The sequence below is a fragment of the Giraffa tippelskirchi genome, chromosome 6, assembly GCF_054371585.1.
Source record: "Giraffa tippelskirchi isolate mGirTip1 chromosome 6, T2T-mGirTip1v1.2.pri, whole genome shotgun sequence".
In the NCBI taxonomy this organism is placed as follows: domain Eukaryota; kingdom Metazoa; phylum Chordata; class Mammalia; order Artiodactyla; family Giraffidae; genus Giraffa; species Giraffa tippelskirchi.
Genome location: NC_137280.1, coordinates 102369502 through 102441590, shown reverse-complemented (window position 1 = coordinate 102441590; position 72089 = coordinate 102369502). Strand labels below are relative to the sequence as shown.

The following is a 72089-nucleotide window of genomic DNA, read 5'->3' as shown; positions in this document are numbered from 1 at the left end:
AAACATATCAACTCAAACTTTTAAAATATGTTAACATACAATCTGAATTTATACTTGCTAAGCAAGACTTAGCTATGCTTGTAGGATCCAGTCTCTGAAAAGAGAACTGCTGACTTTTATAGGGACCGTATTTGATCCAGTCATTGGAAATGCAATTTGACAGCTCTCTCTGCTCCACTAACCATATTCTTTAGGACCCCCAAACCTGTTAAAGCCTTCTGTTTCTTTGTAGACCACAGTAAAGCTCTGTGGAAAAGTATCGTAGAGGTTGGAGTGGAAGCAGGTGGGCCCTTAGGAAACTAGCGAAGATTTCCAAAGGAAGGGTGATGGAGTTGGCTAAGGTGACAGGGCTTCTCAGGTGGCGCTAGTGGTAAAGAACCTGCCTGCTAATGCAGGAGACATGAGAGACTGGGGTTCGATCCCTGGGTTGGAAAGATCCTCGGGAGGAAGGCATGGCAACCCACTCCAGTATTCTTTCCTGGGAAATCCTGTGGACACAGGAGTCTGACAGGCTACTGGCCATGGGGGCGCAAAGAACTGGACATGACTGGAGTGACCTAGCAAGGTGACGTCAATACAGCAGAGGGGGTGTGGTCAATACCAAGGATTTGCTAAAGGGTTGAATATGGAGGATGAGAGAAAGGAGGAGTAAAGGATATCTCTAAGGTGGTGGTGGTGTTTTTAAATTTTACTTTTCAGAACAGTTTTAGAGTCACAGAAAAATTAAGATAGTACAGAGAGTTCCCTTATACTCCACAGCCAGTTTCCTCCATCTACTAGCATCTTACATTAGCACGGTGCCTTTGTCACAGTTAAGGAACCAGTATTGTTATATTATTAACTAAGGTCCATGCTTTTATTTGGATTTCATTACTTCTAACCTAATATCCTTCTTCAGTTCCAAGATCTCATCCAGGATGCTTCTGAATATAAAAATGGACAATGGCCAGACCACATATAAAAGTAGAACTCTGACCCACAACCTGTAACAAACTGCCCAGGAAGCCAAATGGTAACCCCTGCAGCAATCAGCCCCAAATGGCCAGGACTTGATTAGTAACTGACAGCTTCCAATTTAGGACCAACCACTGGAAAGCAAATATGCACTCCTAACCAGTCACAGAGAACACTGGGCTTCCAGTTAGCTCCCCTACAGCTTCCTCATGCCACAGCCTTTAATAAGGGTGTACTGGAAGCCTGCCCTTCCTTTCACTAAAAGCTTTTTCACTGCACTGCCTGCCTTTGAGCCTCTGCTAAAATGGTGGTGGCTGAGTACCCTGCAAGATCTGAATTAAGAGTCTTTTCTTGTTCTCGTTTGGGTGGCCTTTGTTTCCACACCACATCATATTTACCTGACATTGTCTCCATAGATTCCTCTTGGCTCTAATAGTTTCTCAGACTTTCCTTACTTGTTTTTCAAGTGATGAATGGGTTTTATTTTTATTTTTTAAAATTTATTTTTAATCGGAAGATTATTGCTTCACAATATTGTTGGTTTCTGCCATACATCAACATCAATCAGCCATAAGTATATGTATGTCCCCTCCATCTTGAACATCCCTTCCATCTCCCACCCCATCACACTTCTCTAGGTTGTCACAGATCACCAGTTTTGAGCTCCCTGCATCATACAGCAAATTTCCACTGACTGTCTAAGTTTACATGTGGTAATGTGTATGTTTCAATGCTACTCTCTCAATTCATCCCACCATCTCCTTCCCTCACTGTGTCCACAAGTCCGTTCTCTATGTCTGCATCTCCATTGCTGCCCTGCAAAAAGGTTCATCAGTACCACCTTTCTAGTTTCCATACGTATGCGTTAGTATATGATATTTTCCTTTCTGACTCATTTCACTCTCTAAAATAGGCTCTAGGTTCATCCACCTTATTAGAACTGAGTCAAATGTGTTCTTTTTTATGACCTTGACAGTTTGGAGGAATACTGGTCAGATATGTTGTAATATATATTCTCAAAGTTCCTCAAGATTATGGATCTTTGGGAGGAAGACTACAGAAGAAAGTGCCATTTTCATCATATCGTACAGAGGGCAGACTCTATCAACATGGCTTACCACTGTTGATGCCGAGTTTGAGCCAAGGTGTTTTTTTTATCAGAGCAAATGGAAAAGCAGAATTGCCATTTATTGACCAGGAAGAGTATAAGTGGAGTGATTTTGGAAACATCAAGAGTTTTAATTAGCCTTCTGATTAAACACCAAAAAACTAAAGCTACTGAATAGGTTAGACTTTAGGAGAGAAGTAAATGGTTGAACATATAAATAGTGGAATCTCTGGAATATAGATATTATTTAAAGCCATGGACTAGATCACTAAGAACTTGAAAAAAGGGGTGCAGGGTTTTGTTTTTTTTTTAAGATTTCAACAGGAAGTTTTACTGCAAATGAGAACAGTTTTGGTTTATACTTTTCCTGTTAGATGAAAAAGATGAAAAGTTTTTTCTGACTTTAAGTGAAATCTTCTAATAGCTCCACATTAAGTATGATATCTTCTATGCTATTTTGCATATGCTCTTTATCAGGTGAAAGATGCCTTCTAATTCTAGTTAACCAAGAGTGATCGTGAATAAGAGTTGAATTTTCTCAAATGCTTTTTTTCTATCTGTTGGTATTATAGACTTCCCTGGAATCTGTTATACATATCTATAATACCAACACATACAGATTCTGTATCTGTTGGTATTATAGACTTCCTGGTGGCTCAGATGGTAAAGAATCCGCCTGCAATGCGGGAGACCTGGGTTTGATCCCTGGGTTGGGAAGATCTCCTAGAGGAGAGAATGGCAACCCACTCCAGTATTTTTGTCTGGAGAATCCCCATGGACAGAAGGGCTATAGTCCATGGGGTAACAAAGAGTTGGATACGACTGAGCAACTAAGCACATGGCATATTGGTATTATTAGATTCATTATTAGATTGATTTTCTCATATTTAAAATTTATTAAATCATCAGTACATTCTTCTGAAATGGAATCATTCTTGCATTCCTGGGGAGAAAACCTAGTTAATCACAATGTATAGCATCATCCTTGCCATCATCATTCTTGTATCCTCTGCAATTCAATTTTGTAACATTTTATCTAGTACTTTTCAACTATATTCATGAATACAACACCTTATTTTCTCATCTTATGTTAGGAAAGTAAAAGTGAAAGTGTTAGTCACTCAGTCATGTCTGACTCTTTGTGACTGCATAGACTGTAGCCTTCCAGGCTCCTCTGTCCATGGAATTCTCCAGGCAAGAATACTGGAGTGAGTAGCCATTTCCTTCTCCAGGTGTCTCTGATGATAATCTGCCTATGATGCAGGAGACCCAGGTTCAATACCTGGGTTCAGAAGATCCCCTAGGGAATGGAATAGCTACCCACTCCAGTATTCTTGCCTGGAGAATCCTATGGAGAGAAGAGCCTGGAGGGCTACAATCCATGGGGTTGCAAAGAGTCTGACACAACTGTGCAACTAATGTTGTTTGGAATTCAACCATAATTAACATCTGTCTCATAAATCACTTAGCAATCCTTCACTTGTCAGGGAAGGAAATTAAAGCTCAGAGAAGGTAACTCCAGAGTTGCATTGTTAATTAGTGGCAGTATTAGATTTCTAGTCTAATGTGCTTTCCACCTTACTCTGATGACCTGCTCAGCAAGAGTTCTGAAAGAATGCCAGTGGGAAGACACCAAATGGCTATGTACATGCTGTTGGGTTGGTATGTGATATGTGAACTAGGGGGCTTTCTCATTGGCTCAGCAGTAAAGAATCTGCCTGCAATGCAGGAGACGTGGGTTCAGTCCCTGGATTGGGAAGATCCCCTGGAGGAGGGCTTGGCAACCCGCTCCAATATTATTGCCTGGCAAATCCTATAGACAGAGGAGCCTGGCAGGCTATGATCCATTGGGTCGCAAAGAGTCAGACACAACTGTAACAACTAAGCATGCACACATGTGACCTAGAGTCATTTATCTCCTAGGCTGTCTTTCCAAAATTTCATTTCTAAGCCTTTTAGAAAATGTTGAATTGCCAGAAGAATGAATACAAGTTTTGAGCTGTAATTATTGCTTGAAAATGAATGTGCTTATTAAAAACAACTGTTTTGTTTTTCTTTTTTCTTTTTTCTAAACTATGATGTAAAACCTAGAGGGGAGAAGTGGAGTGTTCTTAAATTCAAAGGTTTGAGAAGCACTACTACAGGTATAAATATTTAGGAGTTATTATGCATTGGAAACAACTAGTTAAAATTATGCAAACTTAACTTTGTAAAAATACAAAAGTCTAAAAAATTTAGAATCTTTTGTAGTGTTATCACATATTATCAGTGTGGTTTTTGTATTTGTTTTACCAGAAAACTCATTTTAGTTGCTTGGTTTCTTATTTAAAGTAAAATTTAATATTTTCCAAAGGAAGCATATTTGTTCTGCCTCCTACATGATTATTTTTAGCAAAATCTCATTTAGGGGAGAAAAGGAGATGATTATAAGTGTTTCATGCAGTGTATGTTCTATGCATAGATCTTCATAGAAAATTCAAATCCATTCAAAAAAAAGTTTATAGAGTACTCACTCTGTGTAAGCATTTGAATATACTGGGATTCTAAAGACAAAGTTATTGCCATCAAGGAACTTATAAATGAACAGTGAATATAGACACAACCAACAAAAATGCAATGCACAAAGATTTATAATAGAAGAAAACTTTGAGCTGGCTCTTGAAAAATGAGGGGTGGCTCAGATAGTAAAAAGAGTCTGCCTGCAATGTGGGAGACCTAGTTTCAATCCCTGGGTCAGGAGGATCCCCTTGAGAAGGGCATGGCAACCCACTCCAGTATTCTTGCCTGCAGAATCCCACGGACAGGGGAGCCTGGCAGTCCTCTGGGGTGGCAAAGAGTTGGACACAACTGAGCGACTAAGCATATCACAACACAGAAAGGGAAAAAGCCATGTCAGGAAGAGGGAGTGAACAGAGTAAAGGCTTGTGGTTTTAAGAGGTGACAGATCCTTGAGGCTGGTCCCTGGGGATGGAGGAAGATGCAGGAAGAGAAGAGTCTAGAAAATAAAAATAAGTTTCACTGTTGATGTTTCAATGCTACTCTCTCAATTCATCCCACCATCTCCTTCCCCGACTCTGTCCACAAGTCTGTTCTCTATGTCTACCTCTCCCTTGCTGCCCTGCAAAAAGGTTCATCAGTACCATCTTTCTAGATTCCATATACACATTAATATAGGATATTTGTTTTTCTCTTTCTGACTTCACTCTGTATAATAGGTTCTAGGTTCATCCACCTCATTAGAACTGACTCAAATGTGTTACATTTTATGGCTGAGTAATATTCCATTGTATATATATGTACCACAGCTTCTTTATCCATTCGAAAGGTTGCTGCTGCGAGCCTTGTGTTACGTAGGGATTCGTGACCTCCGGAGGAGAGGATTTCGATCCAGGGTCAGAGACGAGGCTTGACTACTTGGAGCTTTTTGTGTAGCAAAGTTTTATTAAAGTGTAATAGAGGTGGGGAAAGCTTCTGACATACACATCAGAAGGGGAAAGAAAGAGTGCCCCCTTGCTAGTTTTTAGCAAGGCATTTTATGTCTGTTGGCAAGCTTCTAATCAGATAAAAGAAACACCTCAAGGTTGAGGGAGTTTCACCAGGCCCCTCTCCCACAATGTGAATTTTTGAGATAGGATGGCACAATATGTGTCATCCCCAGCCTTAAAGCAATTGACATGAATACTGGTGTGTTGAGCCATTTTCAGTTCAAGGCTTGAGAAAAGAAAAAAAGAGGTTAGTCTTAGGCAGAAACAGTTTCATCAACAGAGAAGGGAAAAAAAATATGCATGCCATTTGCAATTTATTTCCTCCTGCTGCTTTGGGACCTCTGGTCTTCTTACCTGTTAGCCTCTCACATTCATATGTTGATGGACATCTAGGTTACTTCCATGTCCTAGCGATTGTAAATAGTGCTGCAATGAACATTTGGGTACATGTGTCTCTTTCAATTTTGGTTTCCTCAGGGTATATGCCTAATAATGGGATTGCTGAGTCATATGGTAGTTTTATTCCTAGGTTTTTTTTTAAGGAATCTCCATACTGTCTTCAGTAGTGGCTGTATCAATTTACATTTCTACCAACAGTGCAAGAAGTTTCCCTTTTTTCCACACCCTCTCCAGCATGTATTGTTTGTGGATTTTTTGATGATGGCCATTCTGACTGGTGTGAGGTGCTATCTCATTGTGGTTTTGATTTCCATTTCTCTAATATTGAGTGATGTTGAGCATCTTTTCATGTGTTTATTAGCCATTGTATGTCTTCTTTGGAGAAGTGTCTGTTTAGGTCTTTTAGCAGGTGGATTCTTAACCACTGGACCATCAGGGAAGGCCTGATAAGTTGAGTTTTTAGGATTTTACCATGCAAGCAATAAGGAGATAGAGTGTTTTTATAAATGCATATTTTTTAAAAGATTCATTTATTTTCTCTTTTGGCTGTGGTAGATCTTCGTAGCCACACGCAAGCCTTCTCTAGTTGTGGTGAATAGGGATTACTTTTTGATGCAGCATGCAGGTTTATAATTGCAGTGGCTTCTCTTGTTATGGAGCACAGGCTCAGTAGTTGTGACCTGCACACTCTAGATCACTGATTCAGTAATTGTGGCTTGTGGCCTTAGTTGCTCTGCGGCATGTGGGATCTTCTCAGACCAGGGATTGAACCAGTGTCCCCTAGCGTTGCAAGGTGGATTCCTAACCGCTGGACCACCAGGGAAGTTCCTATAAATGCTTATTTTAGGAAGATAAGTTAGTTCGTTGAAGCAAACTGCAGTGGACTCTGGTGATGATTGTGTTTGTGCAGGCAAGGGGCAGTTACTGACATTTCCACACTGTAACTCACATGTACAGAGAGTAATTCTTTAATAGCTCTGTAACTAGCATAAACACAAAATTTATTGTGCAAAATGGGACACTTTTGAGAATAAAAAGTGATTGCTTTTACTAGTTAAGCTGGGAATATAGTCGTAAATTGGGAGTGTCCTTGGTAAATTGAGAGGTTGAGTTACTTTGTAACTAGATGAAGTTTTCTTTCGTTGAAAACAAACAAGCACATCAAACCTTTATTTGGAAATTACAACTCAGACTCCCCTACATAAAAATCTTTTCAGTTTAAAATAGTCATTGTCGGGTGAATATTTAGACAATTTAAAAGTAAAAGAGTAACACTTACACAGAGATTGCTGTGAGTCTGCCACTGTTCTAAGCACTTGCCACATATTTAGTTATTCAATCCACAAGTGAACGACTGAGAAAAGTATTAATATAAGTTCTCAGTTTATAGGTGAAAAAAATCCAGACACAGTGATTTTAAGTGAATATGCCCAAGGCCAGCTGTTGACCTAGCAGGTATTGGAGGCAGGATTCAAGCCCAGGGCATCTGGTACCAACATCTGCGTCCCAGTCTTCCTCACACTGCCTCTTAGACTCTTGGTCATGGCTTGTTTGCCTCCAAAATTTGAATTCCAGATAAATAAAGAATAATTTTTTGGTATAGGGTATGGCGCCCCTGGTGGCTGAGATGGTAAAGAATTCTGCCTGCAATGCAGGAGACCCAAGTTTGATCCCTGGGTTGGGAAATTCCCCTGGAGAAGGGAATGGCAACTCACTCCAGTATTCTTGACTGGAGAATTCCATGGACAGAGGACCCTGTTGGGCTACAGTCCATGGAGTTGCAAAGAGTTGGACATGACTGAGTGACTAACGCATATATTCCATGCAGGGTTTGGGACAACCCTCCTCATTCCTAGTTGCCAAAGGCACTTCATATCCTCTTTTGTAGGAGCTGGGTGTGGGCATGAGACCTTGAGCTCTATGCCTGGGCCAGTACCCATCCGCTGACATGTCCTTCATGGCTATACAACTCACAGACTGTTCTCTCAGTAGAGCCCATGGTCTCTCAAACAGATTCAACTCTGTCTCTAGTCCTGATTGTGCTGCAGATGCTCAGAAACTCAGCCTGGTCTCCTTTCCACCTGGAGAAACACACATCAATATTCACATGAACAGTACAAACTTTATGGACTGTTTTAAGATTATATATAGATCTGTTAGCTCTGAACTGGGCTAGGAAAAAGCCTCAACTCAAGTGGGAAATAGTTTGGTTTGCCTTTGTTTTTGAGCCATAAAAACAAAATTCTACTATACCACTGTATATCTCATGGTAGCTCAGAAATGAACTCTATTATGTATTAGAAACTTTCTCTAAAAAGAAATTTGATGAGTTATGCTAGTAACCCAGGTGGTGCTTTTGGTAAAGAATCCACCTGCCAGTGCAGAAGACGCAAGAGACATGGGTTGGATCCCTGGGTCAGGAAGATCCCCTGGAGGAGGAAATGGCAACCCAATCCAGTATTTTTGCCTGGAAAATTCCAGAAACAGAGGAGCCTCACAGACTACAGTCCATGGGGCTGCAATGAGTTGGACATGACTGAGCACAAGACAAGACTACTAGCTAAAGCCAAAAGACCTAAGTAGTTTGTTTGTTGTCATTACGCTATATTTTTCCCTTGACTTTCCTCACTGCCCTTTGTCTAAGAACATACCTTATAACCCATCACCTCAAAATTAGGCAAGAATTTGGGGGTAGAGATAAAGAATTCTGGATTTGAATTCCAGGTCTACACACAGTTCTCAGAGCCTTAGTTTTCTTATTTCTAATATTGGAATAATAATAATAATACCTAACATACAAGTTCTTTTGAAATTCAAGTGAAAAGTGATGAGTAAACATATTATAAATGCAATTCAAGGTTAATGTCAAAACTCATTTTGTAATCCTGTTTATTTGGTTGACTCCTATCTCTCATGACCCATATAGTGGGTAGAACAGTGCCCTTCACAGAAAAGATACATCCACTGGGAACTTGTGAATAGGTTATTTAGAAATAGAGTCTAGACCCTCAAGTGCCTTTAGATGAGATCATTGTGGATTTAGGGTGTGTGGCTCATAATAAACTGTGGAAAATTCTTCAAGAGATGGGAATACCAGACCACCTGACCTGCCTCTTGAGAAACCTGTATGCAGGTCAGGAAGCAACAGTTAGAACTGGACATGGAACAATGGACTGGTTCCAAATAGGAAAAGGAGTACATCAAGGCTGTATATTGTCATCCTATTTATTTAACTTATATGCAGAGTACATCATGAGGAATGCTGGGCTGGAGGAAGCACGAGCTGGAATCAAGATTGCCGGGAGAAATATCAATAACTTCAGATATGCAGATGACACCACCCTTATGGCAGAAAGTGAAGAAGAACTAAAGAGCCTCTTGATGAAAGTGAAAGAGGAGAGTGTAAAAGTTGGCTTAAAGCTCAACATTCATAAAACTAAGATCATGGCCTCTAGTCCCATCACTTCATGGTAAATAGATGGGGAAACAGTGGAAACAGTGGCTGACTATTTTTCTGGGCTCTAAAATCACTGCAGATGGTGATTGCAGCCATGAAATTAAAAGACGCTTACTCCTTGGAAGGAAAGTTATGTCCAACCTAAGTGTTAGTTACTCAGTCGTGCCCGAATCTTTGCGACCCCGTGGACTGCAGCCCATCAGGCTCCTCTGTCCATGAGATTTTCCAGGCAAGGATACTGGAGTGGGTTGCCATTTCCTTCTCCAGGAGATCTTACCAACCCAGGAATCGAACCTGGGTCTCTGCACTGCAGGCATATTCTTTACCAACTGAGCTACAAGGGAAGCCTAGGCAGCATATTAAAAAGCAGACATTACTTTGCCAACAAAGGTCCGTCTAGTCAAGGCTATGGTTTTTCCAGTGGTCATGTATGGATGTGAGAGTTGGACTATAAAGAAAGCTGAGTGCAGAAGAATTGATGCTTTTGAACAGTGGTGTTGGAGAAGACTCTTGAGAGTCCCTTGGACTGCAAGGAGATCCAACCAGTCCATCCTAAAAGAGATCAGTCCTAAGTGTTCATTGGAAGGACTGATGTTGAAGCTGAAACTCCAATACTTTCGCCACCTGATGCGAAGAGCTGACTCATTGGAAAAGACCCTGATGTTGGGAAAGATTGAGGGCAGGAGAAGAAGGGGATGACAGAGGATGTGATGGTTGGATGGCATCACTGACTCAATGGACATGGGTTTGGGTGGACTCTGGGAGTTGGTGATGGACAGGGAGGCCTGGCGTGCTGCGGTTCATGGGGTCGCAGAGTCAGGCATGACTGAGCAACTTAACTGAACTGAACTACATGCTCAGCTGGTAAATAATCCACCTGCAATGCAGGAGACCTGGGTTTGATCCCTGGGTTGGGAGGATCCCCTGGAGAAGGGAACTGCTACCCACTACAGTATTCTGGCCTGGAGAATTCCATGAACTGTATAGTCCATGGGGTCATAAACAACTGGACACGACTGAGCGACTTTCACTTTCACTATATGCAGTGATGAGCATGTTTACAAGAGAAAGGCATACAGACACAGGAGAGAAGGCCATGTGGACACAAAGGCAGAGACTGGAGTCAGGCCGGCATGATCCAAAGAACAGCTGGCACCCCTCAAGCTGGATGAGACAGGGAAGAGCTCTTGGAGAGGCCCTGCTGACCCTTGAGTTTGGACTTCTGGTCTCTAGAACTCTGAGAGAATAAATTTCTGTTGCTTTTAGCCAACCAGTCATAGTAATTTGTTTTGGAGGTCTTAGAAAACTAATACGGTCACATCCAATCCATCAGTAAATCATGACAGCCTAACATTCAAAAGGTGTCCACACCATGTACTCCCTCCCCCGCCTGCCCCGTTAGTTACACTAAGGCATGTGTGTGTGCTGAGTCATGTCTAACTCTTTGAGACCCCACAGACTGTAGGCTGCCAGGCTACTCTGTACCCTAAGGAAGCATCACCTCATTGTGATCATTCTGCTTTTGTCTTTGCACCACCACCCCCTTCGCAGTTCTCAAACAGCAAACAATATGACTTAAAATGGAAGTCAAATCTTATCTGTCCTCTGCTCAAAACCTTCCACCTGCTTCTCATTTCTCTCCAAATATAACCCAAAGGCCTTAAGATGGCCTACAAGGCTGGCTACCATCTGGCGTCATTTCTAACCACTGTCTCAGTCCCAATTTCCTTCTTGTTCTGCAGACATGCCAGGCACCCTCCCTCAGAGCCTTTGGGTGTTCTTCCCTCTGTTCAAAGAATCTCAGGGCTGCTTCCCTGTGATCTCGACTGAAATCCTACCTGCTCAGGATCTGCCTCTCCCTCAGTGTAAGGATCTTGTCTGTCTTGTTCATTGCTACATTTCCAGTACTAATGCACAGAACATTGCAGACACTAATATTTGTTGATTGAATGGAGAAATCAACAGTTCTTACAGTTATTAAGGGTGTTAACCAAAAAGGATGGGAGATGGTAACTCTTTTCAGCCCCACCCCAAACAACACTTTATGGAGAGTAACCTAGTCAGCCACCTACACACATTCTCAGGGGACAAGGTAAGAGTCACCACTTCAGGGACCAATCCATTGAAGCTGCAAATCATTTTGTCTGAAATTAGGGCACAGTTAAAGAGTATTAACTTTTTAGCGAGGTATTTTAAAATGCTTTTAGCTGTCAAGTCTGAGAAATATATTAATGCTAATTCTACAGATGAGTTCCAGAAAGAATTTGGAAATAAGGTAAACAACAGTTATTCGTGTATTTAACACTCAGCAGTTTAAAAAGTGCTTTTGTGTGTCTTGATTCTCTTACCGGCTTGATTAGAGATGGCAAGTATTCTTATCTTACTGATAGAAATATGGAGACTCAAGGAGAACAAGCGATCTGTATAAGGTAACATTACTGCGCAAGCAACACTAGGGCAGTCCGGACTCAAACCAGGACTTCTGATCGCAAATTCTTTCCATTCCTCCATTGTACTGTATTGATTGATAAATAAATCATTATTGAGCACTGACTTTCAGGACCTGTTTTAAGTGCAGCACATAAGGTTAAGAAAGTGGATAATTTTCGGTTTTCCATTAAAAATATGTGTAATACATGAACTTTGGGAAAATCAGTATAGTATCTGCCACCCTGCCCTCTCTCTTTCCTGATGTAACCGCTCTTATCTGGAAATCTTTGAAAATACATAGGATAAGTCTGTTTTTGGAGAGAAGTCATGCCTGGAGGCGGCATGCCCTTGGGTTGGGGGGAGGTAATCACCTTCCCTGGGGGCGGGCATGGCTCAGAGTAAGTGAGCTATACCCAATAACAAGGGTTTCATTCTCGCATGCTGAGGTTGCGTAGTGGAAAGGAGGGCAGTCGTGTTTCTGGAGTGGGCAGCGCCCGGCCTGGTGGAACGCAGATCTTTGGACCCAGGTGCTCCAGCAGGTTTAGCTTGCCGCCTCCGGGCGGGGCTCTGGGGGAGCGGGGCGGGGCTCTGGGGGAGCGGGGCGGGGCGTGGGGCGGGACTCAGCGCGGGGCGGGGCGGCGCGCCGAGGACGTGGCAGCCTCAGGGACTGGCGCCTCCGGTGGCCATCTTGGAGGCGGGCGCGCGCGCGGCAGGCTCTTACCTGCGTCTTGCTCGTCTTCTCGCAGCCGTAGTCCTACGCCCAGCCTGTCTAGCCTCCACTTTTCACTGCCACGCAGACACTATCTTGAGCCTGCAGGTAAGCGTTAGTCCGGCAGCAATGCGGGTGCATGTGGGCGGTGGGATGGGGCTCAGGCGCCCAAACCGGCACCCTGGGGCACCTTGGCTTCGAGGTGGGCGGGCCGGGAGGCGAGGGTCGCTCGAGAGCTCCTCAGAGGAACAGTCCAGGCTCCCGCTGATGGAGCGTCCGGGGTTCAGCCAGGCACCGGTAGGCTTCATGAAGCAAGCATTCCCGCTGTGGATTTTGCGGAGAGTGCGGCCCGGGGGTCTTGGCCGGTTCTAGGGTCTAGTCCCCGGACCCACACCGGCGCCCCGAGCTGTTTGGCTCCACTTTCTACCGCGCTGGCCAGAGGGGAGAGACCAGAGGCAGGCGACCTTGGCCCGGCCCAGCCCGCCTGGAGACGTGGCAGAGCCTGGGGGAGGCCACTCCCGCCTAGGAGACTCCCGGGTCAACAAATGGGGGTGGACACTAGGAATTAGCTTCTTTAACAGTGGGTTCCCCCATAGATGCCTAGCGCCGCTCTGGAGGGCTTTTGCACTCGGCTGTCTCTTTGTTCATTTCTGGGACCTGCTTCGAGCAAATTTGCGGGACAGCCTGTGTCCTAGATTGGCAGAATCTGTCCAGTTTAAGAGAGCGTCGTTGGAAGTAGCTCTTGAGAGACAGCATGTATGTTTCTGCGAACATGACACATTTTGACATTCCAGTCTTTTTCTTTTACAGCCGCTATTTGGTCAATGAACATTTATAGAAGTTATCTTGGGGATCAGAACTGGGAATGCAGAGACAAAACTGAGACCTTCCTGCAGCAGTGCTTGCTAAAGGGTAGTAGAGAGCATCTTTTGAACCGGTACTACATCAACAGTAGTAATCGCTTTTAATAAGATTTTATGTTTATAAGAGGTTCATTATTCCGTCTCTTGCATCTTTGTAAGTAGCCACCTACTTTTAAGAGAAAATCCAAGGCACAAGCAAGTTGGAAGAGCAGAGTGCATCTAGAAACTGACCCAGTTTTCCAACCCATTTGCACCACTTTTTCTTTAATGCTGATACATTAATATACTTTTTGAGACTAAGCGTTAGAACCTCTCCAACTCTGACATTTCCCTGTTACTTTTATCACAGTAACTTTTCTTTAGTAGATGGTATTATATTCCCTGGTGGCTCAGCAGTTAAGAATCCTCATACAGTGTAGAAGACTTGGGTTCGATCCCTGGGTGGGCAAGATCCCCTGGAGGAGAAAGCGGCTACCCACTCCAGTATTCTGGCCTGCAGAATTCCATGGACAGAGGAGCCTGGTAGGCTACAGTCCAAGGGTCACAAGGAGTCAGACACGATTGAGCACATTGTTTATGAATCCAGGATTTACCCAATATTGTCGTTAAGCTAGTTCTCAAACAGTCAAGCTTTTAAAGACAGAAAGAAATGAAATTGACCAATATTCCGTTTTATGGGTTGTATTCATTGTACAAGTTCTTTTGCAAGTGCATTCAGTAGTGTTTATCTTTAAATTTGACTCCCACTACCACTAATCACTTTGAGGATTGGTAGCATTTGTAGTAGGAAGATGAATAACCAGTGGAAAAATGAGAGGAAAAGAGATAGCTTTGTCAGGGAGTGATAAAGTCCCCAAAAGGTGGTTCTGTCCCATATTATCTACCTTTGGTCTGTTGTTAAGTCGCTAAGTAGTGTCTAATTCTTTTCAACCCCATGTACGGCAGCATGCCAGGCTTCCCCGTCCTTCACTGTCTCCCGGAGCTTGCTCAAACTCATGTCCACTGAATCAATAATGCCATCCAACTATCTCATTCTCTGTGCTCACCCCTTTCTCCTCCTGCCTTCAATCTTTCCAAGCCTCAGGGTCTTTTCCAATGAGGCATCTATTTGCATCAGTTGGCCAAAGTACTGGAGCTTTAGCTTCAGCGTCAGTCCTTCCAGTGGATATTCAGGGTTGACTTCCTTTAGGATTGACTGTTTGGATCTCCTTGCTGTCCAAGGGACTCTGAAGAGTCCTCTGGTACCATGATTCAAAAGCATCAATTCTTTGGCATTCAGCCTTCTTTATGGTCCGTCTCTCACATCCGTACATGACTACTGGAAAAACCGTAGCTTTGACTATCGGACTTTTGTTGGCAAAGTGATGTCTCTGCTTTTTAATACAGTGTCTGGGTTTGTTATAGCTTTTCTTCCAAGGAGCAAATGTCTTTTAATTTCATGGCTCACCATCTGCAGTGATTTTGGAGCCCAGAAAAATAAAGTCAGCCACTGTTTCCACTGTTTCCCCATCTATCTGCCATGAAGTGATGGGACTGGATGCCATGATCTTAGTTTTCTGAATGTTGAGCTTTAAGCCAACATTTTTACTTTCCTCTTTCACCCTCATCAAGAGTCTCTTTAGTTCCTTTTCACTTTTTACCTTTAGGGTCATCTCATCTATACATCTGAGGTTGTTGATATTTCTCTCAGCAATCGCAGTTCCAAATTCTGCTTCATCCAGCCTGGCCTTTCACATGATGTACTTTGCTTATAAGTTTAATAAGCAGGGTGACAATATACAGCCTTGATGTACTCCTTTCTCAATTTTGAACCAGTCCATTGTTCTATATCCTCTTCTAACTGTTACTTCTTGACCTACATACAGATTTTTAAGGAGGCAGGTAAGGTGGTCTGGTATTTCTATCTCTAAGAATTTTCCACAGTTTATTGTGATCCACACAGTCAAAGGTTTTTAACACAGTCAATGAAGCAGAAGTAGATGTTGTTGAATGAAAGGATTTTGCCTGTCTGGATATCTGCTTTCTACTTCCTGCCCGTAGATCTTTCATCTACACTCACAGCAAAACTTTTAAAAGTGTTGTACATATTTGCTTTACTTCTTACCTCAGTCCAGTTGAAACTGGCTTCTATCCTCACTCTATTTTGGAAATAGCTCTCACTAAGTTGTAACTCCAGTTTGGCAAATCTATTGACTTTATCATATATCATCCTATTTGGCTTCTCTGCAGCATTTGATACCATTGCCTTGAAACACTCTTCTCTGGTTTTTGGACACCGCCACCTTCTGGGTTTCTTCCTGTTTTTCTGGTCTCTCATTCTCTCCAGGTGTTTTTTTCCCCTCCTTGGCTATTCTTCAAGGATTCGCTGGGCCATCTTCTTTTTTCACTTAGTCTTCTCAGATTATCTCTTTTCAGCACATGACTTTAGAGACTATCAGTGAACTGACGAAGCCCACATTTACGTGGTTTCTGAGCTGCAAACCAAGTCAGCTGTACTTGGTTGTTTCAAGGAGTTTGCACTTAGCATGTCCAGTATTAAATACTGTGTAGTCCCTTCTTTCCCCAAACATCAGACACACACTTCGACCTCCTCCAGTGTTCCTTATCTTATTGAATGGCACCACCATCTGTCCAGGTGTGCAAGGCATGCCTTTCCCCTTCCTAGACCCCATATCCAGTCTATCACTGGGTCTTACCACCCAAACATCTCTTGAGTCTATCCACTCTTCTTTGTCTCCACTGTCATCACTTTAGGCTAAACCAAAGTTTTTCAGCCTTGGCATTATTGGTGTTCAGTGCCAGGTAATTTTTGTGACTGTCCTGTGCATTGTAGAATTTTTAGCTGTATCCCCAGCTTTTACCTACTGCCGATGCTGCTGCGGCTAAGTTGCTTCAATCGTGTCCAACTCTTAGCGACCCCATGGACTGCAGCCCACCAGGCTCTTCCGTCCATGGGATTTTCCAGGCAAGAGTACTGGAGTGGGTTGCCATTGCCTTCTCCGTTTTACCTACTAGATGCCCCTAATACTCTCTAGTTTTTTGGGGTTTTTTTTAATATTTATTTATTTGGCTACACTGGGTCTTAGCTGTGGCATGCGAGATCATTCTTTTCAGTGCATGAACTTCTCTAGTTGTAACGTGCAGGCTCAGCTGTTGGAGTATGCACGCTTAGTTGCCTTGCAACATGTGGGGATCTTAGTTCTCCAACCAGGGTTTGAACCCATGACCTCTGCACTGGAAGGCAAATTCTTAACCACAAAAATGTCTTCAGACACTGCCAAATGATCCCCGAGGGGCAGATCACCCTTCTCTACTCCCTGTTTGAGAATCACTAGTCTAGAATGTTATTTGAAATACTTCTGTATCCTTAAGGGTCTCCCTGCATCTATTCTAGGTAGATGCCCTATGGCATGGTCTGCATACTTTGGTCAGAGGAATGTTTTCAAAACACAAATATGAATTGCCTAAAGCAGCCTGAATGTCCTTCAGCAAATAAATGGATAATCAAACAGTGGCACATCTATAAAATGGAATAGTATTCAGCAATGGAAAAGAACCAACCACCAATACATCCAATGGCTTGGATGGATCTTGAGAGCACTCTTTTGCATGAAAAAATTCAATTTCAGAAGGCTATATGCAGTATGGTTTTATTTTTGTAACATTCATGAAATGAGAAAATAGAGAACAGTTGTTGGTCAGGGTGTATGGCAGATGAGAGGGTGTAACCAAGGAACAGCAAGTGGGAGTTTCTTTGGGGAGATGGAACAGTTCTGTGTCCTGATTGTGGTGGTGGCTCCGTGAGTCAGTGCATATGATGAAATGTCATAGAACTGTATACAGACTCACACATGTAAATAAAAACAGGTGAAATCCAAAGAAGGTATATACTTCAGTTACTCATTTTGTGCAAAAGTTAATGTCCTAGATTTTATGGTTGAACCCTAGTTATGTAGGATGCTGTCATTGAAAGGGGCTGGGTTTAGGGTACTGATGAACTCTGCTCTATATTGGCATCTTCTTTTGAATCTAAAATTCCTTCAAAGAAGTTAAAAGACAAATGCATCATCCCTAGCTTGAATGCCCCCACAATGACTTTCTGTTCTTAGAAGATTCAACTCTTTAACATGGCTTGTAAATATCAGTATAGTCTAGGCTCCCATCCATGTCTCCAGTCCTCATTACTGTTCCTTTCTGATTTTCTATATATTCACTTTTTCTGGCATGTACCCTCCTTGTCTCCTTGCCCTTTCCTGATTAAATCCTGATCATCCCTTTCTGACCCCAAGTCAAAATCATTTTGTAGAAAACAGAATTGTTCTTATCCTCAGAACACATCATTCAGACTCCAGTTCACTGTATGTTGGTGTTATTGATTGTCTCCTGGGCTGGAATGTAAGTATCCTGTTTGTTTTTGCTTACAGTCTTATTTCCAGAGGCACCAGTATAGTTCTTGGCAAGTGGTTTGACCTTCACTGAATATTTGTAAAATGAATAAAAACTTCAAAAACATGTTTGATATATTTAGAAGTTCTGATTTTATACTTGAAGTAGGCTTGAAAGTTTGTAATTTTTAAGGAAATTTTCTAACATTGTGTAATCCATATTTGTCTGTTAGGAAAAATGCTTGTGGCACTTTTGCTAAAAGCTGACTTTTCTAAAAGCTGAGACCTAATCATTTAGCCATTATGTTGTTGTTTAGTTGCTAAGTCGTATCTGACTCTTTTGCAACCCCATGGACTAGCCTGCCAAGCTCTCCTATCCATGGGATTTCCTAGGCGAGAATACTGGAGTGGGTTGCCATTTCCTTCTCCAGGAGATCTTCCTGACCCAGAAATCAAACCCGTTTCTTTTGCCTTGGCAGGTGGGTTAACCATTACGGGAGTACCTTTTAGAATGGAAACAAAGAAAAACTGGGAATAGGGAAGAATACTGGAATGGGTTGCCTTTTCCTTCTCTAGAGGATCTTCCCAACCCAGGGATCGAACCCACATCTTCTGCATTGGCATGTAGATTCTTTTCTCTGAGCCACCTGGGAAGTGGAGTAGCCTGTTAACAGGAGTAGCCCATGTACACTGCTTAGTGAGGAGGGAGGAAGTGTTTCAAAAATACTTTACATAATTTATTTTTGAAGTAATAGTGACTGGAATCTAGATATAAATCTAACATGCATTCCTGAGGCAGAAATTTAATTAGTAATTTACTATTTGAAATATATTGTGTAACTACATAGTTAACATAAAATTATTTCTTAATTATGAAGTAGGTGTATGAAAATGTCTCAGATTGTTTGCACATTAAATAGTCTCACAGATTACTTTTTTAGAAATTTTGACAAATCCTTCACCTGGAAATAAGTGGCATTTATACAGTAAAAACAGACATCTATCTGTTGGTTATTTATTTACATTTGAGCTATGTAATTTTTATTTTATTTTATTGGCGTATAGTTGCTTTACAATGTTGTGTTAGTTTCCTCTGTACAACAAAGTGGATCAGCTATTAGGAATACATATATTCTCTCCCCCTTAAACCTCCTTCCCATCCCACCACCCCCAATCCCTCCCCTGTAGATCATCACAGAGCACTGAGATGAGCTCCCTGTGGTATACTGTTACACAACAAGTTCCCACTACTTATCTTTCCTACATGTGGTAGTGTATATATGTCAATCCTACTCTCCCAGTTTATCTCACCCTTGCCTTCTCCCCACCCCACCACCATGTCCACATGTCTGTTCTCTGTGTCTGCGTCTCTGTTCCGACCCTGCAAGCAAACTCATCTGTACCATCTTTCTAGATTTCATACATATGTGTTAATACATAAAATTTATTTTTCTCTTTCTAACTTACTTCACTCTGTATGACAGATTCGGGTCTATCCCTGTTACTATAAATGACCCAGTTTTGTTCCTTTTTATGGCTGAGTAATATTCCATTGTGTATATGTACCCCTACATCATCTTTATCCATTCATTTGTTGATGGATATTTAGGTTGCTTCCATGTCCTGGCTGTTGTAAATAGGGCTGCAGCAACATTGGGGTGCATGTGTATTTTGATTTACGGTTTTCTCAGAGTATGTGCCCAAGTAGTGGGATTGCTGGATCATATGTTAGTTCTATTTTTAGTTTCCTAAGGAACCTCCATACTGTTCTCCATAGTAGCTGTATCAGTTTACAGTCTCACTAACAGTGTACTAAGGTTCCCTTTTTTCCACACCCTCTCCAGCATTTATTGTTTGTAGATTTTTTGATGATGGCCGTTCTGACTAATATGAGGTAATATCTCATTGTAGTTTTGATTTGCATTTCTCTAGTAATAAATGATGTTGGGCATTTTCTCATGTGTTTATTAGCCATTTGTATGTCTTCTTTGAAGAAGTGACTATTTAGGTCTTCCGTCCATTTTTTGATTGGGCTGTTTGTTTTTTTGATATTGATCTACATGAGTTGCTTGTATATTTTGGAGATTAATCCCTTGTCAGTTGTTTCATTTGCAAATACTCTCTCCCATTCTAAGGATTGTCTTCTCATGTAGTTTATGGTTTCCTTTGCTTTGTTAAAGCTTTTAAGTTTTCTTAGGACCCATTTGTTTATTTTTGTTACTCTAGAAGGTGGGTCAGAGAGGATCTAGCTGCATTTTATGTCAGAGTGTTTTATGTTTTCCTCTTAAGAGTTTTATAGTGTCTAGACTTGCATTTAGATTTTTAATGTGTTTTGAGTTTATTTTTGTGATGGTGTTAGGGAATATTCTAATTTCGTTTTTTTACATGTAGCTGTCAGTTTTCCCAGCACCTCTTACTGAAGAGGCTGTTTTTCTCCATTGTATAATCTTGCCTCCTTTGTCAAAGATTAGGTGCCCATTGGTGCCTCAGGTTATCTCCAGACATTGAACTGTATTTCTGTTTTTGTGCCAGTACTGTATTGTTTTGATTAGTGCAGCTTTGTAGTACAGTGAAGTCAGGGAGCCTGATTGCTCTAGCTCTTTCTTCTCAAGATTGCTTCGGCTGTTCAGGGTCTTTGTGTTTTCATACAAATTGTAAAAATTTTTTGTTCTAGTTCTCTGAAAAATGGCATTGGTAATTTAAGAGGGATTGCACTGAATCTGTAGATTGCTTTAGATAGTGTAGTCATTTTCACAATATTCATTATTCAGACGAAGAACATAGTGTAGCTCTGCGTCTGTTTGTGTTGTCTTTGATTTCTTTCATCAGTGTCTTATAGTTTTCTGCATACAGGTCTTCTGTCTCTTTGGGTAGGTTTATTCCTAGGTATTTTATTCTTTTTGTTACGATGGTAAATGGGATTGTTTTCTTAATTTCTCTTTCTGATCTTTCATTGTTACTGAATGGAAATGCAGGAGATTTCTGTGTATAGATTTTGTATCCTGCAACTTTACTAAGTTCATTGGTTAGCTCTAGTAGTTTCCTGGTGGCATCTTTAGGATTTTCTATGTATACTACCATGTCATCCACAGTGAGCTTTATTTCTTCTTTTCCAATTTGTATTCCTTTTATTTCTTTTACTTCTCTGATTTCTGTGGTTAGGACATCTAGAACTATGTTGAATAATATTGGCCAGAGTGGGCACCCTTGTCTTGTTGCTGATCCTAGAGGAAATGCTTTCAGTTTTTTCACTATTGAGAATAATGTTTGCTGTGGATTTGTCATATATGGCATTTACTGTGTTAAGGTAGGTTTGCTCTGTGCCCGTTTTCTGAAGTGTTTTTGTAATAAATGGGTATTGAAATTTGTTGGAAGCTTTTTCTGCATCTGTTGAGATGTTCCTATGATTTTCCCCTTCAATTTGTTAACATTGTGTATCACATTGATTGGTTTGTATATATTGAAGAATTCTTCCCTCTCTGGGATAAACCCTACTTGATCATGGTGTGTGATCCTTTTAATGTGTTGTTGGATTCTGTTTGCTAGCATTCTGTTGAGGATTTTTGTGTCCAGGTTCATCAGTGTTGTTGGCCCATAGTTTTCTTTTTGTGTGATGTCTTTGTTTGGTTTTGGTATCAGTGATGATGGCCTCATAGAATGAGTTTGGGAGGGTTCCTCCTTCTACAATTTTTTTTGAAGAGTTTTAGAAGGACAGGTGTTAGCTGGTCTCTAAATGCTTTATTCTCTAACTATACAAGGTTTAAAAGTATACTTTTTATTACTGTGTAATCTTTATTACATTTTAATATTTTTACAGTTGTATTGAAATTGAAAAATGATGGAAGAGAGTGGAATAGAGACAACACCACCTGGGACCCCCCCACCGAATTCTGGGGGCCTGGCTTCTGCTGCCGCACTGTCTTCCTCCCCGGCTCCTTTAGGTACGTGCAGTTGTCTAGCAGCTGTGGGTTTTGAGGAGAGTCAGGATACTGTCATCTTTTCTCCGAGTCATTTTAAAAAAGCCTAGAGGCATACTTCAGACATACTGTGAGTTCAGTTCCAGGCCATTGCAATAAAGCAAATATTGTAATAAAGCAAGTCGCATGAATTTTTTTATTTCCTAGTGCATATAGAAATTATGGTTGCACTATACTGTAGTCTATTAAGTGTGCAATGGATTATGTCTTTAAAAGAAAACAAAGTACCTACTTCAGTTAAATACTTTGCTAAAGCATTGCTTAAAAATGCTGGCTATCATCTGGGCCTTCAGCAAGTTGTAATTGTTTTGCAGTGCCAAAGATCAGTTATCATGCATCATCATAACAAATATAATAATAATGTAAAGTTTGAAATATTTTGAGAGGTACCAGAATGTCATACAGAGACATGAAAAACAAATGCTGCCAGGTAAAATGGCACTGATAGACTTGCTTGACATAAGGGTTGCCACAAACCTTCAATTTGTAAAATGAAGCAAAATAAAATGAGGTGTGCCTGTATATTAAAACTTTTGTAATCTTTGCCAGGATGAAGGTAAATAGCCTTTTTAATTTAAGCCCAAAGGCAGAAAACATCTTTGTTTTGCTTTAATTTTTATTTTTTGTTTTCATATTAACTAGCAGTCATCTTTGTGATGACAGAAATATCCTAAAAAGCATGTGTTAACTTTGTCTAATGTTCTGTGACTTCATGGAGATTAACCTTCTGACCAAAGGTTTTGAGCCTTAAATTGTGAGGTTTTATGCTCGTATTAGCAGAGATGAAAAGCAGCTCTGTTTTATTAAAAGCACAGCAGAACAAACAGAAACACAAAGATCTGCAATACCATAACTTAATTTTCTATACCTGCTGCTTTTACAGATAGGAATTGAAAGTCATTTGCACTCAGTCATACTAATGTATTTTAAATTATGTATTTAAAGATAGCTCTTGGGGATAGGGTCTGTTAAATTTAAAAATTTTCCAAGATGGTAATGAGATACTTTGAAAACTAAGTGAAAAGCATGTCACTGAAGTGTGATTTTTCCTCCCCTCTTTCCCAGCCACGGCCAGCACCTTCTCTTCTCCAAGCGGGTCCTCTGTGCAGAGCCTGCCACCACAGATGTACTCCACCCCCCAGCCGTCCATACCTCCTGTGCAGCCTGCGGCACCCTTGCCCTTTATGCCATCTTCACCAGCCCCTTCTGTTCCTCCACTCGTTACGTCTCTACCACCTCCTGCTTCTCCACCGACTGCTGCTGCCTTCAGTAATCCTCCTTTATCCCACTTCCCACCTTCCACCTCTGCCCCAAACACTCTCTTATCTGCACCCCCTTCGGGTCCTCCCACTTCGGGATTCTCTGTTGGCTCAACTTACGACATTACAAGGGGACATGCGGGAAGAGCTCCACAGACACCCCTGATGCCATCGTTTTCTGCACCTCCAGTGACAGGTATTCTCTCATTGACACTTTGAAACAGGTGGCTATAGGGAATGTTTTATCTGTTTTTTTTTTTTTTTTTAAACAGCTTTATCGAGGTGTAATTCCCATACAATTCCCTTTCACGTATACAGTTTAATAGCTGTTACTATATTTACCAAGTTTTGCAGCCATCACTCCAGTCAATTTTAGAACCTTTTAATCACCCCCAAAGAAACTGCATACCTGTTAGCAGTCACTCCATACTTCTCCCAATCCTCATGGTTCTCAGAACCACTAATCTACTTTCTGTCTCTGTAGATTTGCTTGTTTTGGACATTTCATATAAATGGACTTGGATTAATATGTAGTCTTTTGTGGCAGGCCACTTTCCCTTAGTGTAATGTTTTCAAGATTCATCCATGTTGTAACAGGTGTCAGAGCGTTCTTCCTTTTTAGGACTGAATTATATTCCATTGTATGGATATACCATGTTTTGTTTATTCATTTCATCAGTTGATAAACTGTTGTTTCCACTTTTTGGCTATGAGTACTGATTTTATGAACCTTGGTGTGTAAGTTTTATATGGAAATGTTTTCATTTCTCTTGAGTGTGTACCTAGGTTCAGAATTGCTGAGTTTTTTTTTCCTGAAGGGCTTCATTTTTTTGTTTTTTTAAATGAAGTAAAGTTGCTTTATAACACTGTGTTAGTTTCAGGTGAACAGCATAGTTACTCAGTTATACATATATCTATATCTATTCTTTTTCAGATTCTTTTCCATTATAGGTTATAACAAGATATTGAGTAGAGTTCCCTGTGCTATACAGTAGGTCCTTGTTATTTATCTGTTATATATATATAGTAATGTTTTTCTGTTAATCCCAAACTCCTAATTTATCCCCTAATTTATTTTGCCTTTGATAACCATCAATTTTTGTTTTTGGTATGTCTGTGAGTTTGTTTTGTGAATAAGTTCATTTGCATCATGTTTTAAAATTACACATATAAGTAATAACATGTGATATTTGTCTTTGTCTAATTTACTTCACTTAGTATAATTTCTAGGTCCATCCATGTTGCTGCAAATGGCATTATTTCATCTTTCTTTATGGCTGAGTAATATCCCATAGTGTATACATATACCACATTTATTGATTCATCTGTTGATGGACATTTAGGTTGCTTCCAGTCTTGGCTTTTGTAAATAGTGCTGCTGTTGGGGTGCATGTCAGAATTGCTGACTTTAGTACAACCATCAGACTATTGTCTAAAGCAGCTGCACCATTCATTTTACTTTCTTACCAGCAGTAAAGGAGGGTTCTTGTTACTCTGCATGAATGTTTTATTTCCTTTTCCTTGATTTGCAGAGCTTCCTATTTTCATTTAAAGTATTAAAATAAAACTGATGTTACTTAATATATGATTTTTATATGATATAAAACTTAGAACATGGTTAGTATGTGAAAGCAAAAGTCGCTCAGTCGTGTCTGACTCTTTGTGACCCCATGGACTGTACAGTCCATGGAATTCTCCAGGCCAGAATACTGGAGTGGGTAGCCTTTCCCTTCTCCAGGGGAATCTTCCCAACGCAGGGATCCAACCCAGGTCTCCTGCATTGCAGGCCGATTCTTTACCAGCTGAGCCACAAGGGAAGGGAAGTGTCAGACAAAATTCCAAAATTTTGTCCTAACATTTTGTGTGGTTATAGAGAAACACCAAGGTGAAGTCTGAGTTTAGCTTTACTTAAAACTTATCAGGACTGAACGATCCAGGGAGTAGTTTTATTTAGCCATGTAAAATTTCAAAATCAAATAGGTGTATGTACTGTAAGTTGGTGGTATTGGACTATTGTATTTTCTAGGTCAAGAAAACCTACTTTTTTTGGCTTCCTTGGAATGGTTGTTGGAAAGCAGTATTAAAACTTCATCCTGTTATATTCTTCCTATTGTTTCTTTAATTCTAGGAAAAGAAACAACTTAGTTGTGATTATTTTTTTAATCCAGTTTGGATTATCTACTTTAACAAAAATTTTTGCAAAGTGCAGTTATGACACCCATGTGTATGTATATGTGGATTTTCTTTTTGAGTTAAAATATTGTATATGGATATGTTTACTAATTTTTATATGCATTTTGTATGATGAGCTTGAGTGCTCATATCAGTTATTTTTATGCTTTAAGGAGAATCAGGCTATAGCTGTCGGCGTCCACATGCTACATTGGGCAAACATGAAGTACTTTTGGGTATATTTTGTTGTCCATTTTCAGGGCACTAGATAATAAGCCTAAGAAGAGGGAAAGAAATTTCTTTTTTGGAGTTTGTATAATGTATTTAGGTGATTCTTTGAATTCATATCTCAGTGTTGAAATGCCTGAGTATGTAGTAACATAATTAAAGCTGTTTTGAACTACTCATATCATATGTTGTATCATCTTTTTTATGGGAGATATTTTATATAATAAATTACATATGTTAACATTTTTGCCATTAACTAGGTATTTTGCCAGCCCCTATTACTCAGCAAGCTGGTTTGACATCTGTGGCACAGGGAACGGGAACCACATCAGCCATCACTTTCCCAGAGGAGCAGGAAGACCCTAGAATTGGCAGAGGTCAGGATGAAGCTTCAGCTGGTGGACTCTGGGGTTTTATTAAGGTAAGGGGTATTTACTTTAAAAACTGTGTGTAATTTTTTAATTATAAAACTTAAGAGAATTTTGAAAATAAAAAAGAATAGTATAAGGAAAAATCATTGTAAAATATCTTTTTATTTTTATTACACTTTTTCGGGGCTTCCCTGATAGCTCAGTTGGTAAAGAATTTGCCTGCCATGCAGGAGACCCTGGTTTGATTCCTTGGTCGTGAAGATTTGCTAGAGAAGGGATAGGCTACCCACTCCAGTATTCTTGGGCTTCCCTTGTGGCTCAGCTGGTAAAGATTCCACCTGCCATGCGGGAGACCTGGGTTGGATCCCTGGGTTGGGAAGATCCCCTGGAGAAGGGAAAGGCTACCCACTCCAGTATTCTGACCTGGAGAATTCCATGGACTGTATAGTCCATGGGGTTGCAAAGAGTTGAACCCGACTGAGCGCCTTTCACTTTCACTGTAGTTCCTCTTAGTCTTCTGGATGTGCATATTTAGGTAGATATCTCTCTTTAATTAAAAGCAAAGTGGAGTAGTGACCTTTGGACACAATTTTGTGTCTTTTTGTGTGTATTTACCTAGCCATCACGAACATCGTCCCAGCCATAAAATATTCTTCAGTCTACTTTGCCCAACATGTCATTCATTGCTTTTATTTCCCATGTTTTATTTCACTAACCTGTTATTGCTGTTTTCTGGTTATAATTCTTAATAATAAAATTATGATGAGCCTCTTGTATACAAATCTTTGTGTACTTCTGTTTTATCAGAGTTAATTCCTAATAAATGCCAGTGTGAATATTTTAAAAACTACAGATATATATTGCTCTCCAGGTAAATTATACCAGAACACCCTGTTGTAAGATCTTTCACTTGCCAGAAGTGATTATTAATTGAAATATAGTATTTTCTAATTTGATAGGCAAAGAAAATAATACCTTGTTTAAATTTATTTTGTTACTGAATTTGAGCTTTTTTTTAAACTGTGATTTTTTTGACCATTTGTATTTTTCTTTTGTGAAGTCTGTATTCATATTCTTTGCCCAGCTTTGAATTGGGATTACTTTCTTCTTTAGTTGACTTCATAAGAACTCTTAAGAATATTTTATTTTATGCTGTCATATGTTGCCATATTCTCCATTTTTATCTTACATTTCAACTTTATTATGCTTTATTGACACAAAATCTTCTAAATTTTTGGGAGTCATTTCTATGAGTTTTTTTAAATGATAAAAATGACCTTTATGTACTATATTGTGATAATTGTTTTTTTATGATTTAATTTTCTTATGGCAGTATTTTTTACCATACCATTTGATATAGCTGATACTTTATTGTGGAGGTAGAAATCAAACTTACTTTTTTCCCAACCACTTAATCGAGTATTCTGAAATCATATCCCAGTGATTTGATATGTCACCTTCATCTTAGTTACTAAATTGTGTGTGATAATGTCAGTTAGTGGGCTCTGTATTTTATTCCACTGCTCTGCCTGTCCTTCCAGCAGTACCACACTATTTTAATTATTGTAACTGTTTATTACACTAATATTTATTGAAAGCCTACCCTGTGCTGAGGTGGGGATCGGAATATCTGTTGAGTCAGATAGAAAGGTAAGTTCACAGCCTTTGCATTCTTAAAGACAGATCAGCATTTGGTTGTATAAATTTTCTGTTTTCTCTTCAAAATTTTTCTCTACTGGTCTTTTCCATTTATTTTTCTTAACCACTTTCTTCAGTGATTCCAAAGTCACTTTGTCAAGTTCCCTTCAGTATTCTGAGGGTTTGGTTGTGATTTGATTATATGTTAAACATATTTTTTAACTGTTAGGTAGTTAAACTGATTTACAGCGTTTGAGCTTTTTGTATTAGAAAGATGGCATTTTTTCTCAGCTTGCTTCTTTTGATCACTTTGTGCTTTTTAAAGGTTTTCTTTATGTAGGAACTATCACTTCTTTTCCTTGTTAAGAGCCTGTGTTAGCATGTCAATTACCAGTTGTAATAGTTCAGCTGTACAGACTTTGTAAATAACTCTTCTAATATTCAGCATAAGATGAGTTGACAGTCTTAAATATCAATGTTACAAAGTCAAGTTTTGTTTTGAATCACCTGAGTTTAATGGTAGGTTGAGACAAGTGGAATCATGGCCTGTTAGCCAGATGCCATCTCAGGAGGCATTGCTCCCTCTAAGTCTCTTCGACTGTGGGAGAAGCATAGATGGAAGGAACTCCTCAGATCTGGTTCTTTCTATCCAACAGTGTGGTTTTAAGAATTTAGAGGAATAGGTCTGATTTTTTTTAAAAGTGAGAGTTTGGGAATAAAACAAATAGGAAGTAGGAAAAAAGAAAACTTTCATAGAATATAGAGTATTATATATTAAAGTAATTAATTTTTCTGGGAAGTAAAGATAAATTGTTTTTACTATTAGGGAACAAAATATGAGTCTTTGGAGACACATTTGATTACAGTCTTTATTTGGGACCCTAATGGACAAGTTTTGCCTAGTCTTTTATATAGATAACTAAATAATAATGAAATGAAGTAAAAATATATGTATACATAGAAATTAACATATATGCATACATATATACGTATATACAATAAACATACTTTCCAGGTCAGTGCTGCTTGAAGTGGGGTCTGTAGGTTACTGTCAATCCACAATGAGATGAAGAGAAGTTGAGAGGAAGCGCTTTGAAATTTCATAGCCATTTGACGTTGCCATAGCCTTATTTTTCTTACACTTTACAGAAGTATAGGTCTGCAGTGCATTGGAAACTTAAAGTTTTTTTCACCATCCAGTAATCACAGTAATCTTTGCTTAGAATGAGTATTTACATGTGAATTTGTTCTGTGCAGGGTGTGGCTGGGAACCCTATGGTGAAATCCGTGCTCGATAAAACAAAACATTCGGTAGAAAGCATGATTACAACGCTGGACCCTGGCATGGCTCCGTATATCAGTATGTACTTAAACTAGAGCAGCATCTGCCGTGTAAAGTATGTGCTCATGTCAGCCACTGAGTGTAATCCTACAGGTCTTGTAATCAGTGGCAATCCTCCTATGTTCTTACGTTGATTGTTAGTCTTGGTGCTTTTAATTCATGTTCTCCTTAGTCATCATTAAAATTTTTGAAAACTTCACAGCATGAACTTTGCAGGAGTAAAAATTATTTGAATTATTAGTGTACTTGCTGATTTTAATTATAAATATGGTTAGTGTTGCTTTATACGAATTTTACTATCACTGTTGACATCTGAAGTGTTGCTTTGTTCATATTTGGCTTTTGACATTTCTCCAGTTATCTGTTTTAATTAAATGTGGTTATGTGTAACTCAGGAATAAAATTTTTAGAGGCTGTTAATCTGTTTACTAATAATATCTCATTACTAGGTTTGCTAGGAAAGCTATTTTAATTTTAACCAGCTTGGAACCCTCATTACCAAGAATCCTCCAGATGGTTAATGTACATATCCAATAAGTGAAATAATCTCTCAACAGGATTTATGGCCAGTTAGTAGTAAATCTATTGAAGATAGTAATTTAGTGGCCAAAGCTGTACACCAGGTACTTGAACAGAGATTTCACTAGCAATAAAAAGTTAATAACTTTTTCGAGTCTTTTGTCTCTTGATAATTGACTGTCTAGTAAATGTCAAAACACAAGACCTACTAATGGTAAGTACCATTTATTAAATATTTGATCTGCCAGATATTAATTCTCATAAGAGATCTGCAAACTAGGTGTTATTTCCCCCAAGTTTTAGATGAGCAACTTGTGTTCAGAGAAATTTATTATTATTCTCTGTCATACTGCTTGGTAGAGCTAATAGCCACTTTGCTTCCCTTTAAGTAGAAAATTGAATCAAAGAATTAATTCAGCTGAATTGGTCTCTGTGTGTGTAATTGCCACGATTTAGAATTGGACCCTACCATATATATTAATTTTATATATTCATAGTAATCAAGTTTGATATCATTTGTAGTATATTATTCTTTTACTCATTAAAAATAAGAATATATGTGAAAAGAAGAAAATATTTTTGGAGCTCTTGTTGTTTTAATGGGTATTGTGTTAGACCCATCACCTATTTGAAGTATTTACCTTATCAATCCTTAGAGCAAGCTCTGTGAGGTGGCAGGAATTTTTCTACAAGGAAACAAGCTCCATGACTTCCCCAAGGTAACAGAGCTAGTAAATGATAAAATCGGGACTCAAACCCAAGACTTTCCTCAGACTAGTACTCTGCATGACATCTAGAAAAAGGAAAAAAAAAAGAAAAATACAAAATGAAATTTCTATTATTAGCAGATAAAAAGCAGTAAGTAAGACTTGAGTGTGAAAAAGCTATTGACAGGCAGCAAAAACTAGACCATTTGGATCTAACAAAACTCTAGTGGAACTTAACCGTATTTTTATACAAATATTTTAGAAATCACTGTAACAATTTCAAATGTATCAAGAAAGCACAGGAACTATTAGAAATGGATTTTAACACAGTTTAAGTTTTTACATTGTTTTGATTAGCTGTCTTTATAATTATTAAAAGTGACATGAGTCGTCACAAACTGATCAGCTTTTTGAACTGAAGCCTAATGGAGCACTACTTTGCTTGGGTCAAGAGCTATGTCCCACATGGAGGGGGAAAAAAAGACATATTCTTTTTCTTTCCTATGTAACCCATTGCTTTTAGGTTTTGATGACTTAAATTCCAATAAAGATGGGATCTGTGGAACATTATTTCAGTCAGGAAAGAGTCCATGATAAAAAGCTCAAATATTTGGAAAATACTTTCAGCTGCTCCAAAGGACACTTACTAAGGTACAGCATAGTGTTGTTTCGAGAGCAAAATGTTTCACAGCTTTCTTGAGAAATCTCAGAACAAGATGTTGTTAGAGGACAGGGTGAAGTGTGTGTGCTTACCTCACATGGTAGAGTCAAAATATACAGGCTTAGGGTTGAGTCCTGATATCATTGCTAAGTAGCTGTGTTACCTTGGGCAAGACCTTGTCAGCCTCAGTTTCCTCAGCCAATAAAAAGGTTAATCTGTATCTTGTGTCGTTTTGCCAGGTTGGTACTAATTATGTCATAAAATGTCGGTACATGTAGTAATTATGAGAATTTCATTAATTTGAAATTTTCTTCTGGTCTCTTTAGAATCTGGAGGTGAATTGGATATTGTAGTGACCTCGAATAAAGAAGTAAAAGTTGCTGCCGTCCGAGACGCCTTCCAGGAGGTCTTCGGCCTAGCTGTGGTTATAGGGGAAGCTGGACAGTCCAACATTGCGCCACAACCAGTGGGCTATGCAGCGGGATTAAAAGTGAGTAATAGAACATCTTTTTAGGATATAGAAACTGCTGGTTTATTTTTTCATGATTCTATGGTCTCTGGAGCTGTTGGGTTTTTACATACTGAAATACTGATTTGGTTTTTAATTGGACAACTCTCTAGTGTTACGATGATACAGTGGAATTTTAAAGAAACCTAAAATATGTTTTGATTATCGGGAGCTGCTGCTGCTGCTGCTAAGTCGCTTCAGTCGTGTCTGACTGTGTGCGATCCCATAGATGGCAGCCCACCAGGCTCCCCCGTCCCTGGGATTCTCCAGGCAAGAACACTGGAGTAGGTTGCCATTTCCTTCTCCAGGGTTTTAAATTTACCTGGTGAGTCCCCCTTTTCTCTTGTACTTGGTGAGGGGACTCAGCCACTCACCGAAAAAGCTTTCTTAGCTTGCTTACTTTGAGTCTTCCCTTTCCTAACTTACCTTAGAGACCCAACTACCTGGCAAGTTATAGGCACAGTGCCTGTGTATAACCAGAGTTTGCCAGGGTCTCACCAGCATGTAGAAACCTGTTAAATCTTATAATGCACTTACCAAAAGGAAGACAACCTTGTGATTGCATCTGTAGGTGTCTATAATCCTTACATCATAGTGGCAGATGATAGAATGGCTTATTTTGAAGACAGATTTCATACACTTGCATACTCACACCTCCACTTGAATTTCATATACTTTGTCTTCCGGCCTATAGTCATTAAAAACAAACAAGAAAAACACCACTGTCAATTATCCAAACCAATCCTATTACCATATTAGACATAGTCCCCTCTAGCCTCCTAGGTGCTAAAGTTCCAAGATTTCTGCCCTCCCTCTCATACACATTTCATCATCACCATCAGTATACAGACATGCAAGAACAAATGAACAGTTCATCAGCATACAAACACTGCTCATACCTTAAAAAGAAAAACCAAAGAAAACCTTAGTTTTTTTACCCCTCTTTCCCTATCACCTCCTACCTTAGCTTTTTGCTTCATTTTGCAGCAAAACTTGCAGAGTTGCCAACAGTTTTATCTCTAGTTCTTTTCTTCATATTCTCTTAACACTCACCTCAGTCAGGGTGTCATTCCCCACCACCCCACTGAGGATGTGCTCTCAAGATCCAGTGTAGTTCCATCTTCTTTGCTCTAGCATGGGCTTTAAGACTCCTCTATGTCTTTTGTGCTCACAGATGCCACACTTGGTTTCTTCCCTGCCTCTCGAATTCCTTTCTGCTTTCTTTGTTGGCTCCTCCTTTTCTCCTCAGCCTCTTGATGATCTCTGTCTGTGTTCATTATCCTGGTGATCTCATACAGTCCAATGGCTTTGAATAGCCACTGTGAACTCTTAGAATAGTGCCTTGTTTTTTTAAAAATGAATATCTAGCAGCCTTATTGAGGTAATTTGGTATGAAACCACAAACAGTACAATTCAAAGTGCTAGGGTAAACCTTTAAAAGTAATTTTCTCAACTAAACAGTCTAATGCAAAAGACATTTTCACTCTGGGCGCTGTTCCGAAGTTTGAGTAAACAAACCTTAGCAGAACAGATATTTTCCTTAAGAGAACCCTAGCTGCCCATCTGTTGCCATCCTGTGATAGAACCTTTACCATCAGACTGTGCACTGTCCTCACACTCGTCTCTGTGCACTTCTGGTGATACACAAAGACTGCAAGGTCGAGGTAGACCCAGATAGTTTTTAGGAACTCTGCGTCTCCTTCCTCAATTTCCACATGCATTCTTTCCTAAAATGTTCTGACTGAATACATACTTGTAATGGAGTCTCCTTTCTCATCTCCTCTTTATAAGCTCTGCCCTCTCCCAGTAGAAAATAAAGACATACCTTATGTCCCCAGATTGCCTCAGAACATGAAATCCTCCTGAGTGTCATCCAAAGGGACAGCTCCAAATAACGTTTTGGATGTTACGGACGCAAATGACACAGTGACTCAGTAAAATCTTCTGGCAAGTCATGTGGTGTTTGATTGTTCTGAAAAAAATAACCAAAAACAGAAAAAGAACCAGATAAAGTTGTCAGCTGATAGGTTGTTAATACTTCCTAATGATAGATCACTACATGATTTTTGGAATAGAACTAAGAATTTCATGGTTTTTAAGGCTTGAGTCTTCAATATTTTGTTCTGCTAAATATCGTTGCATCAAAGATACTTCAGATAAGTAGGCACTGAACTTGAAAGGCTGATGGAGATTTTTTTTCTGTAAAAACCTTTTATGAACATTAATAGTTCAGTTTATTTTGTGATTTTGTTATTATTTGACAGATTTTATTTAGTATTGGTTTTTGCCCTTCAAATTTAGACACGGTTTCCTTTTCCACAGTCTTTAATACAAGCTTAAAATTCATTGAAACTGATAAAATTACGAATCAGTTTGTATTTATATCAGTTGTTTATTTTGGGTACACTAGAGGGAGCTAATGAGAAGAAAATAAAGCAGAGCATTGAAATTTCAAACCAGATTGCTTTTTTTCCATCTGCTTTTATTTGAAGTGAATGGCTTTTTTGAACTAAACCTAAGTTTCCCTTTATGCATATGAAATTGTTTCCGTTCAGTTCAGTTGCTCAGTTATGTCCAACTCTTTGCAACCCCCATGGACTGTAGCCCACCAAGCTCCTCCGTCCATGGCCATATATATAAAAGGACTCAGAAGAGAAAAAAATGTCTTTACTATTGATAAGATTGCTTACCTAGAAAAATTTGAGAGAATCAACCAAAGAACTACTAGGATTGAAACATTTAAGATGGCCTCTTGCCAGATGAACATTAAAAAGCACATAGTTTTCTTATAACCAATTAGAACATGGGATATAAAATTACTCATTTCACAATAGCAACCAAAATAATACTGTGTATAGGAATAACTTGGGCGATGTGTTTCAGACTATCAATACTAAGGGAAATGTGAGCGAGCTTCTTCGCTGTTTATTCTCTGTTGTTCTGTATGTTTTCATGTTTATAATGAGTATATATGTATTTGGGTATAAATGTATACACATATTACTTATATAATCATCAATTAGCATATTTAATACTGAATAACTTGAAATAGTTTCTAATATACACTGTTTCTATTCAGGGTGCCCAGGAACGGATAGATAGCTTGCGTCGAACTGGAGTGATTCATGAAAAACAGACTGCTGTGTCAGTAGAAAACTTCATTGCAGAATTGCTTCCTGACAAGTAAGAGGCTTAAGTTATAATTGTTTTTTTCTTATAAAGAGAATTTTTCATCTTTTCTCTTAGCAACTTTCAAATATGCAGTATTCATTATTAATCCCATGTGGTACATTACATCCTCATGACTTATTTTATAACTGGAAGTTTGTACCTTTTAATCCCCTTTATCCTTTTCACCCTGTCTCCCACTCCGGCCTCTGCATCCACCCATCTGTCCTTTGTATCTGTGAATTCACTTCTCCCCCTCCACAGGTAAGGGAGAGCATATGGTATTTATCTTTCTCTGTCTGACTTACTTTAATTACCTTAATTCCATCCATATTATTGCAAATGGCAAGATTTTCCTTCCTTTTTAATGGAAAAAGATACTATTTTATATGCACATGCATATAAATATGTATACCACATCACATGTATATGTATGTGTGTGTGTTTGAATGTGTATATATAAATCACATTTTGTTTATCATGGACAAACACTTAGGTTGCTTCCATGCCTTGGTTGTTGGAAATAATGCTGTCATGCTTCAGTCTTAGTAGATTGTGTGTGTTTTTAGGAATTTATGCATTTCTTCTAGGTTGTCCAGTTTGTTGGTGTATAATGGGTTCAGTGAGTGGCTTATTATATTTCTCTTAGGAGCAAAAGTAGAATTGCTCACACTGAATGTCTAGTAAAAAAATGTATCTTATTTTAGAACCAGACAGAAAATATGTTATGGTCTAGCTATATCATCTCATTAGTTATGTGACCTGTGTAGCTTAGCTCACATTTCTACTCTTGTTTTCTCCTTTTTAATTATAAAATTTACTTTGTGTTGCCTGCATTCTAAGACTGTGTTAATTATCAATTAAATAAGATACAATAGTGTAGCTTTGACTTGGACGCTGACTTCCATAACAGACACAATCATCTTGCATAGCTGTTCAGAGTAATGGGAGGTCTGGCAAGATGGCCTGGAGGCAGTCACCAGGTTTGAGTTCTGTTGAGCACTACCTGTCATCTATTTAGGTTGGGAGAAAACCTCTAACAACATAATTTGTCATTGTTTTTGAGGGCATTAAACTTTTAATAGGTGGATTTTTTGATCGGAGAATTTTTTTTAATTTGCAGAATTGCCTTATATTAAAATAACTTCCCAACTGTTGAGACCTATCTTCTTCCTATTTACTGTGTGATTTTGTTGCTTTTGGGCTTCCCTTGTGGCTCAACTGGTAAAGAATCAGCCCGCAATGCAGGAGACTTGGGTTCTATCCCTGGGTTGGGAAGATCCCCTGGAGAAGGGAAAGGCTACCCACTCCAATATTCTGGCCTGGAGAATTCATGGACTGTGCAGTCCGTGGGGTCGCAAAGAGTTGGACACGACTGAGGGACTTTGACTTTCACTTTGTTGCATTTAATTTTTGTTTTAGTATTGAGTAACACTGTGCCTAGTACTTTGTAGCTATAGTATACAAAAAATGTACTCCAGCTTTGAGGGTCTATTATAGACCAGGTGGGAGAGAAAATATATACACAGATAAACAGTTTTAAATGACTCTGTAAGTGTGTAAATCTTTACTTATAGGAAATGTTACATACATTTTCACTGGAAATAATTTGATGTGGAATAGTGTCAGAGAAGAGTCTGTTACTTGGTACTTGAAGTGAAGTTTGAAGAGTAGTTAAAATTTAGATAAGTGAAAATAGGACATTCTATGTGGAGGAATAGTGTGAAGATGATTATGGTATATTTAGGTGTCAGTGATTATATCAGCTTGGCTGAACATTGTTGGATAGAAAGTCAGGAGTAGTTTGGGGACAGACTGAAGAGCTTTGAATATTGGGTTGGGAAGTTTCAACTTTCTGTATATGCACCAAGCAACAATCCACTGATCATTATTATTTCATTTTTTCCCCTCGATTAACCTTTTAATATTGATGTAAGGGTTACCTTAGAGATTCCATCATGCCTTTCCATATATTACATTATAGTACAAATTATGACTGTCGATAATACGATTTACCCCCTACATCTTGTGCAGTATTGTAAGTTATCTTAATTGTGCATATATTTTAAACTCAAGATACTGTTAGTATTCTGTGCATTCTATTCACTTATATTTATTCTTTGAAGACCTTCCTGCATTTTTGGTTTTAAGTCAGGGATCATTCTCACTCTGCCTAAAATCATTCTTTGTACTACATTAGACTTTAGCCATGAGTTCTCTTAGCTTTTGTCCAAAAATCCCTTTACATACCTTTATTTTCGTAGGGTGTTTTCTCTGGAAAAGATTGGCAGATCTCTTCTTATATAATACTTTAAAGATGCCGTTGTACTATTTTTTGGCTTCCATCGTTTCTGTTACATCAGCTATCCAGCTTGTTGTTTCTGTGAAGAGAATGTGTTGTTTTGCTGCATTTAGGATTTTTCTGTTTTTGCAGTTTTATTATGGTATGTATAGGTATGCATGTGTTTGCTTATGTATTAAGCTTTTGTGGATTCACCAAGCTTGATTCTTTCTGTCTTTCACTAGATTTATGTCTTTTGTTTGTTTTGGAAGGTTCTTAGCCATTTTACCTTCAGAATTGACTTCTGGCCCATTTTCTCTTTCTAGGACTCCAGTGACAACATTGTTCACTTTCTGACTGTACCCTACATTTCTCATGTGGTCAGTCCCCACTTCCCTGTACTTGCTCACTCTAGTTTTCCTCTCTATTCTTTAGTTTGAGTATCTTCTATTTACCTGTCTGCTGCTGTGTAGCCCATACACTGGTTTTTTTTTAAATAGATTCAATTTATCTATTGAATATCTTTTCTTCTATTGTGACTACTTTTACCTCTGTTTTCTTTAGTATGAGTCATTAAAGATCTGTGTCTACTGAATCCAGTGTATGGGCCTCATTTAGCCTCCTTTTGGTGTACTGATAAGGTGTTGTCTTTGTTGATGCCTCACCTCACAGTCTTTTAAAGCCAGGTATTGTTTATAAGAAACTCGAGAGTCTTCAGGTAATCCTGAGAAGGTTCACTGTTTGCTGTAGTAAACAGGAGTGAGGTGTGTGAAAGGGGTGGTTTGGTGCACTGCAGTCACAACTGACCTGAGTCCAGACTAGGTAGTGCTCAGCATCAGCTGCAGGTCTTCAAGGGTACCTTTATAAAGTTGTCTCTGTCTAGAACGTTACTTCATTTTGTCTTCCTTGCTCCTACAGCTCTTGGATACCTTTGGTTATAATTTATAATCTCATCCAGCTTTTCATTGGTCTGCCATCAACTGCACCATGATACCTAGACATAGTATTTTTCCTGCCACAGTATTCTTCCTGCCAAACATTAATGCTTTTTTGAGCAGAAGAGTAGCAAATAAGTAGTATTAGGAAGTCTGTTGATGGTTTCCAGGATGGTTAAGGATGAGAGAGGTTAGAAAGGTTGTGATATTAAGATACAGAAAGGGGATAGAGGAAGAACATGAGAGCAAACAGCAAACCCACAACCCAAAACACTTGATAGTTTGCTTTGGCTACTAATCTCTGTGATGTTCCCATAGGAAATAAATGCACAGAAGACAGAGAAATGCATGCTTATAACTAAGGCAAGAAAAGACCGATGTTGTTTGGCCCCTAACAGAGCAGAGCCAGTAAAGACCTAGCTATCTGTGATGACCTTTGCATCAGTTCATGCTCCATGAGGAAAATTAACATCTTGTGTACCAAAATGAAAAAATACCTATGTAAGCATGAACTGTCCTTATTCTGAATTAACCTATCAAGTTTAAAAATATTGGGTTATGTGTGAAATGGATTAAAATGTCCTTTTGGAAAGTAACCGGTGATAGTGGATAGTCTGTCTTTGGTAAAATACAAACTGGCATACCTGTATCAGCTCCTCAGGTTCTATCGATTTTTTTCTGCTACATAAAATCCGAAGTCTTGGAACTACTATTCTTCTTAAGTCCAAGTGACTTCCTTATAGGATTCAGCCAAGTCTGCCTTATTTCACCAGCCACAAGGAGAGGGTGAGGAGGAGGAGAGAGTTCCTTGGTGACTGTCCTTGAGCATGAACAGTGGAGACCACCACTCTTCCTCCTGCTGGGTGGAGAGGGGAGGTTGGGTAGAAGGACAGGAGGAAGGGGGGAGAAGACAAAGTTACTCGGCCAGCAACACTAGTGAGAGGTGCTGAAGAGCTCTCAGTGATCATGACAGTGACGGCACTTTAGATTTGAGTTGGGGGAGAATGGGACACTCAGGATGACACACGGGAGCATGAGAGTCGTGTGGAGACGGGGAGTTCTAGTGTGTGCTCACAGGCATTGTGGGAAGACTGCTTGTACCTTTGGGGCGCTGCTTTTCAGGAAGTCCGTGCCGTGCCTGGGAGCTGAGTCACTGCAGTTCTCTGCTATCTGCATAATACACAGTTGTGTACAATGAAATATTGATTCATATCCCGAATAAAATAATGATTCATATACCAAATAAAATACTTAAAATAATGATTCATATAAGATAAATTATTTAAGGCTCTCAATTTGCAGCAAAGTTTTAGGATATGAATACTGTAGACATCATAAACTGCCATTTTACCACTCAGAGTTGTTATTCTGTTTACTGTTTTGTTGTTTCTTTGAACATGTTAAAAAAGTTTCCTAATCTGTATTATATTTCATAGCACTTTAATCTGCATATTTTAAAATTTTCTTGCTCTGTATCTTCTCATTTTAAACCATGATTTCCTGCTTCTGGTTAATTAAAATGCTGATGATGTACTGATAACCTCACCTAAGTCAGTTTTAAAATTTATCACTTTTTAGTGTGTATCTTAAAATGGAAGAAATTTTTCTTGATTTCATGAAGCGTCCTCAAAGTGAACAATTCAGAAATATCAGGAATGAGGAGAGGATTTGTTATTTCCTGAATGAGGTTATTTTTTAAGTCAGTTAGTAAGTTTGCAACTTGGCTATATACTAATCAGAGTTGGTCGTATAAAATTTCCCATAGGTTAGCAAATGATGTTTTTAATTATAAGCTATTTGCATTTTCAGATGAATAAATTTATCTGGTGCATATTTGAGCACCTTTAATTGCCATTCTTCTCCCCAAATCTTAGCAAAAGGAATTTTTGCTAAGGAATTTTCCATGATGTGTGATTTTCAATTATTTTTGTTGTTCTTCCCCATTTTTCCCCCTCTTGGACTTAAGCCAACTGGGGAATTTTATATGTTGTTTTTATGGTTTATCTTTTAATCAGTCTGCTAGTGTTTTATCTGAAGGAGAGTACTTTATCAGTTCATAGAACTTACTTAGCACATACACAACTTGAAACTCATACATTCTGTTGCAGATGGTTTGACGTTGGCTGTCTGATAGTTGAAGACCCTGTGCATGGCATTCATCTGGAAGCATTTACACAAGCCACACCAGTACCCTTGGAATGTGTACAACAGGTTAGTTTTATCCTTTTGCATTATGCTCCAGAAAAGCTTGAAATATTGTTCTCAAAATAAGATTTTTATTGAAAATATGGTATATTCTTGATTTTGCTTCACTCTTTTTCCTTTTAATCTTTTCTCCTTTTCAATTTTCTGTTCCTTCCACGTTGTTTCAGTACCTCCCTACTTTTATTTCCCAGCGGTCTTTGAAAAGGTAAATCTATTATATGGTTAGTTGCTCTTTTCTTCATTGTTTTGCTTGTTTGTTCTTATGATTGTGTTCATTACCTTTGGGTTAGAAAAAAATTTACCTATTCTGATTTTATGTTAACCTTTCATATACTGTCTCATTTATCTCACATTTTCATTTTTCCTGGTTACTCTAGTTCCTTTTTCTTTGTCCTCATCTTCCTCTTTAATTTGTTCATCGTTAAAAACATGTGGAAACACATTTAGAAGCAAGTTTACAAACCTTGGATGAAAGGCAAATGTCTTTTCAGTTTACTGAAAAATATTTACTTATCCACATAGTTTCCAGAAGAATGTAAGCATTCATCTATAACGAGTGTCATTCCATCTACATTTTTTGTTACTTTTAACCTTTTGTTGAGCAAAATGGAATGTAAGAGTTTATTTACATTGGACTCTTTATACTCATAAATGTCATTTCAAAAGTTATTTGGGACCTTAGGTTTTTGAGAATTCTCTTGGGATTCTCCCCCAAGAGAAAATGTGTATGATATATGCACTCACATATAAATTTGGCTTATGTGTTTATGGAGCCCCTTAAAGCAACCTGTGACCTTCTTAGGGGTTTACATTTTAGATGGGGAATAAGAAATGATGCTTACAGTTTTGTTACCATAATACCATACCACTGATACCATAATTTTTACCACAATTTCTTTTCAGAAAGCATTTTTATATACACGGTAATGTTAAATTCACTCCAATATGAGGGTGGTTAAAAGATTGTAAACAAATGCTATGCCTATTGCTATACCAATAATTTAGAAAAATTACATACTGTTGATTTTCTAGGAAAATATTCTTGAATTAACAATAGTAGTTTATAACCGTTAGGTTGAACCATACAAAATTGCTCTTTGAAGTTAAAAAAAAAACAGCCACTTTTGGCAGCTTGATGTGATTTAACTTAATTATCTATCTTCATGAAGCCTTTTGATGCAGGAATTTCACCTAGCTCCCCAAAAACTAAGTTCTAAGATTAGCTTAGCAGGCTACGGTTTATGGCATCGCACGGAGTCGGACACGACTAAAGCAACTTAGCGCACACGCACGCACAGTGGTGTTATAAGTGAGGTATAAAAGATACTCAAAGAATAGCTGACTAATGCGTCTAATGCATAGAGGTAGAAGTTTTCCATTTCATTCTGTGAGTCTGGCTTGTAACTTAACCAAAAACAATAATACAGTATCACTTAAGAACTAATTGGTAAAATTAATAAAATTTAGAAATAGAACAGTAAAAAGGGTTCTGAAACCAATTCCTGTGTGTGTGTGGGGGGGGGTAGTTCGTCTCACACCACCAAGCTGTTATCCAGTACCTGCTGGATATCCTATAATTCAACCCAATTCTGACACTTTCTACCTATAAAGAGTGTTGGATCCCACAGATTAAGGGGTCAGTCCTACAAGACTGCCTGCCTCCCTCCTTTTCAGACATCTCACAAGTCCAGATTGCTACATGAACTTCTGACTGAGGAAGGAAGGAAATCAGATTCTCGTAAGTGGTATCATATAATCTCACTTATACGTTAAAGAAAAAAATACAAATGAACTTATTTAGAAAACAGAAATAGACTCACAGACTAAAAAATAAACTTATGGTTGCCAAAGGGGAAGGAGTTGGGGGGAGGGATAAATTAGGAGTTTGGGGTTAATAGCTGTATACTACTATGTATAAAATAGATAACAATATATACTGTATAGTACAGGAAACTATTCAGTATCTTGTAGTAACCTATAGTGAAAAAGAATCTGGAAAATAACAGATGCATACATATATATGTATAATTGGACTACTTCACTGTATACCTGAAACTAATACAACATTGTAAATCAACAATGCCTCAATTAAAAAACAAGCAGGCATGCTTTCAGAAGTAGGATATGGCTTCATCCTTTCAGGCATATGGTATAATGGAGCAACAGACAGTATCATCTTTTGCTCTGAGTCTCTCTTTTTTTTTTGCCCCCTTTTTTTCTTTTCCTCCATTCATACTCAGATTTTTCTACCTTTTGAAGGGACTTAGGTTCAGCCCCTGTGCCAGTCTAGATTACAGACAGCAGTACTTAGTCTGGCAAGTGCTGCCCCCTCATCCACTTCTCAAACAAGGTAAGGATAGAAGGGTGCAGAGTGGGGTGGGATATCTTTACCACCAGGCCATATAGCAGCTATAACTGTTAGCCCCAGTTTTGCTAGATGGAGTAGGTTCATCACAAGCCCTTAGGAATTGTAACAAAGATTAAGAAACATATTTACAGTTTCTGACTTAGAATTCTTGCACTTGCCACTTTGGTCATCTGACTGCTACATCAAAGGGAGAAAAAAGTTGAGGTGATCTGAGAAAGAAAGAATTTATTATCCCAGTGTCCTCTGCCCTTGGTAAGAACTGCCTCATCACACTAGCACCGTCATCCCCCACCTCCTCCCTGCCAGAGCAACTCTGGACTCTTCCCTGTGCAGACACTCCTCTAGCTCTTCTTGTTCTGTAGGCCAGCCTCTCACACCTTTCTCTCCCCATTTAGACAACCAGGGTTTCAGTGACCTGTTCAGTTCTCTGTCAGACTCTCTCTGAGGGGGCTGCCTTTACCCACTGGACATTATGGGCTGTAAGAGCATGTTCCTTACTCTGAAGAAATGAAGCTCAGCCATCCAGATTGGTGCACTGTCTTCTGTTCCAGTTCTTTTACAGCACTCTGAGCACTTGCCTCTACCACTGGGTAAGAAAACCCTGGCCTGGAGTTAGCAAAGTCACCCAGGGCTACCCGATAACTTGCCAGATATGTTCAGGGCCTTCACAACAGGGCATCTGCCACACAGCTGTCTGCAGTCTCTGTTTTTTGCTGGCACTTTGTGCATCAGAGTGTACAAGAGGAATGTGTCTAGATTAAGCCAGTCTCACATTGCTGCACTAACCCCATATCCACTTACTTCTTGGATGCAGGTGGCTGTCTCAGGAGAGCACAGGGGGATATCTGCCTGTGATTCCATTCACCTTCCAAGCCCAGAAAGGAGTTCTCCTGATGGGCATCAACGTGTCCTACTTTAATGCATCCCTCTAATTCCCACAGATTTCCACAGGGCTCTGTGTCCCATATGGATATCCCTTTTATAGGCCAGGTTGCCACTGCCCTCCTGCCTGACCATATGGCCAGGCGATTGGCCACTGCCCACGAGTCAGTAAAAGTCAGAAGATAGGGGATGTTTATCACCATTCAGTTCTTTCTGGGAAAACAGCATGCATTTCAACCTTACTGAGCCAATTGATTTGTTTTTAACTTCCTCAGAGTGGTGGATTTCCAAATACTATATTATCTATTCACCCTGGAACTGCTACCCATAATCCCAGCAGCTCTTGGTTGTTCACTTGAGAGCTGTTCATAGCACGCTGTCTACCTGGCAGTTGGTTCCAGCAGGTTCTCTGTTGATTCCAAAGTCTATCCTGGAGGAAGAGCGACACTGGAACTGTGAGTGTTTCCTCCTAGTATTCCCCAGAGAGCACGATTCTTTATAAACCATTTCCATGTTATTACGGAACACTTCTAGGCACTGCCTTCCCTATTTGGGTGTTTCTCCACCATCCCAGATGTTATGGGTATTTCAGATTTCAAGATCATTTTATGTCCTTTAGTTATATGAGTAGCTTTAATTAATAATGTCCTAGGCTAGCAGTAAACACCCTTTAAATAGAAACTCTCTCATTTGAAGTCCAAGACATCTTTGCTGGGAGGCACTCAGATTTTTGCCATAAGCATCAGTCTACCCTTCACATAGGACTATAGCACAGAGAATTTTGTCCCTACCAGCACTGCAGCTTCTATTCTACACTGCAGGCTCAGACAGTATCACTGGTTCCGAATAGCATGTTCAGTTAAAAATGCTTGAAGCGTGGCTTTCCATCCCTTCTGTTTTACAACAATAGCTAGAGAGGAACTATTCTCCAGTGAGATAGAATCTCCATCCTCAAAGTATAATCAGGTTAAAAAGAGAAAAAACACAGTCACTTAACAAAACCTGCTCAAATACCAGTTCTACAAACTTACACATACTGTGATTCCATCATCACTTATGTTTCTCACTGTATTGCCCACTGAGACTTCATCAACAGGTTTGGTTTCGTAATACCAGATAGGGGACATGTTCCCCAGCCAGACATAGTATTCATCCAGCTGTGTAAAAGAGACACAACTTTGTTATACCTGCTTAAATATTCAACTTCATAATCCCATCAACAATTACATTTTTATTTTCAGTCTAACTGTAGCACATTTCAGACCTTTACCAGTGGACTTTGGTAACACAGCTCAAGGGACTCCCGTGTCAAGTCCCGGAAACTTTTTTTCTCCACTCTTGTACATACTGATTTCCTGCTTGGTTATCCTGCATGATTTAGCTCTTTCACGTATAAGCATATTATGAAAGTGAAAGTGTTAGTTAGTCAATCGTGTCTGACTCTTTGCAACCCCAGTGACTGTAGCCCACCAGGCTCCTCTGTCCATGAAATTCTCCAGGCAAGAAGACTGGAGTGGGTTGCCATTCCTGACCCAGGGATTATCGAACCCGGGTCTCTCACATTGCAAGCAGATTCTTTACCATCTTGGCCACCAGGGATGTGCCACCATGACCTGAGTAACAGGCATATTGAGTAGGTGAATAGCTCGGTCATCACAGAGCTGGTCACACATAGCCTGCATAGGAGGCATATTGGCTGCTTCATCTGAGTGTTCTGCTTGACTTTTATAATGGCATGATGGACAGAACCCTCTCAGGGTAAATAAACCTTACAGTGCTTTTATCTAGTTGACCAGACTGGCTTTTCCTTCAGAAGTAGTCTCCTATGTGTCTGGATCATACATACTTGTCTCTAATGGTTCTGCAACAAACTGTGGGCCCTGCATCAATGCAAACATGCTATTCTGTTCTGCAACATTAAAAACCAAAGACGAGCTCTTAAATTAGTTATTCTCATAATCTGTTTTAGCAAAAGTTAACTATTACCAAATCCACAAAATGAGCTGGCTCCTCCACACTGTATCCCTGGTTTCATGAGTTTCCTGATTTTGACCCCCCTCCACAGTGACTATCTTTTTAGTCACCAGAGGTCTTAAAAGCTCTTTCTGTTGTCCCTGTGCCACTTTTCCCTAGGGAGGAGATGACTTTTAGACAAGTGACCAAAGCTCAGACTCATCAAAATCTGAGCTTGGTCTGTTTTCCAAGGCCCAAACTAGCATTTTTTTCTTTTAGTTTAGCTGTTGTAGATAATAGTAACCAAGGATTGAATAGTTACCTTTTTTTAAAAATTAGTTCTCATTTCTTTATGCATTCAGTGAGCCAGCTCCCCAGGAGTTGGATGCATCTCTGCACTCCATTATCAACTTTTTTACCTTGAATAATGGATTGCCGTATATAGCTGCTACTGTGTACCACCCAGAAATCAGGTTCCTCATTCCCTACTCTTTCATCCTTTCTTGTCAGACCACACAGTTTCGTGAGCCAGGATCATTCTTGAAAATATTACTTCTGATAGCAGTTATGTAGGTTTTAAATCCAATTCTAATGTTTGGGAGGGTTTTTTCCCCACACTACCAAGCCATTCTAGGACATAGCTATGTGTACTATAATTCAGTGTTGACACTGTCACCAAGATAGCACCAGAAGCTGAGGGTTCTGTCTCACAAGACTGTCCCCAGTTCCCAGATGCCAGTAGCAAGCCTAGGCTATCACCTGGAATTCTCACTGGCATACTATATATAGGCTGGAGGTTGCAGTTACCTCCTCCTCAGGAAGTCCATTTACTCACTAAATCACCAATTTCTTAAAAAGAATATAACTTAGGAACAGCCAGATGGAAGTGATGCATAGGACGAGGTATGGGGTAAAGGCAGACAGTTTCCGTGCCATCTCTGGGCCCCATTCTTTTCAAATCTTCACATGTTCACCAACCTGGAATCAGCAAATCCTCTGCTTTTGAGTTTTTATGGAGGTTTTATTACACAGTATGACTGATTGAACCTCAAGCCTCTGTCCCTTCCCCAGAGGTTGGGTGGGATCCGGGTGGTGATCAGGAGTGAAAGTTCCAACTCTCATCACAGAGTTGGTTCCCTTGGCTACAAACTTATATCCTTAGGTTACCTGAGAGCTTTTCAAATATCCCCTCAACACAACAAAAGATAACCTTTGTATGGCTCTTATTGCTTAGAAAGTCCAAAGCAGCTTGTCAGAAACGGGACAAAGACAAAATATGCATTCCTTAAATTATAAGTCACAGAATCCCAAACATTCTGACCAAGGATTTGTCCCAAATTGGCCAATTGGTTCAAACGGTAGTGAATCAATTTATGGAGGTGAATATATAACAGATTAAGGGAGAAAAAAGATTGCATTAGTTGGAACTTGCTTGAAGTAACAACGATGCTTGGAAATCAAAAGAAAGCTGGCGTAGCAGTACTCCTATCAGACACAATAGACTTTAAAATAAAAACTATTACAAGAGACAAGGAAGGATGCTATATAATGGTCAAGGGATCAGTCCAAGAAAAAGATACAACAGTTGTAAACATATATACATATGGCATAGGAGCACCTCAATATAATGTAAATGTTAACAGCCATAGAAGGAGAAGTTGAAAAAATAACAACAGTAGTGAGGATTTTTAACAACCCACTTACATTACTGGTCAGATCATCCAGACAGAAAATTAATAAACACATGCCTTAATTGACCCATTAGACCAGATAAACTTAATTGATATATATAAGAAATTCCATCCAAAAGTAGCAGAATATACTTTCCTCTCAAAGTGCAAACGGGACATTTCTCCAGGATAGATCACATCTTGGGTCACAAATCAAGCATCTGTCAGTTTAAGGAAATTGAAACCATAGCAAGCATCTTTTCCAATCTCAATGCTATGAGGTTAGAAATCAGTTACAGGGGGGAAAAAAGCTATAAAGAAGCACAAACACATGGAGGCGTAACATTGTTACTAAATAACCAGTGTATCACCGAGGAAATCGAAAAGTACTAGAGAAATGACAGCAAAACCACGACAATCCAAAGCCTGTGGGATGCAGCAAAAGCAGTTCTAAGAGTTTATAGCAATACAGTCTTACCTCAAGAAATAAGAAAAACCTCAAATAAACAACCTTATACCTAAAGGGACTAGATAAAGAAGGAGAAACAAAACACAAAGTTAGCAGACTAAAGAAATCATAAAGATCAGAGCAGAAATAAATGAAATAGAGACAAAGAAAGCAATAGGAAAGATCAATGAAACTAAAAGCCAGTTCTTTGAAAAGATAAACAATTGACAAACCTTTAGCCATCAAGAAAAAGAGAGGACTCAAATCCAGTTCAGTCACAAGTACTAAAATTAAAACTATGATTTAAAATCTTCCAATAATAATAATAATAATAAAAACAACAACAACTCCAGAACCAGATGGCTTCACAGGCAAATTCTATCAAACATTTAGAGAAGAGTTATCACTCATCTTTCTTAAAATCTTCCAAAAAAATCCCAGAGGAAGGAACAATCAGACACGTTCTGCAAGGCCACCATTACCCTGATACCAAAACCAGACAAAGATATCACAAAAAAGAAAATTACAAACCAACATCACTGATGAACATACACACAAAACTCCTTGACAAAATACTAGCAAACTGAATCCAGCAATACCTGAAAAGGATCATACACCATGATCAAGTGGGATTTATCCCAGGGATGCAAGAATTCTTCAATATCTGCAAATTAACCAGTGTGAGACACCATATTAACAAATTGAAGAATAAAAACCATACGATCATCTCAATAGATGCAGAAAAAGCTTTTGACAAAGTTCAACACCCATTTATGATAAAAACTCTCCAGAAAGTGAGCACGGAGAGAACCTACCTCAACATAATAAAGGCCATATATGATAAACCCACAGCAGTCATCATTCTCAGTGGTGAAAAATGGAAAGCATTTCTCTAAAGTCAGGAATGAGACAAGTATGTCCACTCAGCACTTTTAGTATGTCCACTCAGCACTTTTAGTCAACAACATTTTGGAATTCTTAGCCACCGAAACCAGAGAAGATACAGAAATAAAAGAAATCCAAATTGGAAAAGAGTAAAACTGTCACAGTTTGCAGATGACATGATACTATACATAGAATATCCTAAAGATGCTATCAGAAAACCACTAGAGCTTATCAGTGAATTCAGTCAAAATATAGGGTACAAAATTAATACATAGAAATCTGTTGCATTCCTATACATTAGCAATGAAATATCAGAGAAATCAAGGAAACAATCCCAGTTACCATCGAATCAAAAAGAATACCTAGGAATAAACCTGCCTAAGGAGACAGAAGACTTATACTCTGTTCTTCAATCAATATCTTACAGTTCTCAACGATGACACAAACAGATGTAGAGATATACCATGTTCTTGGATTGGAAGAATCAATATTGTGAAAATGGTGTAGTACCCAAAACAATCTACAGATTCAGCGCAATACATATAGATTATCAATGGCATTTTGCACAGAATTAGAACAAAGAATTTTACAATTTTTAAGGAAACACAAAAGACCACAAATAGCCAAAGCAATCTTGAGAAAATAAAATCAACTGGAGGAATTGGGCTTCCTGACTTCACAGTAATCAAAACAATATGGTATTGGCACAAAGACAGACACATAGGTCAATGGAACAGGATAGACAGTCCAGAGATAAACACACAGAACTATGGTACCTAAGCTATGACAAAAGAGGCAAGAATATACAATGGAGAAAAGACAGTCTCTTCAGTAAGTGGTGGTGGGAAAACTGGACAACGGCATGTGAAAGAATGAAGTTAGAATACTCCCTAACACCATACACAAAAGTCACCTCAAAATGGATTAAAGACCTAAATGTGAGACTGGACACTATAAAACTCTTAGAGGAAAACATAGGCAGAAGAGTCTTTGACATAAATCACAGCAGTATCTTTTTGGATCCACCTCCTAGAGTAATGAAAATAAAAATGAAAATAAACAAATGGGACCTAATGAAACTTAAAAGCTTTTGCACTGCAAAGGAAATCATAAATAGGATGAAAAAACAATCCTCAGAACAGGAGAAAATGTTTACAAATGACAAAGTGACTGACAAGGGATTAAATCTCCAAAATAAACAAACAGCTCTTGAAGCTCAGTATCAAAAAAAACAACCCAATCATAAAGGGACAGAAGACCTAAACAGACATTTCTCCAAAGAAGACGGTACAAATGGCCAACAGGCACCACAACTATTGAGCCTGTGCTCTAGAGCCCAGGAACTGCAAATGTGCCGCAACTACTGAAGCCCACGCGCCCTAGATCCCGTGCTCCCCAACAAGAGAAGTCACTGCAACGAGAAGCCTGCACATGGAACTACGGAAAAGCCTCCGCACCAATGAAGACCCAGCACAGCCAAAAATAAATACCTTTAAAAAATTAAAAAACACTTAGATTGTATTTTAACAACGAGTTTAGTGTGTTAGTGTAAAGATTTTAAATCAAGTACATTCATGCAATTTTTTTTTTGTCACCTTATAATTTCATACATTTGGCAGCATAGCTGGGTTTCTCATGGTTTGTCATAATCTCTACTAAAACTAACCTGAGGGACTTTGAAATGTCACTTATAGCTGTTCCAGTGATTTTTTTTTTTTTTAGTGTATTAAAAATCTCAATTTCTTTTTTCCTGAGGCTCAAAGTCTGACTCCCCAGGACTACAATCTGAGGTGGTCTGGCCTTTTGGTGACAGTGGGTGAAGTCCTGGAGAAGAGTTTACTCAATGTCAGCCGGACTGATTGGCATATGGCCTTCACTGGCATGTCTCGTCGGCAGATGATCTACAGTGCGGCCAAAGCGATAGCGGGCATGTATAAACAACGGTTGCCCCCCAGGACCGTGTGAGAAGCCTGGCCCTGGGCTACTGACCCTCGCTCACTTGGAGCTACTGGTGGAGAAGAGACAGATCCTTAAACTGGACAACTTTAGTCAGTCCAACTGTTCTGATCATTTCCTGTAGGCTGCAGTTTTTCTTTTCTAGAAGGGTGTGGTATCATTCCAGTAGATGAAAAGAAACAGGTCCTTTTTATGATTATATAATTTCACATACCATAGTTCTCAAAAAAATGTATAAATATTTTTATAGCACAGTTTGATATACCAGATTTATAAGGTGCAAATTCATGTGCTAAGGTATTTAACTTAATGATCTGTATTTGATTATTTTGTTTTTTAAGAAATAGTTGACTAAAGAACTTGTTTACTGAATATTGTTTAAAAGCATTGTTTCTTTTAATTCATGATGAATATCTTCCCTGCCAGTCTTGGAAGCTTTTCGTGTGTGCATGTGAGCAGGTCTGATGCTAAGCTGTGGGCTCACCAACAGACTGTAAGACACCTACTTGTAGGGAGATGGTGCACTTTTCTATGCATATTTTTAACATGGGCCAGAATAGCAGAATCGACCATTTTCTTTTTGGTTATCGTATTATACACATATGGTCTGAAAAATTCTTTTTTTTTTTAAGTAAGTTTCAGCATTTCACATTCATACTATATGATAAACATTGGGATGATACATTTTATTTTTTCATTGCTCTTTGACAACTAAGTGACAAATGATTCCAGTCTATTTAAATTAGAAGCATTGGGTATTTTTTGCATAATACTATTCAGCGCTTCCAAGTAAACTCTTGACAGCAGCCATTATTTCTGCTTTAACTTATTTCTCCAGCTGTAACAGAGAAATTTTTGAGAGGAAATTATTGTTTATGAGATTATATGACTTACTTTAAGGTTACTTCTTATTTAGTTTGCCTTAAACACTGCTTTTCTAACTTTTTGCCATTCTGCCTTTACTTTTTATGCAAGTTTTCAAAGAAACTATTTTATAGTGAACCTGGTTTATTTAGTGCATTATGTTTGTATTTAACGAAGGTTTCTTTTTCCCCCAAATAATATATTTTACCAATTTTGGATTTATACAAATCAAAAATAAATACTTTGTCATATACTTTTGAACTCTATATATGAAAGTTTAAATAACTTTTGAAGATTGTTTCTTATAAAGATGTAATTTAATTTTTATTTACTCTTCTATATAATTCTTTAGAGGTAAAAAAAAATTAGCACAATCTTATAAAATCTTTTAAGGTGTTAAAGCTGTTATCCTGTACTGTCATTACATGTCATGTTTGCTTGAATATCATTTCAAGTACTTATTTGACTGATGCTATTTTTTTTAACCTAAGGGTGATAAGATTACGTATTAATTTTCCACCTATGTTATGTGTTAATTTCCATGCCCTGTATAATGATTGTTCAGTGTGATTCAGATATCTGTGTCATTAAAAATAATGAGAGAGAGAAGACAGATGTAGCTAGTTGCTATAGCATAACAGGAACAGAATACTTATTTTCCCTTTTTACTGGTATTTATGGAACACTTCATCTGTGTTTTCTCCATCTTCCATGATTAAGGGAAGCCTTTCTCTAACATTTGTTTCTTTTATTTTAAAAAGCTGCCTTTTATCATGATGTCAGACTAATGACACATCACTGTTAGGAATGAAGGAACATATGCCCATACTTCATAATTCTGCTTTTTTCCCATCTATTATAGGGAAATTTTACAGATCCTAAAAATAATCTGAGTTTTCTTTTTATTTTACCAAATCTCAATATCTTAATTGATGTTTTTGGAGATTGTTTTCATAAAATAACTAACATTGACATCCCATTAGAGGACAGTCTTCAGGTCCTCAGATAGCAATGAGAGTTATCCTATGGTTTGGGTACAGCTGATTTTCCAGTAGCTGGTAATTTGCACCTTCTGCTCTTTGTGAGTGGGTAAGGACTAGGGAAGGGCAGATGGAAAAGATAAATACATGATCTCATTCTGGCCTCTTATTCCTTTTTTGGCCCAGAGTTACTTTTGAAAGGCTGATGCTCATGACTGATTCCACACAGTCAACTTTCCCAGCTTCTTGTTTATTTTTTCGTGCTTCGATTTCCTTGTTGTACAAGGCACAAGAAAAGTAACTCATTCTCTCTCACACACTACAGCATCCTGGGCCAGGCACAGTCTTTTACTGTTGGTATTGTGGCATGAGATGTGCTGCTCATCAGCCTAAGGCCACAGCTCTCTTCACCAGTCATCCAGTCGTCCTGTTCTGTTCCTGCTTGCTTCCTTATAACTCCCCCACTAGCATTTTTTAGGGTGAGTTGAGGTGAGACTATTTGTGTTTTTTTACCCTCAAGCATCTTGGGACTACTTATCTTTAACACAATTCTTTGCCACTACTGTTTTGGTCATGTTTGTGTGTGTGTTTGTTTTTTTCTTTTGAAGTGCTCCCAGAACTACTTACTGAATTTGAGAAGTTTGTATACTTTTTTAGTTAAGAAGTGTGAAAGAGAATAGGAAAAAAATGCAGGAAGAGTAATTTTACATCAGCCTCAATTGACAGAAGGTACTCAGATTATTCATATTAATATCTTGTTACTAAGTTTATCAGGTAACCTAGAGCTGGGTCCCAGATTCTGGGTAGAAAAGATTGAGCCAATACAGTAGTTTTCTCCTCTGAGTCTCTTATTATTACGTCCCCTTTCTTTGTGCTTTCTCTCAAAGATTAATGAGGTAGAAAATTGAGATGAATGGATACAGACAAAATGGTAGTATGATAGTAAATATAAGTAGATAACAGATGAAAGTGGATTATATACATTAATTCAAAATCATACAAATTATTAATACACTCAGGGCCAGCTAAATTAGTTTAAGATGCTGTTGAAATTTACTTTGTTCCTTGGCTAGAAAAATTTCTAAACAGGAATTTGTGTTCTGTGAAGCCAAACTGGTAACATTCTATGTTCTAAAAGATGTTGGGTTATACATAAATTAAGAAACTTGGATTTTTACTCCCAGAATATGGAGCATAAGCTTGGAAGTTGGTAATGGACAGGGAGCCTGGCATGCTGCAGTCCATGGGGTCGCAAAGAGATGGACACAACTGAGCGACTGAACTGAACTAAACTGATGCAAGATGATGTACTGGATAAAGCCAATTTTGTACGTATGTAAATATGTCATAAATAAATAATACCTCAACTTATATCCCCAGTGATTTTTCAAATGTTAATCATATTCATATTATATTAGAAGGACCCATATTCCTTTTTGTCTCAACTTGCTACTGTCTGCCAAGAATTATGGAATAGCAACTTTGCCCATCTTTCAAGTGGAAAGGTAACATTCAAATACAGTTGACCCTTGAACAGTGAAGGCTTTGGGGAGCTGACCCCTAAACATACAAGTCCACATGCAACTTTATAATTAGCTCTCCATAGCCATAATTCCACATCAGAGATCAACCAACCACTGATTGTATAGTACTGTTCTGCTATTTATTGAAAAAACTGTGTATAAGCAGACCTGCACAGTGCAAACCCGTGTTGTTCAAGGGACAACTGTGTACCAGAGTTTCTAACTTCAAGGTTAAAGAAATCAGGATATTTGGGGGAAAAGGATACATTGGAGGTAGAAGGGAAGAAGTTAAGGCTGTTTTCATGAGGAACCCTCCCTCTCTGGTCATGAGTTTAATTTATCCTTGACCTCCAGGAGTATCCTCCTTTTTTAAAAAAAAAAGTTTATTTCTTATTCTGTTTGCTATTCTGAGCATGTGATCCCAAGATAAGAGATTTTTCTTTTGTTTTAGTGGGGAGGGGGTACATGCCAAAAGAGGATAGGATATTGATTTGAGGGCTTTATTTGCCAAAAGGCAAACTCCGGGGCTTCCCTGGTGGCTCATCTGGTAAAGAATCCACCTGCTATGTGGGAGACTTGGGTTCAATCCCTGGGGTGGGAATATCCCCTGGAGACGGGAACGGTTACACACTCCAGTATTCTGGCCTGGAGAATTCCATGGACTGTATAGTCCACAGGGTTGCAAAGAGTCAGACAAAACTGAGCAATTTTCACTTTCAAACTCCAGTGCATCCTGGCATGCTGCCGTCCATGGGGTGGCAGATTTCCAACACAAAGTATTTAACAACAAAGTATTGTTTTCAGTAGACAAGAAAAAAGCAGTTTAGAGCCCAGGAAAACCCTGTTAAATTCATACTTTGTTTCAGAATGAACTGGAAGAGGGGAAAAAATGTTTGGCAACAGAAACAAAATTGGCAAAGTCATTATCAAGGAAATTAAATAATTTAAGGATGAAGGAAATCTTTGAAACAATCCATAAAGTGAACTCATTTTAAGGATTTAAAGCAGTCAGAAAGGAAAGAGGAGCTAACATTTATGAGATAAGTACCTACAGATAGACAATGGAGGAAACACTTTTATAGATGACATAACCAAATCTTTTAAGCTGCTTTTCCAGTATCATCACAAGAAACCAGTTACAGAGACAGAAGTCTAATGGAATGTGTGACTTGCTAAACTATTTTCTTCCAAGACATCCTGAATATTTGCTTCAGGAAATTAATGGGTAAATCACTTACAATTATTTGTTGAATCTAACTGAATTCAAATAGTGGCATGAGGAATTTTCCCTAGTGTACTTTTAATTTTACAATATTATGTTTAAGGAAAACTATGCCTTATTTTTTTTTTTAGTTTGAGAGGGCTATTTTGGGCTTTGCTGCTGGTATGAAAATATATTTCTGATAGCTCATTATTCTGACTCCCCAAATGAGGAAACCATAAACTGGGTTTACCTTTGAGTATCATTTTTAGGATAAATGCCAGAAACATCATTATTGTTAAACTAGTTTTCAAGCAAGATAATGACCACATATATTATTAAACATTATAAAAAGACTTATAGCTGCTTTAGAAATATCTTTTTGAGAATTACTGCTGTAGTACAAATCCTGACTCATTCTGCAAATACTAAGATATTTGAGAGAGCCATGTCACCAAGATGGCAACACAGGTTGTTTTTGACTTTGCCTCCTCTCACAAGAAAACCAGCTAAGAATTATTCATGGACAAGCTACCATTAAGAGAATTCCAAGTCGTAGAGATGAGGCTTGAGCATTTTCCAGTGCCACAGAGGCCAAAACAGACCACATTAGATGGTAAAGAGGAATGGCTACACACCAAATGCACTGCTCCTCTCCTAGGCTGGGACAGCACCATGCTGTAAGCCAATGGTAGGAAGAAAGCCTAGGAGTGACACCCAGTATCGTGGGTGGTTCTGCAGAAGCTGCTACTCTGGTTTCCCCTGGAGGGTGCAGGAGAATCTGAAGGGCATGACCACTGGGAATCTGATTGTGATGGAGAAGGGAGAAGCAATAACTCAGATCTTGGGAGACCGAGTTCATACCTATAGTACTCAAGTGCCAAGAGCAGCTTTGCTTATCTACAGAAACAAGTCAGTGGAGCAGTCTGACCAGAGAGCTTGGCAGGTGCAGGTCTATCTGATTCAGGTCCTCACATTAACAGCCTAAATAGTCATGGAAACTTCTCTGCCCCAGTCCAGGCAAGGAAGGGGGCTTAGCCACAGGCCAGCAGACAAGTTGGGTGTAGCTCTTGGCCCTGCCTGACCAGAAAGGCTGGCATGAATGCCTAGAAGCTGCACAGCCCAGCAATATTTGAGCAGAGGATTGGCAGGCAGAGCTTAGAGTGTAGAGCAAGCCAAGTGGTTCTGTTCAGCCAGAGAACTTGGGGCACAGGACGACCTGAGTCATGACCACAAACTAAGCCTTACTGGCCTTGAGGTTTGGTCTCCCACTGTGTCCTGACAGGGAAACAAATTTGAAGCACCACAAATTCATAGATACAACCATCAGCCTACTCAAAGGGAACCTAACTAGAACACAGGAAGCTGTGTAGTCCATCCAACAGCCATACTTACAGTGGAACTTGACAGAACATAGCCCATGGTTTTCCCCCTCTGCAAGCAAAGCCACTGGCCCCAGCTGACCAGGGAATTCATTTAGTGTTGCTTGATTTGGGTCTCCAGAAAACAAGCTGTACAGGCTCTGGGATCTGTCCTGCTGTCCTGCCATAGCAAGGAAGCTAATTCATTGCTCCACCTTTGCTGAGTATGTATCCAACCCTGACTGCCTAGTAATCCTGACCAGAGAATCCAGATAGCTGCAGAGTCCATCCTATAGCCTCACTTGGGCAGAGAATCAAGCCAGCAGTTTTATCCAACTGTTTTCAGCAAGTGGCACCCTCATTCTGAACCTCAGAGCTTGACAGTGACTTCACCCAAAAATATACCTTGATAGGAAGTACCACCTGTCCAAGGATGTTACCAGCAGACATGTCCAGACACTCAAACTGAGCTGACCAGTGATAAACTTTCTCTGCCAATGTGGACCTGTAAATTCTAGAAAAGAAGATGACTTACTCAAACACAGAGATTCTAATGTAAGGAATCAAGGATCACATAAATGGAGGTAAACATAACACCACCAAAGGAAACATACATATCTAAAAGTTAACCATAAAGAAATGGAGATTATGAACAATCAGACAAATAATTACAAATAACCCTCAAAGAAGTTCAGTGAACTGTAGAAACAAAATGACAACTAAACCAAGTTAGGAAAACAAAGCATGAACAAATGAGAAGTTCAAAAAATGGAAATCACTAAAATAAGTAATCCAGAAATCTTTTAGCAGAAAAGCACAATAACTGAATATTTAAATTCAGAAGCTCAAAAGCAGACGTGGCTGTGCAGAATAATCAATGATCTAGAAGACAGGACACTGAAATTACTGAGTCAGAGGGGGGAAACGAAAAAACCTTCAGGAATTATGGAATTATGGGATGCCATCAAAAGAAACTATCTGCATTATGACAATTTCAGAAGGAAATGAAAAAGGACAGGAATTACATTTAAAGTTGCAATGGTTGAAAACTTCCCAAACCTGGTGAGAGAAATGGACATCCAAATCCGTGAGCCACAAAGGACCCCAAAGAGTTTGAACCTGAATAGGGCTCGACTGTGACACATTATCATTAAATTGTCAGAAGTTGAAGGAAATTTTGAGAACAATAAGAGAGAGACGTTATATACAAGGGAATCCCCATAAGGTTACGGGCACATTTCTCAACAGCAAAATTTCAGGTCAAGACAGAATGGGATGGTATGTTCAAAATACTGAAATCAAAAACCCACTCAACCTATAATTCTTTATCTGATAAAACTGTCCTTCAGAAATGAAGATAAAGCTTTTCCCAAATAAATGTAAGTGGAGGGAGTTCATCATCACTAGACCTGCTTACAAGAAAGGCTAAAGGGAGTTCTCTGAATGGAAGTATAGAGGCCAATTAACCTGTTAAAAAAATATAAGGAGGTAGTGTAAAACTAACTGGTAATGGTAAGTATGTTGTTAAAGTTAGATTTTGTAATATGGAAAAGGTCGTGCTTAATTCACTTAAACTCTAGTATAAAAGTTTAAAAAAAGTGAAAATAACCATAATTCAAATAATGATTACTATAATTAATTATACAAAAAATATTAATGGTTATTAATAACAAAATATTTTATTAATAATAAAATAATAACACTAATAATGGTGTTAGTGGTAACATCAGTTATCTAAAGTGTGGAGGGAAGGAGAGGGTGTCAAGTTTAGGGATGCTATTGAAGTTATCAGTTTCAAATAAGGTATTATAATTTTAAAATATTTATGTAAGTCTCATTGTAACCAAAAGGGAGAAACCTACAGTAATTACACAAAACAACATGATAAAGAGATCAAGCATATGGATACGAAAAGAAACCAAAACAAAGTCAGTGGGATAAGAAACCAGGAATGATTCTTCACAACAGACATAAAAAATTAAGGAAATGACAATAGTAAGTCCTCACCTATCAACAATGACTTCAAACATACATGGATTAAATTCTCTGATCAAAAGGCATTAAATGAGTGCATTAAAAAATAAGATCCAATGATTTGCTGCCTGTAAGAGATTTATTTTTTTTAAAAGACACAGAGACTGCTAACAGAGTTAAAAGAAGAAATAAATAGCAATATAATAATAATGGAAATACATTCTATTCTCATGGATTGGAAGAATTAGTGTTCTTACAAAATGGCCCTAGTCCCCAAAGCAATGTACAGATTTAATGTGATTTCAATTAAATTATCCATGGCACTTATTCATAGAACTAGAACAAATAGCCCCCCCCCAATTTATATAGAACCATGAAAGACCCAAAATGCCAAAGCAGTACAGAAGGAAAAAGTCAAAGCGGAAGGCAAAAGGCTCCTAGACTTCAGACAAGACTGCAAAGTCAAACTAGCATGGTGTTGGCACAAAAACAGGCATATGGATTAATGGAACAGAATAGAGAGCCCTGAAATAAACCCAAACACCTAGAATCTATCTTTGACCAATGAAGCAAGAATAGACAATGTGAAAAAGACAATCTCTTCAACAAATGGTGCTGGAAAAGCTGGAGAGCCCCATGAAAATCAAGGAAGACAGAACACACTCTAAGACCATACACAAAGATTAAATCAAAGTCCTTTAGATTCAAATATAAGATGGAACCACAAATCTCTAGGAAAGAAAATAGGTAAAACAAGCTGAAATAAATTGTAACAATTTATGTCAATTGTAACAATTGACACTAACAACTGTAACAATTCTTAGGTCAGTCTCTCAAGGGAGTAGAAAAAAAAAAAAAATTAAAAAATGGGCTCTAGTCAAACTTACAAGCTTCTGTACAGCAAAGGAAACCATAAACAAAACAGGCAAAAGACCTAAGTAGACATTTTTCCAAATAAGACATACACATGGCCACCAGACAGCAGTATGGAGTTTCATCCCCAAATTAAAAATAGAATTACTTCATGATCTACCAGTCCCACTCTGGGTATTTATCCAAATGAAAAAAGAAAGAAAGAAAACACTAACTCAAAAAGTTATCTGTACCCTCATATTCCTTGCAACATTATTTATAATAGCCAAAACATGGAACTACCTAAGTATCCCTGATGGATGAATGAATATAGAAAATGTGAGGCATATATGAAATGGAATATTATTCCATTTAAAAGGAAGGAAAATCTTGCCATTTACAACAACATTCATGGACCTTGAGGGCATCAGGCTAAATAATACAGGCCACAGAAAGACAAATACCTAAACGATGTCACCTGTATATGGAACCACAAAACTACTGCCACAATAATAGCAACCACAAACTCCTCATAGAAAAAGAGATCAGATTTGTGGTTACCAAAGACAGGGGGTTGGGGGAAGGGACAACTGGATCAAGATGATAAAAAGGGACAAACTTCTAGTTATAAATATGTACCAGGGATATTGTATAAGAGAGTGACTATACTTAATACTGCAGTATGATATATATAAAAGTTGTAAAGAAAGTACATCCTAAAGAGCTATCATTTTTAAAAAGTTTTTTTTTTTCTTTTTGGTTTCCTCTTTTTAATGTTTCCTTGGTGAGATGAGGGATGCTTAGTAAACTTACTGCAGTGTTCATTTCACAATAAGTCAAACCATTGTAATGGATTATATCTTAAATGTATACAGAGGTATATGCCAATTGTACCTCAATAAAACTGGAAAAAAAATTAACAAGTGTTGGCAAGGATGTGGAAAGAAGGGAACACTTCTGCACTGTTGATGGGGATGCAAATTGCTATTAAACAGTATGGAGGTTCCCCCAAAGTTAAAAATAGAACTATGGCACGGATCCCTCAGTTCTACTTCTGGGCATTTATCCAAAGTAAATAACAATAATAACTTGAAAAGCTATCTGCACCCTCATGTTCATTGCAGCGTGGCTAAGAATACCCAAGACATGGAAACAACCTGCATGTTCATTTGATTTGACAGATGAATGGATAAAGAAGTTGTAGTACTGGGGTTCCCTGGTGGCTCAATGGTAAAGAATCCATCTGCCAGTGCAGAAGACACAGGTTCAATCCCTGATCTGGGAAAATTCCACGTGCCTTGGGACAACTAGGCACATGCCCCATAACTACTGAACCTGTGCTCGAGAGCCTGGGAGTTGCAACTACTGAACCCACATATCACAACTACTGAAGTCCATGTGCCCTAGAGCCCTTGCTCCACAACAAGACTCGCCACCAAAATGAGAAGCCTGCACACCTCAGCTAAAGAGTAGCTGCTGCTCACCACAGCTAGAGAAAAGCTCATGTAGCAATGAAGACCCAGCACAGCACCCCTCCCCCCAAAAATTTTTTTAAAAAGAAACTGTGGTACATATATACAATGGAATACTATGCAGCAATATAAAAGAATGAAATAATAACATCTGCAGAAACAAGGATAGAAATAGTGATGATCATACTAAATGAAGTAAGTCAAAGAGAGAAAGAAAAATACCATATGACATCACTTATATGTGGATTCTAGATGATGCCACAAATGAGCCTATCTACAAAACAGAAACAAACTCACAGACATAGAGAACAGACTTGTGATGAACCAAGTAGGGGGAGGAAAGATGGAATGGTAATTTGAGGTTAGCAGATGCAAACTATCGTACATAGAATGGATAAATAACAAGGTTCTACTGTATGGAACAGGGAACTACATTCAATATCCTGTGATAAAACATAATGGAAAAATATGCATACATATGCATCACTGAATCACTTTGCTGTGCAGCAGAAACTAACACACATTATAAATTAACTATATGCCAATTAAAAATAATCATAAATGGAACATTAATATGCCATTCTCAACAATATTTAGGTCATCCAGACAGAGAATTCATAAGAGAGGATTTGAACAACACTAGAGACCAAAGAAATCTAAGAGACATGTGTAGAACATTCTATCTGACAGCATCAGTTTAAATATTCTTCTCAAGTGCTCATGAACCATTTTTTATGCTAGATCATGTGTTAGGCCACAAAACAAGCTTTAGCAAACTCAAGAAGGGTGAAGTATCCTCTCTGACCACCATGGCATGAAACTAGAGATCAATAGCTGGAGAAAAATGAGAAAATTCATAAATGCATGGATATGAAGACTCTTCTGAGCAACCAATGGATCAAAGAAGAAATTAAAGGAGATATAAAGAAATTTCTAGTGACAAATGGAAATAGAAACACAACATACCAAAACTGAGATAAAGCAAAAACAGTTCTAATTGAGAAGCCCATAGCAATATATGCCTACTTTAAGCACAAAAGTTATTAAAAAAAAACCAACAAACTAATTAAACTTGATGCATTAAGGAACTATAAAAAGCAGTACAAACTGAATCCAAAATTGGTACAAGGTAGGAAATAAGAAAAGATTAGGGCAGAAATAAGTGAAATAGAGAATAAGAGAATAAGAAAACAGAAAAGATAAATCTAAGAGTTGGATCATTGAAAATATAAACAAAATTAATAAGCCATTAGCTCGACTAAACAAGGGAAAAAAGAGAGGATCCAAATCAATGAAATTATAAGTGAGAAATGAGACATAACTGATACCACAAAAATACAAAGGATTGTAACAGCCACTATATGCCAATAGCTGGCAGTCTTAAAGAGGAGAAGTTCATAGAAACATACAACATACCACGATGGAATCAGAAAGAACAGAACATTGGTAAAGACCTGTAAGGAGGCTGAATTAAGCACCTGAAAACCTCCCAATGAAGAAAAGCCCAGGACCAGATGTCTTCATGGGTGAATGTTACCTAACATTTAAAGAAGACTCAATCTCAATTCTCAAATTCTTTCAAAAATTCTTAGAAGGAACACTACCAAACTCATGGTGTGAGACTCTGTTACCCTGACACCAAAGCAAGCAAAGGATGCTGCCAGAAACGTACAGGCTAATATCCTTGATGAATATAGATGCAAAGATGCTTACTTAAATACTAGCAAACTGAATTTGGTAGCACATTAAAAGGATCATTCACCTTGATCTGTTGTGATTTATCCCTGGGATGCAAGGATGGTTCAGCATACACAAAAATCAACGTGATATATGACACTGATAGAATGGAAGGGGTGGAGGAGCATATGAACATCTGAAAAACTGGTGAAATTCAACATCTGCTCAAGGTAAAGACTCTGAACAAATTAAATATAGAAGGAACAGGCCTCAACATACAGGTCATAACAAGTCCACATGTAACATGATACTCAGTGGTGAAAGATTGAAAGCTTTCCTTTAAAATCAGGAACAAGCAAAGGATGCTTCCTCAGCATTTGTATTTAACATAGTATTGGAAGTCCTACCAAATAATACAGGCTACAGGAAGAAATAAAAGTCCTCAGAATTGAAAAAGAAGGACAACTGTCTCTACTTGCAGATGACATTATTTTATATATGGAAAATCCCAAAACATCTTGATCTAATCATCCACGTGAGTAAAGCTGCATGACAAAAAATTAACATAAAAAAATCAGTAATGCATCCACACATTAATGATGCCTATCTGAAAAAGAAATGAAGAAAATGATTCCATTTATAGCAGCACTACCATGTTCATGGCAGGTATTATTTATAATAGCCAAAACATGGAAATATCTAAGCATTCACTGCTAGATGAATGGATAAAGAAGATGTGATACATATATGCAATGGAATATTATTCCACTTAAAAAGAAGGAAAATCTTGCCATTTACGACAACATGGATGGACCTTGAAGGGATTAAGCTAAATAATAAAAGTCAGAAAAAGACAAATACTATGATGTCACATATATGGAGCCACAAAACCACCACCACCACCACAAAAATAGTAACCACCAAACTCCTCATAGAAACAGAGATCAGATTTGTGGTTACCAAAGACAGGGCATTAGGGAAAGGAGGAATTCAATCAAGTGTCAAAAAGGACAAACTTCTACTTATAAGATACATGTACTAAAAATGTACAGGAGGGTGACTATAACTAACACTGATGTATGATACACATAAAAGTTAAGAAAGTATATCCTAAAGAGTTACAGTAAAAAAAAAAAAGAAACAAAAGGAGCTGTTTTTTTTTTCTTTCTGGCTTCCTCTTTTTATTGTTTTCTTAGTGATATGAGGGGTGCTAACTAAACTTAGTGTTCATTTCACAATACAGATAAGTCAAACCATTGTAATGGTTTATACCTTAAATGTGTACAGTGTTGTATGTTAACTATACCTCAATACAACTGGAAAATAATTAACAAGGGTTGGCAAGGACACGGAGAGAAGGGAACACTTGTCTCCTGTTGATAGGAATGCAAATTTCTGTGGCCATTGTGGCAAACAATATGGAGGTTCCCCCCAAAATTTAAAATTGAACTATTTCGTGGATCCCTCAGTTCTACTTTTGGGCATTTATCCAAAGGAAACAAAAACACTAACTTAAAAAGTTATCTGCACCCTCATATTCTTCGCCTAATTATTTACAATTGCCAAGACATTGAAGTAACCTAAGGGTCCACTGATTAAGAAGAAGTGGTATATCTATATAATGAAGTATTATTCGGTCATAAAAATGAAATATTTTCACTTACAACATGAATGGACCTTGAGGGTATTATGCTAAGTGGAAGACAAATACAGAGAAAGACAAATATATTGTGATCTTCATTTACATGTGGAATCTGATTTTTAAAAAAATGCTAAGAAAATCAAACTTGTAGAGAACCTATTAGTGGTTTCCAGTGTCGGGATGTGGTAAGCAGATGATAATGGGTAATGTTCAAAAATTAAAACTTACAGTTATTAAATATGCAAGTAATGGGCACCTTTATTATGTAAGTCATATGTAGCATGACGACTATGTTCTTAGTCATATGACTTAGTTCTTAACACTATATTGTATATGTTAAAATTACTCAGAGAACAGATTTTTTTGTTCTCTAAGAAAAAATTTAACTGTGTGGTGATGGATATTAACTAGACTTATTGTGGTAATCATTTCACAGTATACACAAGTTCTGCATCATTATGTTGTACACTTTAAACAATATAATGCTTATTACAGTGTCAATTATATATTATATATATGTCAATTTTATCCTAATTTTAAAAATGGTGGAGATACCTTTATCAACAGGGAGAGGACTAATGAAGAGTTGAGGAGGCTGAGTTCCGGATAAAGAACAAAACTCAGAATGGTCAGGAGAATGATACAATGAGCTCTTCCAAGGCAGAGCAGGGGGCTCATTCAAGCCAAAGAGAAAAACATTTGCCAAACTGGAAACCCGTGTAGTACACTCCAGAGATTCCTGTTCTCATCTGTATTTGTGACTTTGCATTTGGTTGCTATAGGTAAGTTGGACAAACCAATACAACTTCTAGTTTACACAGACAATATCTACCCAGTTACCATTTTGTTTAAGCTAATTGCTACTGAAATGTGGATTGTAGCAGAATAGACTAAACTTGTTATTTGCTTTGTTATCTTTAGAAATTTTATGGGCTGAATTAATTGTGCCCTTCCAAAATTCTTACACTGAATTCCTAAACCCGGTATTTTAGAAGCAGAGGAACTTGGAAATAAGATCTTTAAAGGTAATTAAGGTAAAACTGGACCTATAGGGTGGGTCCTAAGCCAGTATGACTGCTGACCTTAAAAGAAGGGACTAGGATACAGGTCAGTGGAGGAAAAACCATGTGAAGACTCAGCGTGAAGAAAGCCATTTCCAAGCTGAGGAGAGAGGCTTCAGAAGACAGCATATCCTGCTGGCCCCTTGAACTTCTAGCCCAAAGAACTGTGAGAAATGAATCACCATTATATTGAAAAGCACTTAAAAAATCATTTCAGGCAAAGTCAAATGCCAGTAGGGCTCAGGGAGGCAACAGAGGTGGGAAACGTGAAGGGGCTGCTCTGGCAAACACATAACCCCCCCACCAGGGACAGGTGTTCTCAGCTTCAGATAATTGTTGCCCTGGGGAACTATGGGCCTTGGTGTGGCAAGACTGGATTTTTTCCTGCCAGAAGTATCCAGATGTCAGGATTTTTATACACATTTCTTAAAACCCTGACCAAAGAATTTATGACAAAGGATTGAGATCCAGTCTCTGGGCTCCCAGTTATGACCTGTTGGAATCTAAATGACTGTAAAAATATACATGTCAATTCCCCTGAAAAGTTTTAAATGGGGAGAGTTCTGTGACTGGTGTGTGGTGGAGGCTCAAACTGTGGGTTTGTACCAACTGATCTCAAGAGCTAGTTTTTGCTAGAGCAGCACAGGATGCTACATGTATATTATAGATATTGAGATCAGAGTTACATTCAGTTATCTGTCACTTAGATCACCTATTCTCTTTTATTGGGCTGTTTCATCCATGCTTTCCTCCAAATAGTGTCAAGATGAGATTCTTTCTTTCCCGCCTTTGCAGAGTTGCTGTATCCAGGATAAATCCCAACACTTTGTGAAAAATTAGGACCTAATGCATTAGCCTAAAACTCTTCCTCCAACTTTTTATTTCACTTCTTTATTTAACATGGAAACAACAGGGAGAAAAAAAAAATCAAGTGTGTCTAACAAACATACCTAATTAGATTCTGAAATCTCTCTGTAACACAAAAAAACTGAAATACTTTTGAAGCTGAAGCACCAATGAGCAGGGCTTGTCATGGAAAGAACGCTTATAAAGCAAAACTCAGTACCACACTTTGAGGTTTGTGTAATGGCTTTTTGGCAGGCCAGGTGTTTTTCCCCCATTTCTTTGCCTGTGTCTAATGGTTTAAAAGGGTGTCATCAAGTGTTCTTGTCAGCAGGGACCTGGCATTAATACCTGGCATTCATGTCTCCTTCCTGCACCCCCTCCATGCCTTGCTCCAGCCTCCTGACAGTGAGACAGCCAGCCACCCAGGTAAGGTTTTAGGAATCTGATGCTATGAAAAAGAGGGCAGTAAATTAGGGAGCTGGGGTCTGTCTGTCTCTTTCAGAACACCCCACTTCGGGTATATGAAATGTGTGTTGCCAGCAGGAGTTTCTGAGACAAGATGATGAAGTAGAGGTTTGCTTATATGATTTTGTTTTTTCAGCTGACTTGGCCCTACTGGGTATATAGGAGGTGAGAGAGAAAAAAAATGATTAAACTGCCTAGTAGTAAAATCATACCTTTCCCCGCTTCCTAGTGTGAAACTAAGGAATGGTAGATAAATATTTCCATGAAGTAATAACTGCCTCTTGAATAAGCTTCCATTAGTATGAAAAAAAAGAAAAAAGACAGTCTATGCCAAATTCAAGTTCGAGTGAAAATGTGCATGGACTCATGGTGGAAAGAACAGAAATGTTCAGCATGAAATCAGAGAGACAATTAAGTAGATTTTCTGAGTTTCGGCTGTTGTCGCAGGAAGAACAAATCCACTTAATCATATACACATGTATATTACATAACAGATAGATTAAGTTTCGTTCAATGAGTGCCTATTTCCAGGTCTCCTATGCTCACGTCCATTACCTACTTTAACATCCACTTTGCAGGGAAGGCACTATTATCTCCATCCTGTAAGTGAGGTTCCTTACTTGCCTAAGGCCACAGAGCTAGTAAGGGGTGGCAGGAAGACTTGAACCCTGTCCTGTCAGGGCTGAATCTCATGTTCTTTCCATTGTAACTGGTGAGATATAGATACAATGAAGCTGACTTTCAAAGTTGTATAAAGTTGGATGCCTCATGTGTATGCTGCTGTATGCCAGGCAACTATGGGGGCATATGAAATAAATACTCCTGATTATGCTAAGTGATAAGTCAGAGAAAGACAAATACCATATAATTTCACTTATACGTGGAATCTTAAAAAAAAAGAAAAGAAGAATTCATAGATACAGAAAACAGATTGGTAGGTGGGGAAGTGGATGAAATGGGTCAAGGTTATCAAAATGTACAAACTTCCTGCTACAAAATAAGCCTTGAGAATATAATGTACAGCAGAGTGCTGTAGTTCTTAATTGTATACTTATGTATATGTAACATACGGGGTTGGCAAAAAAAATTTGTTTGCGTTTTCCTGTAAGGTGTTAAGGAAAAACCTGAACAAAACTCTTGGCCAACCCAATACATATATTACATAACCATGTGCTTGTATATGTGAAAAATGTTTACAGAGATTTAACTAGACTTATTTTGATTTGAGAAACCTGTATGGAGGTAAGGAAGCAACAGTTAGAACTGGACATGGAACAACAGACTGGTTCCAAATAGGAAAAGGAGTACGTCAAGGCTGTATATTGTCACCCTGCTTATTTAACTTCTATGCAGAGTACATCATGAGAAACGCTGGGCTGGAAGAAACACAAACTGGAATCAGGATTGCCGGGAGAAATATCAATAACCTCAGATATGCGGATGACACCACCCTTATGGCAGAAAGTGAAGAAGAACTAAAGAGCCTCTTGATGAAAGTGAAAGAGGAGAGGGAAAAAGTTGGCTTAAAGCTCAACGTTCAGAAAACTAAGATCATGGCATCTGGTCCCATCACTTCATGGGAAATAGATGGGGAAACAGTGGAAACAGTGTCAGACTTTACTTTTGGGGGCTCCAAAATCACTGCTGATGGTGATTGCAGCCATGAAATTAAAAGATGCTTACTCCTTGGAAGGAAGGCTGTGGCCAACCTAGACAGCATATTTAAAAGCAGAGACATTACTTTGCCAACAAAAGTCCGCCTAGTCAAGGCTATGGTTTTTCCAGTGGTCATGTATGGATGTGAGAGTTGGACGGTGAAGAAAGCTGAGCGCAGAATTGATGCTTTTGAACTGTGGTGTTGGAGAAGACTTTTGAGAGTCTCTTGGACTGCAAGGAGATCCAACCAGTCCATCCTAAAGGAGATCAATCCTGGGTGTTCATTGGAAGGTCTGATGTTGAAGCTGAAACTCCAATACTTTGGCCACCTCATGCGAAGAGTTGACTCATTGGAAAAGACCCTAATGCTGGGTAGGATTGGGGGCAGGAGGAGAAGGGGATGACAGAGGATGAGATGGTTGGATGGCATCACCGACTCGATGGACATGGGTTTGGGTGGACTCCGGGAGTTGGTGATGGACAGAGAGGCCTGGCGTACTGCAATTCATGGGGTCACAAAGAGCCAGACATGACTGAGCGACTGAACTGAACTGATTTTGATTACTTTGCAATATATACAAATACCCAGTCATTATGTTATGTATTGGAAACCAGTGCTATATGTCAATTACATCCCAATAAAAATATAAACATGCATTTAGGTTATCACTCTAGTTTTAGCAAATTTTTGTGTAGAGTACTGTATAGTATAAAACAAAATAAAATATTTAAAAAAATGAAATAAAAGAATAAGACTAGAGTTTTGTTTCAGGGGAGGTCAAAGTAGAAACAAAGGCATAAACAAGTGATACCGAAACTCCAGGAGCAGCACTTCTGTCAAAGCAGATGTAGGGGAGGCTTCCTAGGGGAGATGACACTTACAGGTCAGGACGAATGGCCAGGGGGTAGAATGTTCTACACAGAGGGCAAAGCAAGAACATGAGCATGTGGTGTGTAGAGTGAAGGACAGCATGCTCTGTGGCTGGGAAAATGGAAGAAGGGGCTGGAGAAGTGGATTGTGGCCGTTTTATGTTATTGTATTTTCCCATAAGATCACCAGATAATAAATACATATGTGTATAATACATACATATATGTATATACATATGTATATTTTTACAGAAACAGCTAGTAGCAGTGTAAAATATGTATTAATTAGCAAGGGAGAGAGAAGCCAAGTTGGAAGGTATAAAAACAGTTTCAGTGGGAACAGATCAAGACCTGGATTAAGGTAGTGGTGTCCAGGACAGATGAAAGCAAGATGTCTCACAGCTGGGTGATAATGCCAGCTCAGAAAAAGTGTCATCTGCCTCCAGATTATGTCAGTACCATCCCTGAAGATGGTTTTCCAGGCCAAGAATCTGTTGTGACAGCAAGAAGGGCTTCTGACAGTGGATACATATGTAAGATGCATCTATGGTTCTCTCTGGCTCTAAAGGATTTCAGCTCACGAGAGGTCCATGTTCTGTTCTGGCTATGGATTGTGGAATATTTGTGTCCTGCCCTCATTATTCCACAGTTTCAGAGCCAAGAGGAATTGTGTAATTTTTGGAGTGTACCAGAATTATCTGAGGCAGTCTGGAAAAACTCAGGTCCCATATTAGGGACGTTCTCAGAGATACCTGACTAAAGAATGTCCTCACCTGTGGAAACGTATCTCCAGGCATGTAAGACCCCTATTTTGTGAACCACAGATGGCTGCTGGAACTTGTCTCCCAAGCACCTTGCTTATCAGCTTCTCCTTTCTCTCTCAAAGGTAAATCTGGCTAAGGATACCTTACCAAGAGTGGAATTCTTTGACTTTCAAATGAGACAACACACAGCCAGAGGCTGCTCCCCCGTCACTAGAGGGCACCAGTTGAACATAAAATGTCTAGACATGCCCACCCATAAACTTCAAATATAGCAAAATCTCACCGGTATGGATTGCAATAAGGTAACTTCCCCACTACTTCATCCTTATTAGCTCCATTTCTGCTACTGAGTAAAACAAACATGCTAACTTTGATTCTGTAATGTTTTCAGAATTCTTTTTTAATTCATCGATCTAGTGAGTTGGAGACACGAAGAACATGTTTTTCACAAAATTACATGACTGCATCATCTTTGCTGCCACTTTTCTGGCTCTTATCACATGTTGGTTTGAGTGTAAAACCTTACATGAACTTTGCACATGGTTGAATTTTCGATTCCGCAAAAAAGTGAAAATGGTTGGTATGGGCGGAATGTCCACCCCAGACAGCATAACTGCAAGATAAAATTATACTCTGAAGCATATAGTTTTTCCATAAGACCTACTTGTTATGTTCTGTTGAAAATTAAGACAAACTGCTCAGACGCTGTAACCCTGCATGGGATTGCGCAGAAACAGAACCACAAAGAAGGTGCCAACTGTCCAGTTTCCACTGCTTTGCTCAGGAGCCCGACCCCCTGTGCCAAGACCTTGCTGATGTTTGTACAAGCAAAACTGGGCTGATTCTCCCTTATCTGCTATGTGTTTCCTAATCCATAATCTTGTGCTTCAAACGACAAAAAAGGGAAAGCGAGTATTCACCACGGAGCTATTTGATTCTGTGGAGTGCTGACAGGTCCTCTGTACTGAGTAGAATTACAGGGACTCTGCCTACCCCAGGCAGACCCAGTGTCAGGTCAGCTATAATTGGCACCTGGTGAGAGGTTGCGAAGCTCAGGCTGTGGGAGCAAGTGCATTAGGGGCCCTGTGACAGCAGTTGCCATGCGTTTTTTGAGTGCTGTCAGGCAGGATCTTCAATCACAGCGTGCTTTGTGCTGTGCGCTCTAAAAATGGAAATTAAACCACCAGATCCTCACCAGACTGTGAGGCTTGATGGATGAGCTTAATGAACACAGGATGAAGGAATTAGACCAAGTAGAATGTAGAAAAAAGACTAAGAACTGAGAGGCTTCCATGCCCTTGGGGAATCTACATATTCTCCAGGACTGAGGCAAGTGGGTTGTGGGGGGTCACCCTGTGTGAAGGCAGGGCTGGCTGGAGGTCAAGTTCGATCACATACTGAGAAGCCACTGAGTACCTGGTTCCAGGCTAGACTTTATACCAGTTCAGCCTTAATGACATTTGTTTCAGCCTTATAGAAGAAGAAATGGGGCTTACACTTATTTTAAAACCTTACCCAAGATGACAGTGCTCATTATAAGACGTCACAGGAGAATAAATAACAACCACCATTGACCACATACATACCCCGTACCAATGGCATTGTCTGATCTTACAACACTTCAACAAAGGTATCACAACCGTTTTGTAGATAAGAAACCCATGGCTGCAAGAGCTTAAATCACTTACCTGTGTGCCTCTCCATCTTCACCTTCTCCCGACTCTCTCGGCCCTGTCATCACCCTTCAGGTATCCTCAACTACACCATGTGTGCAGATTTACTGCTTCGTTCTAGAATTAAAAAAAAAAAAAATTCCTGATCAGTGAATCTATATGCATGCCCTGAAAATATAATTAAAATCAGGTCACCAAGACCAGCATCTCCCAGGCATGCAGCCCAGTGCTTCTGGTCATATCAAGGGTCCCATGGCCAAACATACTTAGGACACTGAACATGCTTTACCTTCTTTCTCAGAGGCTCCTAAATTTACCTACCACATGAGAACTGGGAAAAAGGAAGAAACATACTTAATTGAGGACAAGAAAGTTCTTCTCGTTTGCACAAAGCCCCTGTGCTTCAACCACGTGACCTTGAACCTCAGCCTCCTCCCTGTGAAATGAACTAATACATAGAAAAGCACATAGAACAAGTTCTGTAAGAGCAGGGCGATTATTGCTACCATCATCTCCAACGGAAAACAAGCCTCCTGGAGCACATGGCAGACGCATTGGTGGTCTCATCAAAGGTGTGGGCCCATCTTCCAGAGCCCCCTTGACACAAGCGAAAAGGTGCTTGGGGAAAGGTTGGGATTTTCAATTAGACAGTCATGGCTGGCACTCTGCTCAACCTCTGTGTGTGTGTGTCATAAGATGAGGAATAACAGTCTCTTCCTGCTACTTTTTGTGGAGATTAAGGAAGCAAAGAGCTCAACAGGTGTGGGTTGTTATCACTAGACGGTCAAGGGACCACACCTGTCAAACACCAGGCTCTGATGCAACCCAGGAGAAACTGAACTTCTCCAGGTGCTGCTTAGATGCCCCTGTGGGAAACGGGAAAAGTTCTTCATTTTAACATTTATTTGGTCCAAAGCATGTTTGAAGGTTAATCTCATTCCTTCTAGGGAGAAAGTCTGATGAAGCGACAGTAAAGAAAAGAATTCACTGAATGGAAAAACGTTTGGAGAAGAGTGAAGGAAACCCCTAGAAAAGGCTGCAGACCACTCTTTCCCCTTTGCTGAAGAGAGTCTGAGAAGGATCTCAGACCTCATCTGCTGGGATGCAGCCCAGGAAGGTGCGCAGTGGCACGGCCGAGTGCAGGTAGGGGAGGAAAGGTGAACGTGGGTGCCTACAAGGGATACTGTCTATTCATCTCTCATGATTCCATGTGAGTAACTGTCTCATTCCATAGATGTCTAATCTGAAGGAATAATAGGTATTTCTCTGGAAAATTACTGAGGAT

At 38.9% G+C, this 72089-nt stretch overlaps 1 protein-coding gene across 8 annotated transcripts; it reads left to right on the top strand.

Moving 5' to 3' along the window:
• Window positions 1-12518: 12518 nt before the first annotated feature.
• Window positions 12519-53138, top strand: PRRC1 (proline rich coiled-coil 1). Of its 8 annotated transcripts, XM_081504099.1 has the most exons (13): window positions 12519-12650; window positions 13353-13454; window positions 21608-21731; window positions 22833-23222; window positions 25687-25847; window positions 28693-28795; window positions 30991-31154; window positions 34252-34355; window positions 39665-39767; window positions 41436-41499; window positions 42021-42111; window positions 42525-42719; window positions 49723-53138. In XM_081504099.1, the coding sequence occupies exons 3-11, from the start codon at window positions 21626-21628 to the stop codon at window positions 42026-42028; spliced, it is 1203 nt and encodes a 400-aa protein (XP_081360225.1). In that variant the 5' UTR covers window positions 12519-12650; window positions 13353-13454; window positions 21608-21625; the 3' UTR covers window positions 42029-42111; window positions 42525-42719; window positions 49723-53138. The 8 variants fall into 8 exon arrangements, with proteins under 8 accessions (XP_081360225.1, XP_081360224.1, XP_081360223.1 ...); XM_081504098.1 differs by lacking the exon at window positions 42021-42111 and having other exon boundaries at window positions 13353-13479; XM_081504097.1 differs by lacking the exons at window positions 13353-13454; window positions 41436-41499.
• Window positions 53139-72089: the final 18951 nt, after the last annotated feature.

Excerpts from the sequence above, each read along its gene's own strand:
- PRRC1 (XM_081504091.1), top strand. The coding sequence starts at position 21,626 with ATGATGGAAGAGAGTGGAATAGAGACAACACCACCTGGGACCCCCCCA. Across the intron at positions 25,848-28,692 it reads GACTCTGGGGTTTTATTAAG|GGTGTGGCTGGGAACCCTAT; the intron begins GTAAGGGGTATT and ends TGTTCTGTGCAG. Across the intron at positions 31,155-34,251 it reads GCTATGCAGCGGGATTAAAA|GGTGCCCAGGAACGGATAGA; the intron begins GTGAGTAATAGA and ends GTTTCTATTCAG.